The sequence below is a fragment of the Onychomys torridus genome, chromosome 4, assembly GCF_903995425.1.
Source record: "Onychomys torridus chromosome 4, mOncTor1.1, whole genome shotgun sequence".
Taxonomy (NCBI): Eukaryota; Metazoa; Chordata; class Mammalia; order Rodentia; family Cricetidae; genus Onychomys; species Onychomys torridus.
This window is the reverse complement of record NC_050446.1, coordinates 68,962,134-69,030,683: the sequence shown is the minus strand read 5'-3', so window position 1 is coordinate 69,030,683 and position 68,550 is coordinate 68,962,134. Positions and strand designations below refer to the sequence as shown.

The 68,550-nt window shown below is 46.6% G+C and overlaps 6 protein-coding genes and 1 pseudogene across 9 annotated transcripts in view; 4 read left to right on the top strand and 3 right to left on the bottom strand.

Moving 5' to 3' along the window:
* The window catches only part of Mtch2 (mitochondrial carrier 2), a 22,821-nt gene extending 11,170 nt beyond the window's left edge, over nucleotides 1-11,651 (top strand). Inside the window, exons 8-13 of the mRNA XM_036184539.1 lie at nucleotides 359-418; nucleotides 3,548-3,641; nucleotides 4,742-4,789; nucleotides 5,663-5,730; nucleotides 8,251-8,326; nucleotides 10,198-11,651. Coding sequence (XP_036040432.1) covers nucleotides 359-418; nucleotides 3,548-3,641; nucleotides 4,742-4,789; nucleotides 5,663-5,730; nucleotides 8,251-8,326; nucleotides 10,198-10,284 — 433 coding nt within the window. The 3' untranslated portion in view covers nucleotides 10,285-11,651. The remainder of the gene's footprint in view (nucleotides 1-358; nucleotides 419-3,547; nucleotides 3,642-4,741; nucleotides 4,790-5,662; nucleotides 5,731-8,250; nucleotides 8,327-10,197) is intronic.
* Nucleotides 11,652-30,464: 18,813 nt separating this feature from the next.
* Nucleotides 30,465-30,699, top strand: LOC118582273 (annotated as a pseudogene).
* Nucleotides 30,700-33,211: 2,512 nt separating this feature from the next.
* C1qtnf4 (C1q and TNF related 4) lies at nucleotides 33,212-38,495 on the top strand. 3 transcript variants are annotated; one of them, XM_036185002.1, is made up of 3 exons: nucleotides 33,212-33,256; nucleotides 33,742-34,229; nucleotides 37,348-38,298. In XM_036185002.1, exons 1-3 carry the CDS (start codon nucleotides 33,227-33,229, stop codon nucleotides 38,225-38,227), a joined length of 1,398 nt encoding a protein of 465 aa, XP_036040895.1. In that variant the 5' UTR covers nucleotides 33,212-33,226; the 3' UTR covers nucleotides 38,228-38,298. The 3 variants fall into 3 exon arrangements, with proteins under 3 accessions (XP_036040895.1, XP_036040894.1, XP_036040896.1); XM_036185001.1 differs by having other exon boundaries at nucleotides 33,673-34,229; XM_036185003.1 differs by lacking the exon at nucleotides 33,212-33,256 and having other exon boundaries at nucleotides 34,017-34,229; nucleotides 37,348-38,495.
* Nucleotides 38,496-39,479: 984 nt separating this feature from the next.
* Nucleotides 39,480-40,829, bottom strand: Fam180b (family with sequence similarity 180 member B). Its single transcript, XM_036184262.1, is given in 6 exon segments — nucleotides 39,480-39,631; nucleotides 39,633-39,780; nucleotides 39,948-39,952; nucleotides 40,001-40,112; nucleotides 40,115-40,170; nucleotides 40,714-40,829. Coding segments are annotated over 6 exon segments (474 nt in total). The 3' UTR covers nucleotides 39,480-39,594.
* Nucleotides 40,830-41,965: 1,136 nt separating this feature from the next.
* Nucleotides 41,966-50,204, bottom strand: Ndufs3 (NADH:ubiquinone oxidoreductase core subunit S3). Its single transcript, XM_036186623.1, has 7 exons — nucleotides 50,055-50,204; nucleotides 49,891-49,956; nucleotides 48,470-48,567; nucleotides 47,910-48,059; nucleotides 44,832-44,957; nucleotides 44,573-44,692; nucleotides 41,966-42,217 (listed from the first exon to the last, which is right to left on the bottom strand). The coding sequence occupies exons 1-7, from the start codon at nucleotides 50,116-50,118 to the stop codon at nucleotides 42,050-42,052; spliced, it is 792 nt and encodes a 263-aa protein (XP_036042516.1). The 5' UTR covers nucleotides 50,119-50,204; the 3' UTR covers nucleotides 41,966-42,049.
* Kbtbd4 (kelch repeat and BTB domain containing 4) lies at nucleotides 48,793-57,074 on the top strand. Of its 2 annotated transcripts, none has more exons than XM_036186603.1 (4): nucleotides 48,793-50,283; nucleotides 51,165-51,782; nucleotides 53,976-54,082; nucleotides 55,502-57,074. In XM_036186603.1, exons 1-4 carry the CDS (start codon nucleotides 50,265-50,267, stop codon nucleotides 56,360-56,362), a joined length of 1,605 nt encoding a protein of 534 aa, XP_036042496.1. In that variant the 5' UTR covers nucleotides 48,793-50,264; the 3' UTR covers nucleotides 56,363-57,074. The 2 variants fall into 2 exon arrangements, with proteins under 2 accessions (XP_036042496.1, XP_036042497.1); XM_036186604.1 differs by having other exon boundaries at nucleotides 48,794-50,383.
* A 139-nt stretch (nucleotides 57,075-57,213) lies between these two features.
* Ptpmt1 (protein tyrosine phosphatase mitochondrial 1) lies at nucleotides 57,214-65,616 on the bottom strand. Its single transcript, XM_036186624.1, has 4 exons — nucleotides 65,115-65,616; nucleotides 64,935-65,015; nucleotides 61,062-61,253; nucleotides 57,214-57,809 (listed from the first exon to the last, which is right to left on the bottom strand). The coding sequence occupies exons 1-4, from the start codon at nucleotides 65,460-65,462 to the stop codon at nucleotides 57,681-57,683; spliced, it is 750 nt and encodes a 249-aa protein (XP_036042517.1). The 5' UTR covers nucleotides 65,463-65,616; the 3' UTR covers nucleotides 57,214-57,680.
* Between the last annotated feature and the right edge of the window lie 2,934 nt (nucleotides 65,617-68,550).

Below are 68,550 nucleotides of genomic sequence, written 5' to 3'. Positions count from 1 at the left end.
GCCATGTGGGTGCTGGGAATTGAACCCAGGTCCTCTGGAAGAGCAGCCAATGCTCTTAACAACTGAGCCATCTCTGCAGCCAATAGCTTCATTTTCTAATGGAATTTAACTACTTTACAAGAGTGAACAAGTGCTAGAAAATTGTGAGGAAAGGGAGTGATAAAGTTGACTTTGGCAGCGTGATTATTAGGCAGGTGTTATGGGTCACTTTGGGAGGTGCAGGCAGGAGTCCACAACATAATGATATTTATACCACCTTGGGCTAAATGAAACCCTCGTGTGGGGGGGTGGGGGTGACATAATTCCCTTCTCAAAGCTCAAGTGATCTCTCTGTCCTTTACCTTTTATCATTGCTTAGCGGGCTGTGTGACTCCATATTAACCATCTACCGGGAAGAAGGCGTCGTAGGATTTTTTGCGTGAGTAAATGTTAGGTTTTCCTGTAAGTGATTTTTGTGTTAGTAGAAAAGCTTCCTTGAAAATAAGGGTAATGAGTCTTTAATTTTGAGAAAAAAATGTTCTCTCAGGGTTTACTTTATGTTAAGCTGTGTGCAGACTTCTACTCAGTTTAATTTCTCTTTGTAAAGATCCCACACCTTTGCTTTTTTTTTTTTTTTTCTAGATATTTTATGTGCTTGAAATAAGGACTTGTTTTTTTGTTTTTGTTTTTGTTTTTTTTAAAGCAAGGTCTCTTATAGCCCAGACTGACTTCAGACTGCATGAGGATGACTTTGAACTCTTGATCTTCCTGCACCTCTACCTCTGAGTGCATGTGTGGAAGTCAGGGGAGAACTTGAGAGAATCAGTTTTCTCTTTCCATGCCTGGATTCCAGGAATGACTTGGGCTGTCCGGCTCTGTGACAAGAGCCCTTGCTTGCAGAGCTGTTGGACCAGGCCTTGCTTTTTTTGTTTGCTTTGTTTTGTTTTTGAGATAGTGTCTCAAGCTCACAGAGATCTACCTGCCTCTGCCTCCCATGTGCTGGGATTAAAGGTATTTAACACCATGTCTTATTTGTTTGCTTTTTTAAATAAATAATTTGAGGTTCAAACCTTTATAATAAGTTCCTTTACAATACAGTTAGTAAAGTAAGAATACTGATTTTTAAAAAACAGAAAAATCAGGTTGGGGATTTAGCTCAGTGGTAGGAGCGCTCGCCTAGCAAGCACAAGACCCTGGGTTCGATCCTCAGCTCAAAAAAAAAAAAAAAAATCATAACATGTATTTTTCTTACTCTAGAATAAGCATTTGCAAGGCTTTACTTTGAAAGAGTTTAAGCTACTGTACTTAACTAACAGAAATTTACTGTGGGCAGTGAAATGGTCATTTCAGTGTCTCCGTGATTGATTGATGCTAGAAATCAATACAAGTCTTTTGCACATGCTCTATACCACTTAGCTATACTAGTAACCCCATATTCCTTTTTCTTTGCTTTTCTTTTTTTTTTAAATTGTTATTTTATATGGATGGATGTTTTGGTTGCATGTTTGTGCTGAGGCCACCATGTGTGGAAGCCAGAACATGGTGTCAGAGCCCCTAGAACTGGAATCAGACATGGATGTGGCCACCATGGAGCTGCTAGGAATAGAACCTGGGTCCTCTGGATGAGCCAGCTCTCCAGCCCCTAAATTTATTTATTTATTTAGTATCATAAATATTCTAACAAATACAAGGGACGGTTTATCATTAGTCTCATTATAAAAATTTATTTGCCAGGTAGTGGTGGCGCAAGCCTATAATCCCAGCACTCGGGAGGCAGAGGCAGGTGGATCTCTGTGAGTTTGAGGCTAGCCTGGTCTACAGAGCTAGTCTAAGACAGGCTCCAAAGCTACAGAGAAACCTTGTCTCGGGGTGGGGGAGTGGGGGGGGATTATTTGTTTGTATGTGCACAGATATGCACGCATAAGCACCAGTGTGTATGTGCACCATGTGCATGCAGTGCCAGCAGAAGTCAGAAGAGAAAATCAGGGGCTGGAGAGATGGCTCAGAGTTAAGAGCACTGTTTGCTCTTCTAAAGGTCCCGAGTTCAATTCCCAGCAACCACGTGGTAGCTCACAACCATCTGTAATGAAATCTGGTGCCCACTTCTGGCCTGCTGAGATATGTTCAGACAGAACACTGTATACATAATAAATAAATAAATCTTTAAAAAAAAAAGAAGAGAAAATCAGACCCCATGTAGGGGCTGGGAGCTAAACTAGGGTCTTAGGCAAATGTAGGTGAACTTTTCTTTTTCGTATGCCAGTTCCTAGATACCCAACACGGAGACTTAATATTCATTATTAATGCTCAGCCAATAGCATAGTCATAGTTCAGGCTTATTACTAGCTAGCTCTTATAACTTAAATTAACTCATTTCTATCAGTCTACATTCTGCCACATGATATTACCTCTCTTTCATCTTGCACCTCCTGTTTCCTCCCTCTCTCTCCATGGTGACTCCTCTGACCCTGCCCTCTTCTTCCCAGCATTCTCTCTGCTTCTAAAATCCTGCCTAGCCAATCAGCCTTTTATTAACAGTGAGAGCAACACACTTCAAAAGTGTACAGAAGGATTATTCCACAGCAGTAAGTGCTCTGAACCACTGAGCCATCTCTCTAGCCTCAGTCTCATTTTTAAAAAGCATTAATGAGCCTACAGGAGAAACTTGTGTTTCCTGGGTTTGAGTGACCTGGTTTGAATAACACTGGGAATATTCACTTGCAGACGGAAGAGCAGAGTTTAAATGCCAGTTCTGTCACTTTTTTTTAAAAGACATGGTTTCATATGCTCCAGTCTGGCCTGGAACTCTGTGTAGAGCAAGGAGTACCTTGAACTCCTGCACCTCCTGCCTCTGTCTACTGATTGCTGGAGTTACAGGCGCGGACCACTACACCCAGTCTGTATAGTACCGGGGAATCAAACTTAGGGTCTCACGCTTCAAGCACTCTTATCAACTGAGCTATAGCCTTGGCCTCTGGAAACATGCTTTTGATATCTCTCTGTCTGTGTTTGGATCATTTTCACTATGTTTTGTTGTTTGTTGTTGTTTTTGTCGTCCCCCCCCCCCAATCTTTTGCCCTGCCAAATTTGAGTATCAAATAGTTTAGTAAAACCGTGTTAAGTCTCCTCTCCAAGCACCTCGTAGATCTTTGGCCGTCCCTGTTATGGTGACTAATAATAAAGTGAGCCGTTGGCTGTAGTTCACAGAGGGTTACAGTGACTGTATTCTAAAAGTGGGAACAAAAGTCATCACAGGTTGGCATCAGTACAGTTGTTGACCAGACTGAACTTGGAATGAGGGCTACATTCTGGGGTTTGATGCCCGTTCAGTCCCCTAGAATGTTTTTTGTTTTTGTTTTGTTTTGTTTTTTTGGAGCTAAGGACTGAACCCAGGGCCTTGTGCTTGCTAGGCAAAGCACTCTACCACTGAGCTAAATCCCCAACTCCCCCCCCCCCCGCCCCAGAATGTTTTTAAAGCTCTTAACTCTTGAGAAGTTTTTGTATTGTACTGAGTAGACCATCTGTTTACTGATCATAGTTTCTTGCTGCTTACTATGTCTTCATATAGGGGTCTAATTCCTCGCCTCCTAGGTGACATCATTTCCTTGTGGCTCTGTAACTCACTGGCTTATCTCATCAATACCTATGCACTGGACAGTGGGGTAGGTTATGACCTTGGTAAGATATGCTGGTGAGGGCTTTCTTTGTATTTACCTAGCCACCATTTTAACTATAAGATGGCAGTTGCTTATATGCCAGACAGAACATTATACAGTAAAAATTATCATTTGAGTTTTTAAAGGCTGGTGGTATGATCATGCTATTTCCTATAGAGGATCACCTAGAAATTCCTTCGGGTCTGATTGAGTGTGCCCATGGACACAGGGCTTTGAGGTTTTGGTTTGGTTTGGTTTTGATACCTAATTTTAAAGCACACAGTACAAAGAGAATAGTCATTTGGTATGTTTGAGGGTTTTCCACATCTCCTGGGGTATGAAGGGGCTCCTAGAAATCTTAGCCTCAAAGGTTTTGAAGGTGTGAGTTCTTTTGTGTATAGTGTAAACAAGACTTCCCACATTACCCATCACATTTTCTTTTGTTTTTCAAATATTGAGGCTAGTACATTTCTTCCTACATCATCCTAGGGTGGTAGGAATTTGTCAGTAGTGATTGATTGAGGACAATCAATTTGGAAATCTTTTTTTTTTTTTTAAATTTTTTAAGATTTACTTATTTTATGTATATGAGTGCTCTATCTGCATATACACCTACATGCCAGAAGAGAGCATCAGATCCCATTATAGATGGCTGTGAACCACCATGTGGTTACTGGGAATTGAACTCAGAACCTCTGGAAGAGTTGCCAGTGCTCTTAACTGCTTAGCCATCTCTCCAGCCTCTGGAAATCTTTTGAAAGGATCTCACCATGTCAGTCATTTTGACTGCCAGGTTTTGGTTTTTTTTTTTTGTTAAGATGGAGTCCAACTACACAGCCCTGGTTTGCCTGAATTCATATAGACGAGGCTGGCCTTGAGATCCACTTGTATCTGTCTTTCAAGGGCTAGGTATAAGGCATGGACCACCAGCCTTGACTGCCACTTTTTTATATTCATTGTAGATGTTTGTTTTTATTCTTAAACTTCATTTTCATGCTACCAGGCTGATAATTTAGAAACAGAGTTTACTGGTATGCTTGTGAGTTTAAACTTAATATCTGCTTTGTGTATGATTCATTCTGATAGAGGCTCTTTTCCTATTTTAGGTCTCTACCATGAATGAAATGAAAAGTTATTCCCAAGCTGTCACAGGAGTGAGTTTCTTAATCCTCTTAATCTTCTAGGAATAGTTGGTTGTGTTTTGTTTTTTGTTTTTTTCTTTTAAATCTGGCCTGTTTGATAACTGTTTTAAAGCTGCTAGATGTCTCCCTGGAAATGTCCATCAAATCATTATTCTTTGTCAGAGGTAATAATATAGTTGCTACTCAAAGCAACATTTACCCCATGTGGTTTTTTGTGTTACTCAGCTTTCCCAGGGTAGTGGGGCAGCCGTACATTGTGTCCTTCACTTCCCACTTAGAGAATGGAACCCTTTGTACTTAAACATCTATTTTGGCGTACATGTGGAGGGAGGTAGGAAGACTTTTGGAAGTCGGTTCTCTCCTTCCCCTAGGTTGGTTCTGAGGCTTGAACTCAGGTCATCAGTGTTGGCAACTTTTGCTGTAAGGCTATCTCACCTGCCTTGGAAAACTGCTTCAGCTTCCCATGTAGTTGAGATGGCTAGCACTCATCATTACCCCAGCTGAAAATGGGGCTTCTGAAATAGTTGCCATTGTCTTTAAGAGGGTGCTCACATTCTCTTCAGGGGTACTTTGAAATGCTTTATTTGTATTAGTTTAAAACTTTTTCTCCTAAGTAAGTAGTCTACTTTTATTTGACTGAGACCTTAATCCTAAGATAAGAAAAATCTCCTGGCCTTTTGATAAATTTTGGATATAGAAGTATATTGTGGCAAAAGAGGAGCCTCTGGGCTCAAAACTCTGTAGAAGCATTCCAAGGTTGCTGAGAATGCAGGAGTGCTGTTGGAGTGTTTGAGCACTATAGCACTGTGCCTCTGGGGAGAGAGAAGGGGGTAAGGAAGATTGAGAATGGTTTGGTAACTCAGCTGTCTTCTTGCTGTTTTGCAGTTCTTTGCCAGCATGTTGACATATCCCTTTGTGCTTGTATCTAATCTTATGGCTGTCAACAACTGTGGGTAAGTACTTCTTGTTTTTTGGCTGGTGCATGTGCAAGCCAGAAGTCAATGTGCTTGGTGTTTTCCCCAATGGCTCTCTATTTTATTTACAAAAGTAGGGCGTCTCACTGAACCCAGAGCTCACCAATTCAGCTGGTCTAGTTAGACAACTTGCCATGGGGATCATCTGCCTCTGCCTACTAAGTGCAGATTATAGGGGTGTACACTATGCAGTCTGAATTGTTGAATGGGTGCAGGGTGTGCAAACCCTAATTCTAGGGTTTGCACAGCCAATGTTTCACCCGCTGAGCCTTCTCCCCAGCCTTGTATTTGTGTTTATTTTTGCAGTCATGGAGGACTGAAACCAAGGCGTCACATGTGCTAGGCATATAGACTCTACTAGCTAGTTGCAGCCCCAGTCCCCCTACTTGGCATTTTTTATCTTGGTCATCTGCCCCACCCCCATATGACTGGAGTTATAGATAGTTGTAAGCCACCATGTGGGGCCTGGGAATCAAAGCTGGGTCCTCTGCAAGAGCAGCAAGTGCTCTTAACTGATGAGCCATCTCTCCACCCCCTAAGATTTTATTACTAGTTATGTGTGTGCGCCTGTCTGCGTAGGGGTTTGTATAAATGAGTGCAAGTGCCCGAGGAGGCCAGGAGAGTGTCAGATCCCCTGGGGCTGGAGTTACAAGTGATTGTAAGCCATCTGAAATGGGTGCTTTGAACTGAACCCAGGTCCTCTGGAAGAGCAGTATGTACTCTTAACCACTGAACCATCTCTCTAGCCATCAGTTTCTATTTTTAAGCAGCTACCTCATATCTTTCTGGGGTATAGAAACTACATAAAATTTCTATAGTGTGTATGTGTATATAGAGATATACATTGATTGCATTGTGTGTTTGTGTGTGGGGTAAATGTGTGTACATGTGGAGGCCAGAGATCAACCTCAAATGTTATTATTCCTCAGGTGCCATCTACCTTGTTTTTTAGATAAGTTCTCTCATTAGTTGGCTTAGATCTCTCAAATTCATCTAGATTAGCTGACCAGTGAGCCCCAGGGAGTTGCCTGTCTCCACCTGTCTAACACTGGGCTATTTTAGAGAACACCATTGATTTCCAATTTCCAGGTGTCAAGTGGCTCTACCACATTAGGCAAAAATTTTGCTTCTTGGATTAACTTAAAACTCTATTCCATGGATTCATCCATGGTAGTGTGTGCCTTAATTCTAATACTTAGGAGGTGGAGGCAGGAAGTCAGGTATTTGAAGCTAAGCTTAGATGCACAGAAAGTTTAAGGCCATGGGGGCTCCATGAGATCCTGTGTAACAGGCTGGAGAAATAGCTCAGCACACTGCTCTTCCAGAGGACTATGTCTGGTGTCTGTAACTCCAGCTCCAGGGGATCCAATGTCCCTATCCTGGTCTCTGTGGCACCCACACACAAATGTATATATATATCACCTATACATAATAAAACCTTACAAAAGAAAACCTCTAAAACATTTCTAACTTAATAACTGATTTAATATGTCATTTAGACATGTTACTGTTTTCAAACAAAAATTGAAATAGCTATATGGAATTTTTAGCTAAAAGTTTGACTATCATATTTGTTTTCTGATTTTTAGAACAGTCTCCATGTTTTAACCTAGCACATACTTTAAAATGAGTTAAATAGCTTGTCCTAGTGATGAGCATCTTTAACACTAACACTCAGGAGGCAAAACTAGTAGATTTCTGAGTTTGAGGCTAGCTAAGGTCAGCTAGCCGCTGTAACTCCAGATCTGTGAGCTCTGGGATCCTCTTCTGGCCTCCTCAAACACCTGGCAAGCACATGGTGCACAGTCATTCACATAGGCCAAACAAGCTTTTTTTTTTTTTTTTTTTTTTTTTTTAAGGGTTAGTTAAAGAGGAAGTAATTATGGATTATATTCAGATAGGAAAGTGTGGTCAGCAGTGTGGTCATATCTGTTATCATAGCTAGATTCTTTATGAGGAGAGTTCATTTAAAAATCCCTTTTTACTGATGGTTAGTCATATAGTTGTTCATTTATTCACTAATAGAAAATCTAAAAGTATCACAAAATAAAACCAAGCCATGATTCTGGGAAAGAGTTCACTAGGGATGAGGGGGGTTGATAGAGATGGAAGGGAAATAAGAGGTGTGTGGGAGCCGGGCAGTGGTGGCTCACGCCTTTAATCCCAGCACTTGGGAAGCAGAGACAGGCGTATCTCTGTGAGTTCAAGGCCAGCCTAGTCTGCAGAGCTAGTTCCAGGACAGCCAGGGCAACACAGAGAAACCTTGTCTTGAAAAAAAATTTTTTTAAAGGTCTGAGGAAGAGGATATACATGTATGAAATTGTCAGATAACAAAATCAGGTTTCTGTTTGTCTGTTGATTTGAAACCTAACTATAGGATAGTTGGTCTTCATCAGGTGTAATTTGTCTCATAAAAACTATCTCAGGAACCTATGCTGAAAATTTTTGCCAAAAAGTCTCTTGAAAATGTTTGTAAGTAACCAATCTTTTCAATTTCAGGCTTGCTGGTGGATCTCCTCCTTACTCCCCAATATATACTTCTTGGATAGATTGCTGGTGCATGCTACAAAAAGCGGTATTTTTATCTCTCATTTTGTTTTTGTTCTCTTAAATAATATGTCTTGAATACTGATACTAACTCATTCTTTAACTACTAATCAGTATAACCTTTACAGTGTTATGTATGTCCCTCGGGCATAACAGCACAACATGCTACTTAGAAATCACCAACTGGAGTAAAGAAGGACAAATCCCTGCATGTTAACCAAGACATTTGAGTGATTGAATGAAGATACAAATGAGGTTCTCCTGGTTATTGAAGTAATAGCCTGATTGCAAACTTGCCTTTATTTGGGTGCAGGGGATTGAACCTAGGACTTCACACAGACTAACCACATGCTCTTTGCACTGAACTCAGCCCAGCATACTTGCCTTTCTGTAACTCCTCAGAACCTCTTACACACTGCTTTTCGCACAGTTAGAAGTGAAGACTGAAAATAAGACATCACTTACTTTATTGGACAAAACGCTGTCAACATGATACTAACAGGACTAGTGGCTTGCTTTCTGTTTGTTAGTAGATGACTTTGTCAGGGTTGTATCATTGACCGAACACTTTTGATCCATCTAGACGAAGTTGTATGAGGAACTGAGATAATGGGCTGCCCACTGACTTTAGCGAGGGATCACTTAAAACGGCCATCAGTTTACAGATGGTTTTGAGTGGCAAGCCCTTTTTAAAGGATTTCAGAGAAGGGCCATAAAGAAGCTCTTTGTTGCGTTACTTCACAGAGCCCTGGATACAGATGAGAAAAGCTTTGTTCACAGAACTGGGGCTCCCCCAGACTGGACTCTGGATGAAAAGGTCCAGTTGTTGCTATGGTTACTTTTGCTCACTTTCATGCCAGCTGAATCCAAGCTAGAATCTTTGAATGAGTTTAATATAAACTTACCGCGAATGTTATGATTTCCTTCTGAGTTTTATACCCCTTTCTTGTCTTAATTTGTTGATTATTATTATTTTTGTCTTGTTTTTGCTTTCTGGTATGCTGAAACCCACACCAGAAAGCAAAAACAAGACAAAATAATAATAGTCAAACCCAGAGCTTTTTAAATAATAGGCAAGAGCTCTGATACTGCTACATTCCAGTAACTGTTTTCAGTTTCTTTTTGTGGTGTTGCACATGTGTGGGAAACACTTCACCTTTGAGCTACATCCCCAGCTCTTCTCCAGCCCAGATTTTACTGGGTTTGGATTTTTTGTTTGTTTGTTTGTTTGAGCTGAGGATCGAACCCAGGGCCTTGTGCTTGCTAGGCGAGCGCTCTACCCCTGAGCTAAATCCCCAGCCTGATTTTACTGTTTTTATAGGACAGTCTACTAGTGTAGTCCCATTTCTAACTAATGCCCTGTTCCAGAAGGGAAGAATGTAGAAAATGGATTAATTTGCCAGACAAACTTTAGCTGGGAAACCATTGATCCTGTATGTGCTTAGGAAAACGGCAAAAACTGTATTAGTCATCTGCAGTGTTATCAGATAGCATGCAAAGTTTGCCATGACATTCTCAAAATAGCCCTGTGAAGATGGGTGCTATTTTCTACACTGCCTTTTCACATATGAAGAAGTAGGTGCTAAGAAGAGCTTAATATGCAAGGCAGTGGTGGCACACGCCTTTAATCCCAGGACTTGGGAGGCTGAGGCAGGCAGATCTCTGAGTTTGAGGACAGCCAGGACTACACAGTGAAACCCTGTCTCAAAAAAAAAAAAAGGAGCTTAATGAAAGTTCTATAACCCAGAGTCACTCATCCTACTGATGGGTCCTGTCCTAGGCATTTCAGCCACATCTAGAAATGTGTCCCTTTTGAGTACTAATTTGGATTGGCCACTTTCATCTTCATGCTAGACTTTATTTCTGTTTTGTTTTTTTGTTTTTGTTTTTCTTTTCCAGGGAAATATGAGCCGAGGAAACAGCTTGTTTTTCCGGAAGGTTCCCTTTGGGAAGACATACTGTTGTGACCTGAGGATGTTAATTTGAAGATGTGGGGCTGGGACAGTGACATTTCTATAGTCCCATTGCACAGAATTATGGGAGAGAATGTTGATTTCTATACAGTGTGGCGCGCTTTTTTAATAATCATTTAATCTTGGGAAAATGGAGGTGATTGGTGTCTGCCTTTTTTGTTCTTTTTCCTAGTACAACATCATTTACCACTGGTATTCCCTGTTAGTTATTTGAAATGGGACATTTTTTCTCCAAATTCTTGTTTTAAACATAAAATAGAAGTATTTTCCTAAAGGAACAAGTAGGTTGTAATATAGATTTGAGTCTCATGTTAGGGCTTTGTCAAATGAAAAATAGAATCCCAATAAGAAGGAAATCATTCCATAAAAGCTGAGAAATAAAGAAGGCATACCATGTGGGAGTTTATGAATTACCTTGAGTAGATATATGCTAGAGTCAGCAGCAACCACCAGTCTACCTCCCACCGTGCTTCCAAGCAGTTGACCTCTCACCTCTCAGTGCTGTTGAGTTACTGTAGAAGATACCTGCAGAGGTCTCCATGCCTTCTGTTACTCTAGAAGAGAACACGGTCAACACTGACAAAGAAAAAGGACAGTTACAGAGGCTTAAGCAAGATTTGGAAAGGAAATAGATGGCCTTTCACTCCAAAGAAGCTCTTGATTTCCTGTCACACAAGAAGCAGATACTGCAGCACAGTACCCTAAGTGCTTAGTACCCACCAGCCCCTAAGGTCTTGTCTTCACTGTGGTCCGTTGCATATAAGCTTCTGCTCCTAAGTTTGTTTCCCTTTTGTTACTGCAGAAGGTGAGTCGTTTGGTTTTCATTTCTGATGACACCGTTGGAAAGTGTATTTATAACTCCTTATCTGGTAATGTGGACCAAAGTCCACGTGGTTCCTAGGATATTGCCCAGCTCGCATGTCATACCCTCAGTTAGGCATGTTAAAAACACTCACTGGAGGAAAGTTCTCAACTCAAGCATAAAGCTCCTATTTACTCAGGCCTTTTAACATCAGCTTAAATGCTCCTAAGATGGGAAAGCCTCAACTGTCGCTTGTTTAAGTAATTCACTGGTACTTTGCCAAATGAGTGAGCACTAATTGCTGCTTTTAGACTTCTATCAATGTGGCAGAGTCCATGATGATAGGTAATGTGAGCATGCAGGGTCTTCTCCCGCTCAGGGTTTAGGGATACAACCTGAAGCTCATGAGTAGCTTAGCTTGAAATGTCTTTGTCAAAAGTACTTTGTCTCAAAAGTAATGTAAATTTTATATTCTATTCAATATTACCTGCATCTGTTTTAATATAAAAAGTGTTTTTGCATTACCTACTCTTTTCTCCCCAAAAACCCGTCAAGTAAAGATGATCTAGGAAAATGCACCATGTTTCTCTCCTGTGACTTCTATGCACATCCACACCTAGCCCTTCTGAGACTTTGGCTGGCTGATGAGAAACAGTCTACCACCAGAGGGCAGCAGGACTTTGGTCTTGCCTTTCTCAGTGAACATGGAAGTCTCCTATATAGGGCTGAGGAGTAACTGTGTGGTGAGCAATTACCTAACGGGAACAAGTGCCTGGATCTTTCTATATCCACGATCATAAAAATGGAGGCAGTGATACAAACCTGTAGTCCCAACACCTGGGCAATACAGTCAGGAAGGTCAGGAGTTCACAGATCACCCTGTCTTGGCAAGTATAAGGCTAACCTAAACTACATATAAAATGCTATCTCATTGGGCAGTGGTGGCTCATGCCTGTAATCCCAGCACTTGGGAGGCAGAGCCAGGTGGATCTCTGTGAGTTTGAGGCCAGCCTGGGCTACCAAGTGAGTTCCAGGACAGGCACAAAGCTACACAGAGAAACCCTGTCTCGGGGGAAAAAAAAAAAAAAAAACAAATACTAGCCGGGCGGTGGTGGCACGCACCTTTATCCCAGCACTTGGGAGGCAGAGGCAGGTGGATCTACATAGTGAGCTGAAAGCCAACCAAGATTCCATAGTGAGACCATATCAAAAAACAGAAGAACTAGTTCAGCCATTTCAGTCCTGATTAATTCATCTGTGGGTTCAGTTGGGAGTCCTATAACCCCTTTGGTCTGTCATAAAATGTATGGTTAGCAGGGTATGGTTGCTTACACCTATAACCCTGACAGTTTGGGAGATTGAAGCAGAGCAGATCAAAACTTTGAGGGTAGCCTGGGTTATATAGACCCTACCTAAAATAAACAGTAATGATGCCTCGTGCCTGAAAGGCCAACACTCAAAAGGCTGAGGCAGGAGAATTGCAGTGAGTTCTGGACCCTAACACTATCTCCAAAAACAAAAGCATTTCAGTAGCCTGAAGTCCTTTGTTGTGAGACAAGCTCTACAGCTTCTTAGATTGTCTTTGACTCTGTGATCTTTCCGTCTCGGCCTCCCAGGTGTGAGATCACAAGCATGAGCCAGAGCTGGCTCCAAATGACCTGGTTTAGTGTAGCTGAGACAGGGTTTTGCTATGTAGCCCAGGCTGTCCTTAGCCTCCCATTTGCTGGTATTCAAAGTATGGAACACCGTGCTCAGCTCCTCATTGGGCTTTCTAGAAAAACTAGCTGGAATAGGCTGAAGAGACCTCAGCAGTTAAGACTCACTATTGCAGGGGACCTGAATTCACTTAGCAGCACTCCAACTGGGCAACTCACGACTATCTGTAACTCTAGTGCCAGAGGGCCCAACACTTTTCTTCTGGCCTCTGTGAATGCCTGCACTCATGTACACCTACACATAATTTAAAATACATCTTTTAAAAAGGAAATAGGCCATATGTGGTGGTGTACACTTTTAATCCCAGCACTCTGGAAGCAGAGGCAGGTGGATCTCTTGGTTTGAGGCCTGCCTGGTCTACATAGTTCCAGGACAGCAAGAGCAATGAGTGATAACCTATCTCAAAACCAAAAGACAATGGGATGGGGGCGCTTATATTTGTCAATAAACCTCCTCAGCTGAGTTTGATCCTGGAGACTAACGTGACAGGAGAGGGGACTGCAAGCTGTCTGCCAACTCCCACACATCATGGCATCCACATGGACATACACAAAAATAGTTGACTAAAAAACAAACAAACAAAAAGCATACAAAAATAATTTTAGGCTGGGCGGTGGTGGCGCATGCCTGTAATCCCAGCACTCGGGAGGCAGAGGCAGGCGGATCTCTGTGAGTTCGAGGCCAGCCTGGTCTACAGAGCTAGTCTAGGACAGGCTCCAAAGCTACAGAGAAACCCTGTCTTGAAAAACCAAAAAGAAAGAAAGAAAGAGAGAGAGAGAGAGAGAGAAAGGAAAAGAAAGAAAAAAAGAAAGAAAGCAGCTGGCTGAGTAGCAGTTAGCAATAAATGGCGGGTTTAAAGGGACTGAAGCAGGGGACTGGCAGGAAGAGAGCAGCACTGCAGTTACAGCTGCCACACTTGCCCTGTCAGTATCTGCACTTCAGGTGAGCCCAGCCTGGAGTTTCAGAGCTGGAGTCAGCCGTGCTCGACCTCCAAGGCGTCCAACCCCCTGAGACAAAACCTGCATTTCCAGTCACGAGCCAGAGCCTGTTAGCAGAGTGGGAGCATTTTAGAGATCTTGCTTCCACAGAATAACTGGCAGTAGGCATTGGGCGCTGTGGTGGATTGTCACAGTGGCTGGTGTAGGTGAGACAATGACTCACACAGCAGTTAGAGGCGTGCACGTGCCTCATCTACACCGTAGCTCGAGACAAGGTCCCACTATGTGCCTTTGCTGGCCTGAAACCCACTGCATGGATGAGACTGGCCTTGAACCTGCGGAGATCCACTTGCCTCTGCTTCCTGAATACTAGGATTAAAGGCATGCAGCACTGTGCCTGGATCTTTAAAAAAAAACAAACTTTAGTTTGGAGCTGGGTGGATGGCTCAGCCAGTAAGAACACTTGCTGCACTGAAGAGGTTCATAACTAACTAGTTCCAGGGGACCTGACACCCTCTTCTGGGTGTCCGGTACACATGCTCTTACATGTGCCTCATACACATTTTTTAAAAAAGGGATGGAGCAATGGCGCAGTGGTTAAAAGTAATGGGTTCTCTTCTGGATGGCCTGGTTGGATTCCCAGCACCCACATGACAGTTCACAATCATCTATAACTCTGGTCCCATGGGAACTGGCACCCTTCTCTGGCTTCTTGAGGGCACTGCATTCATATGGTGTACAGACATATACAAGCAAAACATACACAAAATTTTTAAATTAAAAAATAATTTGAGGCCGGGTGGTGGCGGTGTACGCCTTTAATCCCAGCACTCGGGAGCCAGAGCCAGGCAGATGGATCTCTGTAAGTTCGAGGCCAGCCTGGGCTACCAAGTGAGTTCCAGAAAAGGTGCAAAGCTACACAGAGAAACCCTGTCTTGGAAAAAAATAAAAATAAATAATAATAATAATTTGAGACAGAGCCTCATGTAGCTTGCACTGGCCTTGAATTCCATGTAGCAGAGAGTGACCTTGAACTGTGATCCTCCTACCTCTACCCAGACTATAGGTGTTTGGCTATGCCCACTGGATAGTAGCATTTCTTTATGTTTGTTGTTTTAAGATCTCTCTCCTCTCTCCCTCCTCCCCCCTCCTCTCTCCCTCCTCTCTCCTCTCTCCTTCCTCCCCACTCCTCTCTCCCTCCTCTCTCTCTCTGGTGGTGGCACACATTTTTAATCTCAGCTCTTGGGAGGCAGAGCCAGGCTGATCTCTGTGAGTTCAAGGCCAGCCTGGTCTACAGAGTGAGATCTAGATCAGCCAGGGTTACACAGAGAAACCCTGTCTCAAAAAAAAAAAAAAAAAAAAAAAAAAAAAAAATTTCTCTCTCCCCCCCCCCATGTAGGTGCACGTGTATACACATGAGCTCATGCCAGTGTGTGTGTGTGTGTGTGTGTGTGTGTGTATACACATGAGCTCATCCCAGCACGTGCAAATGGAGGTTGTGGGACAACGTGCAGTTGGTTCTTTTCTTCTACCACGTGGGTCCCAGGGATACAGTGACAGCAAGAGTCCTTGCTTACTGACCCATCTCATTGGCCCTGGAGACAAATGCTTTTCTAAAGGATATGAGAGCATTAACTTCCACCAGCAGTGCCCATGTGACAGTTTTCCTCATCCACTTGTTGGCAGGAGAGAAATCTTAAGGGCCCCGTAGTGCATGTTAAGTCTTCACACACCAATCTAGACTGCCACTGTCTCACAGCCATGTCTCATAAGTGACAGGGCCCCAAATCACTTGTCCACAAAAAATTAAGTACATTTTGTACTGGAACCAAACTTGCCACAACCCCGAAGAACATCCTCAAATAGATTCTGATAGTTACCCCAAAACAGGGGCAGAGAACAGACTTAGAGGGCAGCAAAAGAGGGCAAAGAGCAGTTGTGTGTGAGCAAGGTTATGAGGGTGCAAACCGTGACACTAGACCTTCTCCAAGTCCCTGAGACAACCAGTGGACGAAACTGTGCCATCAGCCTCTGCCTCAGAAAGGCAGCCCGAAGAATGGAGTACTCCCTAGAAACGCCATGTTCCCATGGAAAAGTGTCCAGTACTATTTCCAGAGCATCCGCAGAAGTCAAAAGTCAGGTAAGGACAAGACCCGGAATTGCGATTCTGTCTTTATTCCAGGCCCTTCCCTCCTGGCAGAAGAACTGGTGAGAATGTCTGAAAACACAGGAGAGGAGAATGGAAACAGAACCACGCCTTGTTCCAGCCTGCTCACTTCCTCCTGGAATTCAGTATCAGCAGCTCCCTCCCCCGGGAAAGTGACAGAGTTCAGAAGTACTCCTGCTCCCTGGTCACTGGCTAGTTAGGAGAGTCCAGGGCTTGGGGCCACAGAGGACATGAGACCTGTGATAATTAGTCTTGTCTTCTATGGTGTTTGCTGCCCAATGAGAGAGATAAAAAATGATAAGATCATAAAAATCTAGGGGACATTGAGACGGCACGTTCTGTAAAGACATCCGCCACCAAGAGCAAATGGATGCCTCAATCTTTGGAACCACATGTATGCCATGGCATGCGCATGCCCACTCCAAAAAAGTGTTGGCTGATTAACTGCAAATATCGGGAAAGCAGCAAGGCTTGGTGCACCATGAAGGGTGCTCACGAGGCCCTGAAACACTGCTTATCACTGGCAGAGTGGTATAAGCGCTGTGAGGTCACTAAAGGGACAGTTCTCTTCCGGCTGGGCACTTCAGGAAGATGTGGCATTGAATTGTTTTTCAATTTTTAAAGTGTGTGTGTGTGTGTGTGTGTGTCTGGAGGTAGGGAGGTCTACCGAGGCCATGGATATACAGAGGACAACCTGTAGGAGTCGGTTCTCTCCTATTAGTAGATGCCAGAGATCAAACTCCAGTCTCCAGGCTTGGCAGCAAGTGTCTGTACTCACTGAGCCATCTCACCAACCCTGAGGTTTTGTTTGTTTTCAAGGATGGGTGAGGGCACTGGGAAGCAGGATAAGGAAATGGGAGCAGTTTCCAGCTCTGTTACCAACTATGGGATTTGGAATAAGTTAGTTGTGTTTCTTGTTGTTTGGTTGGTTTTGTGGGGATGTTCATTAAATTTGGGGCTTGTGCATACCAGGCGAACACTCTACCACTGAACTATAAGTCAAAGCCTTAATCCACTTGAATTCAGGCCTCTCATCTCTAAAATGAGAAATGACGTATATTGGAATATTAAATTTAGTATATCGGCACAGTGAGTAATGTGGTGTGGCAGCTCTTACTGCTAGAAGGTGAAGGGATATTCACAGATATAATAGGGCAAAGTCAGAATTCATAAAGGAATCGGAGACCAGTGGGACTGCTTCTCTGGCTGTCCTAGCCTTTCTCCAAGGCCACTGGACGAACAAGGGAAACAGAGTCCAGCACATCGGAATACTCAGCAGACACTTGGATGAATGTCCAGCTGTCTCCGACCCGTATTACAGGGCCCCTATATTGAGTTCCATAGCAGCCTCCATTCCCAAGTCCGTGGCATCTCTTCTACTCTCAGACGTGGTTGAACATGCTGTTAACGCCCTATTTCCTAAGGCAGAAACCCTGGAGTCCTCTCTACCCTGTCCCTGCTTCAGAAAAGTCACTCTAGATTCTCGGGAGTGCTGTCTTGTTGTGGGCATCAGCTCTGCCACCTGTCACAGCAGCCTTCTATCTTTCCCTGCCAAAGGAGTGCAGGAGGAGGAAGATAAACCTCAGGAGTCTCTGGCGACTGTACCTACCCTGACTAATGGCAAAGGGCAGTATCTTTTTCTGACCCAGCGCTCTCAAGACTTCTCCCTAACCCGTATCCCCAGACCCTGAGCTGAAGCCCTGCAGGCCAGTCCGGCAGCCTTTGGTTATCTTCCATTGGCCCCTTAGCAGCCACTGCTTCATTGGTTATCTTCCCTTACAGCCTTTGCTCAGGAGGAGGCAGGCTGAGAGGCAGGGCTATTTATAAATGGAAAGTGGGTGGAGAGTTCTGCAGTCACAAATGGTTTAAACAGCCTAGTTCCACCTCGCCTCCACTTTGAAATTCCTGTCCACCCCCTCATCTCCCATCTTCCCCCAAATCATGTAAGTTCCTGTCCTACCCTGGGTCAGAGCCACAAAGGAAAAAAAAAAATCTAAATTCAACATCTACAGGCAACTACAGAATAAAACTATTGAAGGGCTTGGGACTATGGGTTGTGTGAAGAGGACTTAATTAGGATGTGCAAAACCCAGGGTCAATCCTGGGCCCCGAGTTTGGTCCTCAGCTCCGGAAGGAAAAAAAAAACAAAAAAACAAAAAAAAAAAAAAAAACCCACTAGAGACTGCAAACAGTGGTTAACAGTGTGTACTGCTCGCACGTGGATAAGCGAGTGTATAGGCTCACAACTACCTATAACTCAAGCTCTAGGAGATCTGATACCCTCCTCTGGTCTCCACAGACACTGGCACTCACATGCACATACCACATACAAATACACATGCATACATAATTTAAAATATTTTTTTAATTATTGAGATACCTAGTAATAAGTACTTGTTGGGATGGGCATGGTGGTGTATGCCTTTAATCCTAGCACTCAGGAGGCAGAAGCAAGTGGATCTTTGTGAGTTTGGGTTCAGCCTACTCTATACAGCTAGTTCCAAATCAGCCAAAGATACATAGTGAGGCCCTGTCTCAGGATAAACAAAATAATACTATACATTGGGTATAGCCCTGGGGTGGAGCATTTGTCTAGAATGTGTAATGCCCTGGGTTCAAAATCTCTTACTACAAAACTAGCACAATACGTATTGATAACCCACAGTATGACCTACTATACATCCATTAGCTCCAGTCCTCGTAACAGCCATTTAAGCAGAACAATAGTTACCGAGAATTGATGTCAGAAGGCTTACCTGATTTGCCCAAGACTAGTAACTGGCAAGAGCAGAATTCACTCCTAGGTTTTCCAGTCTGTGGGATGTCTGATGACATGGCATGCATGTGCCTGAATCCCAGTATTCTTTACAAGGAGAGGCTAGCTTTAGTGCAAAATGGCAAGAGGAACTCACAATTTCATTGTAACAGTGAATGGTTAACGTTGTGTTGGCACAGTTGCATGCCTGAAGGGTCAGCACAAGCTGGTATGCTAACATAGGAAACATTAGCTTAAATAACAGAAATGGCCAGAGCTTCAAACAAGGAACTAAGGTCTTACACTCTTCATTCCTTGCAGCCGCTGGCCTCTGCCAGGTTCCTTCTGAGACAGGGTCTCTCCATTGTACAAGATGTCTGTTGGCAACCCCACCTGTGGCTTCTTAGAGCTTGTAACTCTGGTGAAAGCAAGCACATACCACTTCAGACAGCTCTTAGAGACTCTGCTTTGGATCCATACCCATCTGTAAACCATTTGATGTGTCTTGGAGAGGAACCACTCTACCACCCTACCGTCCAGACCTGAGCTGTAGGTCTGTTCTAAAGGGGTCAAGGCCTGGGGCAGCCCTACAAGACACCATCCACATGTATCTAGATCTTTAGCTAACATGCAGGCTATGGCTCATCCAAGGAAGCTTTGCTGGGTAAAGAGCCAGTACACCCATCCAGAAGAAACAGTGTGATTGAAAGAGAAGGAAAACCATGTTTACCAAAAACGTGGGACAAATGAGATCCATGAGCTAAGCAGAGCATAGGTACACATAAATATTAGTAGTGGCCCCACGAGCCAGATAATATCCCATTCCAAATGGGAGAAAAATGAAATGCAAAGACTTAAACAATTTGCTAGTGAGTACCAGACAAAAGTAGAATTCGCATGTGAGTGTAACACAGCGAACAACCTGATGATAGAGTGGGAAGAACCAGGCACGCAATGAGACATGGAAGCCATGTCTTCATGGGAGGCTGGTTTGGACTGCTCAGCCACACTCCAAGGACCATATGGTAGTGGACTGTGACACTGCCACTGCCATGGCCACTACAATCTCATCTGGCTACCAGCTGAGCTACTGGTTCTCAACCTTCCTAACGCTGCAACCCTTTACTACAGTTCCTCATGTTGTCCTAACGCTGCAACCCTTTACTACAGTTCCTCATGTTGTGGTGACTCCTCCCGTCATAAAATTATTTTCATTGCTACTTCATAAGTGTATTTTTGCTACTGTTACAAATTGTAAATAGCTACGTTTTCCAACGGTCTTATTCGACCCAACGGTCGTTCAATCCCAGGACAGGTTGAGAATCACAGAGCTAAGTAGTTGATACACTTCATGAGAAACAATGTCAGTCTCCCCAATCCCTCTCTGGCTCCCGGAAGCTTCTTTCCTAAACTTCCTTCTGATGACCAAAAGAGACACCTGGAACTGTCAGTGAGACGAGAAGCACAGACAGGCTTGGCACCTGGCATCTGGGCGCTTGGCAGGCACAGGCGGAAGCGCTGCCACAGGAATGAGGCCAGCCTGGGCTGTGATGCGAAACCTTGTCTCAAAAACCAGAAGGGGAGGGGGGAAGGGGGGCGGGGAGGGAGCATATGCTAAACTAAGGAAGTGCATGTTGGGTAGGGACTGAATCAATGCTTAGGTGATGAAATGAGTTGAAGTCCGCGAGAAGTCATCTCGAATTCAGACACTAGATGGCAGGTGTGGTACAAGAGGTACAGGAAGGTCTGAAGAAGAAATGAGAACCAGCCCCGTCTGTAGAAGGTCCTTGTGTGGGAGAAAGCCGAACACCAAAGAAGCCAGCACCGTCCCACAGATGGGCCAACAAACAACATTTAAAAGGTGTACAGGATGGGAGGAAAGGTGAGTCTCAGAAATCAAGGCTTGGAAAAGACACAAACACGTACTGACTCGTGCTCCGTGTCAGAGCGATGAGGCGAGGACAGGGCTCCTCTTGGGAATCAGTTGGCAGCTTTCAGGGAAGGCAGGAAACTCAGCCACTGTCCTCATTGTCCCTGGGGGAAGCTTTGCCAGGCTGGCTTACAGACACTGAAACCCCGCACAGGAAGAATTAACAAGACAAAGCCAAGGTACCTAGCCACTCAAGACCAGCTAGGGTGCCAAGGAACCCTTGAGATGAAGTCCAGGGCCACAGTGGAGTAGAGAAATAGGAAAAGCTGATTCTGGAAACACTGGATGGGTGTGTCTTTAATGGATTCCCCAACCTGTAGCAGAATTGTTAGAAGGTCTTATTAATAAAAAACAAATCCAGGCCAGTTATTGGGGTGAATGCTGGAAGATCAGAGAAACAGAACAAGCCACAGCTACCTCACTCACCAGTTGGTTCCTCAGCTGATCCTGTTTCCTCAGACTGGAAGCCTCTGAGTCCTCATCCAAATGGATCTCAGCTGAACTACTGCTCAAAAGCCTAAAAGCTTAACCAGCCAAATGCTTCTAGTTTCTGGTCTTCACGCCTTCTATATCTTTCTACTTTCTGCAGTCACTTCCTGGGATTAAAGGCATGAGTCACCATGCCTGGCTGTTTCCAATGTGGCCTTGAACTCACAGAGATCCAGAGGGACTTCTGTCTCTGGAATGCTAGGATTAAAGGCGTGAGTGCCACCATTTTCTAGCCTCTGTATCTAGTGGTTATCTGTTCTCTGACCCCAGATAAATTTATTAGGGTGCACAATATTTTGGGAAATACAATACCACCACATCCAAATTTATTCTAGAATACAACATTAAGTTCTGCGTTCGAGAAAACCTAAAAAATGGTTTGGTTTCTTCACAAAGAATATGTATGATGCACTCGGGAGGCAGAGGCAGGTGGATCTCTGTGAGTTCAAGGCCAGCCTAGTCTCAAAAGCAAGTTCCAGGAAAGGCACAAAGCTACACAGAGAAACTGTCTCGAAAAAAACCTAAATAACTAACTAAATAAATAAATAAATAAATAAATAATAAATAAATAAATAAAATGGTTTTAGAGATCGCTCCTCCCCACTTTAAATTTCCAAGATGCCACTAAGCAGTTCCTCCGAGAACCATTTGTATGCCTGTACCACCCAGAAGAGGACACCAGATCTTGTTATAGATGGTTGTGAGCCACTATGTGGTTGCTGGGAATTGAACTCAGGACCTCTGAAAGAGCAGCCATTGCTCCTAACCTCTGAGCCATCTTTCCAGCCCCTCATTTTGTTTTTTATGTGTTTGTTTGTTCTGAGACAGGGTTTCATTATGCAGCCCATGCTGGCCTTGAACTCATGATCCTTCTGTCTGGGCCTCTTAAATGCTGGAATTACAAGTACAAGCCATCACACCCAGCTCTTATTATTATTTTTTCCCCTGAGTCAGTGTATCTCTGTGTAGCCCTGGCTGTCCTGGAACTCTGCAGACCAGGCTCCTATTCTTTTATTTACTTTCATTTCCTGTGTCTGAGTGTTTTGCCCATGCAAACAGTGTGTTTGAAGTGCCTACAGAAGTCAGAGGAGGGTATCAGTGGATCCCCTGGAACTGAAGTCACAGACAGCTGTTAGCTGCTGTGTGGGTGCTGGGAACTGAAATTAGGTCCTCTGCAAGAGCAGTAAGTACTCTTAATCAATGAGCTACCTCTCCAGCACACACACACCCTCTTCATTTTGACATGAAAGCAATAACTACACATCCACTGTAGAGAATTGGAAATATAAAAACTTAGAGAAAATAGTTTGTTGGAAGAGATTCTAAAGTGTTGAGAGAAGACATGGTTATGTGAGCTTGATTCTGGAATTGCTTTGCGGGCCTCCTTTCTGTGGCAGGATCTCTTGCCTCCCACACACGCTGAATCATCCAGATATCATCCAGCACACAATCTTCACAAAGGCTAACTGGTGTTGGCATCATGCCCTTGGATCTTCAGGACTGAGCCAAATGTCCTTCCTTTATACTCCTTATTACATTTATGTATTATTTCTTTATTTATTTATTGTGAGGGGGCCATGGTATACATGTGGAGGTCAAAGATCACTTTGTGGAATCTGTTGTCTCCTTCCACTGTGGACCTTGGGGGTTAAACTGAGCCAGCAAGTGTTTACCATGGCGCCATCTTATCAGTCCCATGGTGTCAGTGGATTCTGTTCTCTATTGATTTCACTTCTGTACTGGAAACAAGGCATCCCAGAATATTTGTCATGAAGGAAGTTATTCCATTAGGACTAAAAGCTACTGATCCCAGAATAAAGTTTAGCTGTTCAGGGGTTTTTGTTTGTTTGGTTGGTTGGTTGTTTTTGTTTTGTTTTGTTTTGTTTTTCAATACAGGGTTTCTCTGTGTAGTTTTGGTGCCAGTCCTGGATCTCACTCTATAGACCAGGCTGGCCTCAAACTCACAGCGATCCCCCTGGCTCTTGCTATAAAGTTCTTTTAGAGCTTTATTGAGAGAGAGAGAGGGAGAAAGGGAGAGAGAGAGGGAGAGGGAGAGGGAGAGAGAGAGAGAGAGAGAGAGAGAGAGAGAGAGAGAGAGAGAGAGAGAGAGAGAGAGAGAGACCACACGGAGGGAAGAGAGTGGAAAGAGAAAAAGGCATAAAGTTCTTTTTTTAAAAGGATTTATTTAGTTATTATGTATACAGTGTCTGCCTGCATGTGTGCTTGCAGGCCAGAAGAGGGCGCCAGATCTCATTACAGGTGGTTGTGAGCCACCATGTGGTTGCTGGGAATTGAACTCAGGACCTTAGGAAGAGCAGCCAGTGCTCTTAACCTCTGAGCCATCTCTCCAGCCCAGGCATAAAGTTCTTTATGGTCAGATTTTACCTCATTTTTCCAGACCTTTTGTCAACATCACTGAAATTTCTGTGTTCCTTGTTTGTAGCATGAATCTTAAAAGGTCTCACCAATTCCTTGGCTGATTCTGTTTCTTCAGACTGGAAGCCTCTGAGTCCTCATCCAGAACGAATCTCAGCTGAACTGCTGCTCAAAAGCCTAAAAGCTTAACGAGCTCTAGTTCCTGGTCCTCACACCTTATATACCTTTCTGCCATCACTTCCTGGGACTAAAGGCGTGAGTCACCATGCCTGGCTGTTTCCAGTGTGGCTTTGAACTCAGATATCCTATGGATCTCTGCCTCCAGAAGGCTAGGATTAAAGGTGTGTGTACCACCATTTTCTGGCCTCTATGTCTGTCTAGCGGCTGTTCTGTTCTCTGATCCTAGATAAGTTTATTGGGTTACACAATATATCAACCACACTTGTTTGCTTTTGGAGCTCAAGGATAGGACTGAGGAGGTGTTTTAACTGGTAAGAGCATTTAACTTCAAGCTTAGGACAATACTATAGAGTTTGGGAGAAAAACAACAGGGTAGGCAAGTCATAAACATCAGACCTGCGGGCAGGAAGGAGATGGTGGAGAGGAAGAGAGAAACCCATGTCTTTTTGAGTTAAGGTCTGCCAAGACGGACAGGTTCAGCAATGCAGGTGGGCAGGCAGCCAGCGGCAGAGGGCTTTGGAACCCGTGAGAAAGCCCAGAGTGTGGGAAAAGCATGCAGAGGCCATCATCTAAACGAGAAGAGGGGAAGTTAAGGCTTAGAGATTCAGGCAGACTTAGCAGAGGGAAGTACTGTGAATTACTGCAGAGCTCATGAATGTCACACTACACACACACACACACACACACACACACACACACAAGACACACACACAGAAACACACACACACTCACACTATGGGATGATCCTTATGTACACTGTGTAAATTATGCTCTGACTAGCTTAATAAAAAGCTGACTGACCAATAACCAGGCAAAATAAGGTTAGGCAGAAGAACCAAACTAAGGAGGGGAAGAAAAAGGACAGAATCGAGGGAGACTTAAGCCAGCCACCCAAGAAGCAAGATGCCAGAGGACCAGTAAAGCCATAGACCATGTGGCAATACATAGATTAATAGAAATGGGTTAATTTAAATGTAAGTGCTAGTTAATAATAAACCTGAGCTAATGGCCGAGCATTTTATAATTAATATAAGCCTCTGTGTGGTAATTTGGGAAGTAGCTGCCAGACATTTGGGAACAAGTGGGTGGGAAAGGACCCTCTATTTACACACACACTGCACACACCCATGCATGTACACACACATAGACACACAGACATCTGTGCATGCGCGCACACAGACCCCTGTGGGCACAAACACACAAACATATACACATACCACCCATACATGCACATACACACATACACATAGACACCTGTTCACACACAGAGATACATAAGAGAACGCACACATACATGCACTCACATGCACACATGAACAGACACACATACACACATTAGCACACACACACAGAGACAGGGTACCTAGAAAACCTTGAACCCTGGTCCTCTTCTGTGACAGGATTAAGTGTAGCATGCCTGGCCTAAGAAGTGCTGGAGAACACCCCAGAGCTTTGTGTTGGCTGGAGAAGCTTTCTACCAACTGAGCTGCATCCCCAGCCTGACACACCAATACTGTTACTCATTTTTTTTTCTTTTTCTACATAGTAGAGATCAAATCCACAGCCTCACACATATGAAGCATGTACTCTTTCCTTGGGCTACATCCCCAGCCCTATTCATTTTCAAACTCACCATGCAGTACTGACAGCCAGCACCCATTAAGAACATCTAACATGCTGGGCTCTGGGCCAAGTACTTTAGAACCAAGTATACCTGTGAAGGCTTGTCACACGTCAGTGAGGCATGTGTGTATTTCAGAGTGAGTGGAGTTTAAGACAGAGTTCATGTAGCCCATGCTGGCTTCAAACTCACTATGGACCAAAGGCTGGCCTTCAACGTCTGATGCTCCTGCTTCTACTGCCCAAGCACTGAAGTTACAGGCTTAAGCCACTGCGCCCAGTTCCATTTAGAGGTGGGGAAACAGTACACAATTGGCAGTGGAGCTGGTTCCAGAGAGCCTTTGGATGCCAGCTCAGCTCTCCATCATCTTTCTTTTTTCAGCTGAGGCTGCAGGTGGTGCTCTATTTTCTGCCCAGCCTGCTGTCCTCTATAGCTGTGAACACTCTAACCACTGAGCCATCTTTCCAGCCCCCTCCTCCATGATTCCTTAGGGTTTCTCTGAGAGAGCTCCCCCAACCCCATCCCTGGTCCTTCTGTTGTTCGGTGACCAAGTCCAGCACAGTCTTTACAGCTGTATTTGCATGTCACCTCTTTCCTTAAGGTTCCTCCGGTCCCTCCGCTTAGGGAATTCCTTTGCCTACTATTCACATTGCACTTTCTCGGTGGGTTTTATTTGTGGCTGCTCTTTGAGAAGTGGAGGGAGTGGGGTGTGATGGCACACACCTATAATGTCAGCACTCAAGAAGCTGAGGAAGGGGTATTGCTGGCCAGGGTGAGTTCAAGGCCAGCTTGGAGAACCCAGCCTCCCCAGTTACATGCTGTTTGTGACTCTCTTTGCCCCCTCCTCCTCATTCAGAGGTTATTAGGCTGGGTTGAGGACTGCATTTACATCTCAAGCTTTACCCCCAACCCCTTATGACTCCTCTGACACAGCCCCTGGCGGGCACTCCCCTCAGTGAACATAGAAAAAGCAGGTCCCCCCTCCACTGGCCCTTCCCCAGAATCAGAATGCAATACCCCTGTCAGCAAAGGGTGTGCCAGCCTGGGCCTGGGGTCATCCTGAGGGCTTCTTCCCCCATACGAGGGCCAGGCCAGTCTGAATGGGCAAACTATTCAAACCATGTACAAGGTACCACATTTAAAAGAAATCCATAGGGGTTGAGGGTGTAGCTCAAAGGAAAAGAACTTTGCCCAGCATGCATGAGACCATGCATTTTATCTCAAGTAAAAATAAATAAATACATAAAAGCCTTAAATTTGGAAGTGAAACTCAAGGGTTTGCACATATTAGCAAGTACTTATTAGATCCTCAGCCTCTCTGATTGCTTTTTAAAATACATTTTATCTATCTATCATCTATCTGTCTATCTATCATCTATCTATCTATCTATCTATCTATCTATATATCTATCTATCTGTCTATCTATCTATCTGATGTGTGTGTGTGTGTGTGTGTGTGAAGGTCAGAGGACAACTTTCAGTGTTAATTCCCTTCTTCTACCACGTGCATCTTTGGGATCAAACTAAAGTCCTCAAGCTTGGTGGCAAAGCTACTTTCCCTGCGGAGCCATCTTGCTGGCCCTCCATGCTTACCGGATGAAAGCCAGAGTTTCACAGTCATGCTGATACAAAACCGTACCTTACCCCTGGATCGTGGGGCCCAGTAAAGAAACAGAAATAGCCCCTCTCTGGGTGAAAGGGAAAAGTGTACTCCAAAAGGCCAAGGCTGTCTTTTGGGAAAGCAGAGAGAAGTGGGGGGGGGGGGGCATATCTTCAGGGTTATAGGGGAATGGGTACCTGGGAGAAAGGGAGCCTGTGAGCTGGGTTGGGGGAGGGCCTGGGAGTGAATAAGGAGTCCATGTGAGTAGGGACTGAGGCCTGGAAGCCAGCATGGACCACAGGCACATTTATGGAAGCACCACAAGTCCCTTCTGCTAGAGACAAGAAGAACGACCCTTTTGGAGAGTGGGAACTAGCTTTCCAGGTCCCCGAGGGAATGCTGACTTTTGTCTAACCATCCCAATTTGGGAATGGGAGTTTCTTTGGACCTGACAATCCCCTCTTTAACTGGGTTCCTGCTGTACTGCTTCCATCTAAACTTAATTTCTAAACAGCAATGCCATATTTTCATTTTGCATTGGACCCTGTAAATTTATTTATTTGTTTGTTTGTTTGTTTGTTTGTTTGTTTTTGAGCTGAGGACCGAACCCAGGGCCTTGCGCTTGCTAGGCGAGCGCTCTACCACTGAACTAAATCCCCAACCCTGGACCCTGTAAATTATCTAGCTGATCCTAACTAGAGCTGAAGGCCACAACATCTACACAGGGCCCTTTCATGGAGCCTTGGCTTTCTTAGGACAGGGTGGTTGGGCTCCAATAGGCCAGTTTCAAGAGAGCTTCAGGCAGAAGCAGTCCTTCATTTTATGACCTAATATGGTGATCTACTGTGTACCCTAATAAAATTTGCCACTAGATTAAACATAGAGGCCCGGTAGTAGTGGGACACATCTTTAATCCCAGCGCTTGGGAATCACATGTCTTTCATCCCAGAAAGAAAGGTATATAAGGCATGAGGAGACAGGAACTAAAAGCTTTTCTGGCTGCAGCCTTTCAGGTGAGGACTCAGAGGATTTCAGTTGGAGGATTCATGGAGCTGGTGAGGTGAGACGTGACAGTGGCCTCTTCCTTTATCTCTCTGATCTTTCAGCAATTACCCCAATATCTGGCTCCAGGGTTTTTATTAAAAGACCATTTTAGAATTTGTGTTACAGCCTGATATAACTCCTTTTTATTGGGCACGGCAACATCACTATAGGAACAAGGCTGTTCCGGGAGACACTGTTTGAAAATGAAGTTTGCCACATCCAGTTAAGGGGAGATCATCTCCCACCCACCTGAAGTTGGGGCCCAGGGGTTCAGTTCTGTGATCTAGCAGCTGGTTGAGCCTTGGAGCCCTTCTGGGAAGGGGCCAAGGCAGAGGGCCTTTGACCTTCATAGCTACTCCCCGGTCTTCCTGCTTCAGGTCACTGACCAGGTACCCAGAGGATGGTCACCTGACCTGGGCCAGAGGACAGGAGCCTGACTGAGGAGCCCTACCTGTTCGCTCCCCTGGAGGTCTCGCTCTGCTAGGGAGACAGAGACTCCTGACATCTGTTCCTCCTGCCGGCATCTCTGCTTGACTGACACTTCCTCCTCTTTCATTTTTCTCTGGGGCATGTTGTCATCTTTCTCATTAACTTCCCCTCAGCTCCCAGCAAGGTCCCTAGACTCCTGAGCTTTGCTAATTCTCCTGTAATCCTTTGGCAAGCCAAGAAGCTAATTAAATTGGGAGCTTGTGTGCTCTTGTTCTCTGGCAACCATGGAGTCTCTCTTCTAATCTCTCCTGTTGCTTCCCTCTCTTCTTGCACAGTCCAGATTCATCTAGACACATCCACCATTTTCTCCTTGATAGGTTTTCCTCTCTCCTCTGTCTCCTGTCTCTTTTTCCCTTTTGTCTCTTTTCAATTGGTCTGTGCAGCTCCTTCCTGAGCTGCTGTCTGGGCCTCCTCCACACCCTGGCTCATATCACAGTGTGGTTGATATACTGTGCACCCCAATAAACTTACTGGGGGGGGGCAGAGAACAGACTAGCCACCATATTAAACACAGAGGTTAGGCAGTGGTAGCACACGCCTTTAATCCTAGCATTCCAGAGGCAGAGATCCATTTGGATCTCTGAGTTCAAAGCCACACTGGAAACAGCCAGGCATGGTGACACACACTTTTAATCCCAGGAAGTGATGGCAGGAAGCAGAAAGGTATATAAGGCGTGAGGACCAGGAACTAGAAGCTTTTCAAGCTTTTAGCTTTTAACAGCAGTTCAGCCAAGATCCATTCGGATGAGGACTCAGAGGCTTCCAGTCTGAGGAAACAGGATCACCTGAGAAGTTGGCTGTGGCTTGTTCTGTTTCTCTGATCTTTCAGTGTTCACCCCAATAACTGGCTCCGAGTTTGTTTTTATTAATAAGACCTTTTAAGATTCGATCCTCAGCTCAAAAAAAAAAAAAAAAAAAAAGATTCATGTTACATCACAGTCTTACCTTTAATTGGGTCTTGCCCCCTGCCTCCCCCTTCTCCACCTCCACTCACCAAATCAGAACTTGTCATTTTGTAGAAATAGCTTTCTCCATGACACCTTCCCAGATGCCCCACCACAGCTGGAAATACTTTGTGCCTCTCTCCTGGCACTGAGTTCTTCTTGTTCACACCCTACAGTCCCACTAAAGCAGCAGGTCTCGACCCCTTTGGGGACTGAATGACCCTTTCATGGGGGTCGCCTAAGACTGTTGGAAAACACAGATATCCACATTATCATTCAAAACAGTAGCAAGATTGCAGTTATGAAGTAGCAATGAAAATAATGTTATGGCTGGGGGTCACCACAACAGAAGGAACTGTATTAAAGGGTCACAGCATGAGGAAGCTTGAGAACCACTGTCCTACAGTGTTGTTTCCTTGAGGTAAAGTCTAGGGCTTGTTCACCTCAGCTTCTTCCTGGGTGGTCATCTAGCACTATGTTTAGAACACTTCACTGGGTTGGGGATTTAGCTCAGTGGTAGAGCGCTTGCCTAGCAAGCGCAAGGCCCTGGGTTCGATCCTCAGTGTGTGTGTGTGTGTGGGGGGGACACTTCACTGTTAAAGTGACCACTGTCCTTCATGTCCACATTCCAGGAAGGAAAGGAAAGGAATGGGCCTGCCAGCTGTCCCTCTAAAGTCAGTCCCTTTAAGAGCACTGTCTGGGAGCCAGGGCAATGGCTCAATAGGTGAGTGCTCTTGCCACCAGGCTTGATGACAACCTGAGTTCTGAACCAAGAATCCACAAAGTGGAAGGAGAGAACCAACTCCTTCAAGTTGTACTCTGACCTCCACATTTGCATCCTGGCACTTGTACACACACACACACACACACACACACACACACACACACCAAATGTAAAAATAAAATAAATAGATAAAAGCACCTTCTGAGTGCTGGGCATAGATTCACATGCCTGTAACCCCAGCACTTGGGGAGTGAAGGCAGGGCAATCAGGAGTTCAAGGTTATCCTCAACTACGAGGAGAGTTTGAGGCTAATCCAGGCTACACAAGATTTTATATCAAAAAGGTAAATGAGGGGCACCCTGCCTGCTGCACGTGCATTTGTGAGGCTGCCCGCTCTTGTCCATCGTATGGAGCCCACTGAAAAGTCGCCATGAGCAAGGCCTACCCTCCCGAACTGAAGAAATTTATGGACAAGAAGTTATCATTGAAGTTAAATGGTGGCCGACATGTACAAGGAATACTATGGTCCCTTTATAAATCTTGTGATTGATGAGTGTGTGGAAATGGCAACTGGTGGGCAGCAGAATAACATCGGCACGGTGGTCACACGAGGGAACAGCATCATCGTGTTAGAAGCCTTGGAAAGGGTCTAAACAATGGCTGGTCAGCAGAGGAGTCCACGTCCTTCTCCTCAGGACTGTTTGATTGGGGTGTAGCATTGGGTCATGTACATTTTCATATGAAACTTTTTGCTAAATAATCTCTTGTGATACTCAGTGGGGGGAAGAAAGGTAAATGAGAAAGTAAGCAAGTGTCTTAGTTAGGGTTACTATTGCTGTGATGAGACACCATGACCCAAAGCAAATTGGGGAAGAAAGGGTTTATTTTGCTTACAATTCCACATCACTACTTATCTATCACTGAAGGAAGTCAGAGCAGGAACTCAAACAGGGCAGGAACCTACAGGTAGGAGCTGGCGCACAGGCCAAGAAGGGGTGAGGCTTACATGGTCTCCATGGCTCAGCCTGCTTTCTTATAGAACTCAGGACCACCAGCCCAGAGGTGTCCTCACCCAAAATGGGCTGTTTTTCCCCACATCAGTCACTAATTAAGAAAGTGCCCTAGAGGCTTGCCTGCAGCCAGATCTTGTGTGGACATTTTCTCAGCTGAGGTTCCCTCCTTTCCAATGACGCTAGCTTTTGTCAAGTTGACATAAAACTAGCCAGGACACAAAGAAAGAGAGTTACTTTCTTTCTCCCACAATGAAATCTGCTTACATTTGTCTGACTTTGTTTAGCTGCAAGAGAGCCTGGGTTCCCCCAAGCAGGACAGTATTCCCCTGACCCCAGGTGAAAGTAAAGCCCAAGAAAGACCAGAGTAAGGGAGAATGCAGCCCTATGGATTCTGGAGCCAGACCATGCATTAAATTCTCTGTCCCTCATTTGTAAGATTAGAGCTATCTACTTTTAAGGGTAATAAGACAAATAAATGGCACAGTCATTGTGAAAGCACTTAACTAATCCCAGGCACACATTTACCACCCAGTGTCTCAGTCTGATTCTCCTGAAAGCAGACACTGAGATAAGAAATTGGGTTTGAGCTAGGTGGTAGTGGTGTATGCCTTTAATCCCAGCACTTGGGAGGCAGACGCAGGTGAATGTCTGTGAGTTCAAGGCCTACCTGGTCTACAGAGTTGAGTTCCAGGACAGTTAGGATTACACAGAGAAACTCTGTCTCAAAAGAGAGAGAGAAGAAAGAAAGAAAAAGAGAGACACAGAGAGAGAGAGAGAAAGAAGAGAAAGAAAGAAAGAAAGAAAGAAAGAAAGAAAGAAAGAAAGAAAGAAAAGAGAAAAAGAAAAGGAAAGGAAAGAATTTGGGTTTGAAGGCTGGAAAGGTGGCCCAGAGGTTAAAAGCATTTGCAGCGTTCAGTTCCCAGCATCCACGCTAAGCAGGTAACAACTGCCTGTAATTTCAGCTCCAGAGAATCCAGTGCCCTCTTCTGGCCTCTGTGGGTACCTGCATGCATCTACACACACACACACACACACACACACACACACACACACACACACACACACACAGAGAGAGAGAGAGAGAGAGAGAGAGAGAGAGAGAGAGGGAGAGAGAAATAGAGAATTTGGGTTTGAATAGTTATTTTGGAGGTAATCTCAGGAAATAGGGCTGGCCTAGAAAGCGAAGAAGGAAAACAAAGCAAGCCGACGTTACTGAGCTGTCACTAAAGGAGTTATTTAATTCTGCTGGAACATGTCTTGGAACTGGGTATAGGAAGGCCCCCACTGAGGAACCAGGAAGCTGCACTATTCACTCCCAGCCCCTGCCTCTAATCAGTTGAGGGTTGCTTGAGGATCCTAACTCTCCAATGCTTCTGGCCTTTCTCCAGTGCACAGCCAAGAATGCTTCAGGAGAGAGATGCAAATGGGAGTTAGGGTCAAAACTGTCTGCAGGTAATATCCTGGCTGGAGGAGGCGTTATGGAGTGGGGACAGAGCACAGCCAGCACTTGCTGAGGAATAAGCAGGGACTGCAAACTATCCTGAGCTCTCTTCTCTGAGCCCTAACTTCCTATCTGGTATCTACAGTCCTCCAATCCTGACTGCCCCACACCCAGCATCTCCTGGCATTATCCCTCCCCCTCATCCTTTCCTGCCTCCCCCTTCCCAAGACCCCAAAGCAACCCCTATTGCTATGCTGCTCCCCCATCTCCAACCCCATCCGGACTTCTCTGGTGAGAGTTCTGCTTCAGCGTTAAATTTCTCCCAGCCCCAGGCAGCCCCAGCTGTCCAGCCTTCTCCCCTCCCCCACCTTCCACAGCTGGAATCCCACTCAGAAGGGCTACCTCACTCGCCTGATTGAGCAGGTCCATGTCAAGGGCCACAGTTGTCACAGCTTGGCTCCTGGCCTGGCCCAACTCTCCTGTGCATGTCCGTGTGTGGCTCACTACACCTCTAGGCTGTCAAACTTTGCCCTCCCCTGTTCAAGGAGAAGGGCACAGCTGTGGTCTGGCAAGGCCTGGGCTTTTCATGTCACCTTGTCCCCATGCCGCTGCCCAGAATGCTTCCAGCCTTTCCTTCTGATTCAGGGATCTAACCTCTCATCCCTCTCTTCGCTCACCCAACAACAGCCTGGCCGAACTTGAAGCCTTCCGACGCCTTCATGGGCAATGGCCTATACTCCAATAACTGGGGGTCAGGTAAGTTTGGGGAGTTCCAGAAAGCTCCTGGGGGCAAGGTGCTATACAGAGGGCCTGTGAGTGTGAGGGGGCAGATGCTGATCCCAGCCCTGAGGCCTTGCTGGACTCCCTGCTACCTAGGCACCGCTCCACGGGATGTCCATGTCCCATACAGAACATCTATCGCCCTTCTCGACCCTTTTCAGAAAAGAAAAAAAAAAAAAAAAAAAAAAAATTCAGTCCACGGCAAGGACCCTGCTTCTTCTTTGTCCTTCCCAGAGGGACTCAAGCCGGTGTGCTGATGTCTGCAGCTTTGTCCTCCCTCCAGCCTTGCTAGCGCGGGAGCATTTTCAGACTTAGAAGTGAGGAAGGAAAAGTGGGGCACTGCCATCTCTCTCTTTTAAGGACATTGACCCATTACCCTTCTCTTCCCTTAGACTTTCCCCAAGGCCACTCAGCCTGGACATCTGTCTCACACAGAACCTCATCTCCTACTGTCCTTGCAGCCCGTGTCTTGTCCGAGTCCTCTCTCCCCACACAAGGGGCAAAGCTGGTCTGTAGGATGCCCTGAGCCACCCCTAGTGTGGCCTCTGCAGCGGCCTCGGTTTCCCCGTCTGCTAACTTGGATCGATGACGCCTGCTCTCTGCGCCCTGAAGATAAAGCTCTGGGTCGGCGAGTGAGGAAGGGTCCCCTGCTCGGCGCAGGCTCGGTGCGGTGCCCCAGGCCCCGCTGCTCGGCGCCCCTCCCTCGTCCTCCGCTCTCCCCTCCGCCTCCCCTGCTCCCCGCCCCTGCGCTTCTCTGCTTCGGCTTCTCCTGTCCTTCCCACTCGCTCACGCCTCCCTGTGCCGGGGTCCCCACGCGCCGCCGCCCGAGCCCCCCGCCACCCCCGCAGGCCGGGCCAAGCCGCAGCGCGGGCGACCGGTGCGCAGCCCCGCGTCCTCGCGGCGCCGGATCGCCGGCTCCACCGAAGCCGACCCGCCCGCCGCCAGCCAGGTGAGGGCAGCCCGGAGGAGGCGGGGGCGCAGGCTTCTCTTCTGTGCGAGCGGGGGCGGCGGGAGGCGCGAGGGACCCGGTCCCTTTTCCTGGAAAGGAGGACCTGGGCGCTTTTTCATGAAAGAGGCTCAAGGGCTTTTACTCCGAAGGGAGGAGTGGGAGGGCAGGTCTCACGGAAAAGGGCTTGTGGGGGGGACCCCTTTTTGAGTCTTTTTTTTCCCACCACGAGAAAGGATTAATTGGCTACTTCTGTAAAAGTGGGGCTCGCCTTCTTGAAAGGATGCAGGACTTTCAAGGAAGCTAGAAGGGGGTTTCTGGCGGGGCTTGAGAGCGGGGTTAAATGGGGTACCGGGAGCAAGGCGCTGGGGGCTTGAAGATGCCCTCAGCCTGACATCGCTGCACCTTTTACATTGGTTCCGGGGCTCTGGGTCTACCCCGCTCTCTGTCCCAGTTTTTCTCTTTGAAGATGACTATTTTGAGCTTTACCTGGACAGAGCTTTGTGCAGCCATCTCCTTCCCTGGAGCTCTGACACCCACCTGACACCTTCCCATCCCCCTCTGACCTGCTGGGGAATGGGGGTGTCAAAGGAAGGGATCCAGGGTTCAGGGACACGTGCAGTAAAGTATGAATGGGGGAAGGGCATAGGACACCCAAGAAGACCCTTTGGCACGGATGGGTGTACCAGACTTGGCAGGGAGGTGGCAAGGGATAGGGTGGGCAGGCGCTTCTAGAGCAGACCCGCTAGGAAAGCTGCAGGGCTCGGGAAGTGCTCCCACCTCCCAGGAGACAAAATGACAGAGGGTTTGGCTTGCCTTTGTTTGCCTGCCTGCCGGCCGGCTTGCTGTCTTGCTTGCTTGCTTGCTGGCTTGCTGGCTGGCTTGCTGGCTTGCTTGCTTGCTTGCTGGCTGGCTGGCTTGCTGGCTGGCTGGCTTAGCTTCCTCCTCCACTCTAGATTCCAGCACTCTTTCCTTATCTCATCTGTTTTTGCAAAAGGGGTCAGAAGCGGGAAACGCATCGGCTGGAGAGATGCCTTTGTGTAAGAGGGAAAGCTAGCAGACAAGAACACTGAATGTGAAATTTAAAAACCCTCTCTTTAAGGCTTACTTTAGCGTTCCGCGGATGACCTTGAGCCAAACGTGGACCCCTTATTTCAGCGCCAGCTTTCTCATCCATAAAATGGGAGAGGGTTTCTCCATATGTCTAATGTAGCTTTGTAAAAAAGAATAGACTGGACACTTGGCAGGTGCAGTTTTCACCACAAGGACACAAGGGCCCCTTCCCTCCTCCCTACTATCACCAAGTAACCCCTAGGACATCTCTGTGAATCAGAAAAGCACCCTCTGGAAGGAGGCAGCCTTCAGCTGGGCCTGAGGTCTTTATCGTGAGAACGGAAGGGCAGTGCATTTACCCCAGCAGCTAGGCAAGCGGAATGCTGGCTAGATTCCGATCCTCAGGTGAACATCCTGGAGTGCACCTGGCAGCTCTTCCCAGCAGGCCCCTGGCATCTGTAAGAGACACACAGCTACACACACTCCCAGGGTACTTCTCAGAGAAGCTCATGTTCCAAGCTCTCTCTAGTCTCTTTCCTGATGGCCTCCACTTGGGAGCCTTTGGGTGTCCAAGCTTCAAAGCCTCTGCCCTACTTCAGAGCATGATGGACCCCCGCCATCAGCAGCCTCCAGAATTGAATAATGCTGTCACCAAGCTTTGACTGAGGTTCTAACCCCTTATGTCAAGAACTTGATCACTTTTCCCAGGGGTAAGAACAGAAGCGTCTGACACCTGGGTGGGTCTGTCCCTATACAGACCTTGTTCACAATTGCTGTCTGGTTATGTTACCACAAGCTTGTGTGAGGCCCTCCATCATGCCACTTACATGGATGAAGCCTTCCTTACTCAGAGAGTTAAAAAAGCAATTGCCTAAGGTGACTGGGGTGTGACTCAGTGTCAGAGTGCTTGTGGTTCATTCCCCAAGACTGGTATCCCAATCTAAGTGTCTGTCCGCTCCATTCACTACCATCACCAAATGAAGCCGATGACTTCACCATCCTGACAGAATTTTAGTTTGTTCCCCATATCCTCAGCAGCTGTGGCTCTCTCCTGCCCACGGGAACCAGCCTCCAAACACAAAGGCACAAAGGGGGTTATCATAGGCCTTAAAAATTAAAACAAAATTATGTATATGTGTGTATTGTTTGCATGTATGTTTATGTGCCACATGTGTGTGCCTGCTGCCAACAGGGGCCAGAGGAAGGCATCAGATCTAGTTATAGTTTTGAGTTACCATGTGGTGCTGGGAAATTAAATATGGGTCTTCTGGAGTGGCAGCTAACACTCTTAGCTGCTGAGCCACCTCTCCAGTCCCTGGTTACCTCATTCTGTTTTCACATGGAAGACACTAACTCAAAGCCTGGCCAGACCTCCTCAGTGCAGGAAGGACCCCAGGGGAGTCTGGAGACCTTGTGGGACTCTTGAGTAGGTCAGAGGCCAGGAAAGGGGTCAGAGAGGGGCTCTCTCCACTCATTCCCAGATACGACTTAAAACGTTGTTACAGTGGATACAAAGAGCCAATGTTTATTGTGAAGGGCAGGACAAGGACCAGAGAAAAACCACAGGAAAATGTGGTGGGACGGAAGTGCTGGCTGTTAGCAATTTAGACCTCCTTAACACCCAGAGAAGGAGGAGGGGGTGAGGAGAGAGGACAGGGCTGTAGGGCTCAGAAAGTAGAGCATTTCAACATGCTTTTCGGCATGTGCACCAGGTCTTATCTGCAAAAGGATTCTCATGCTTTAAAAAAGTTTGGAGAAGTACTGGCCTAATCCAATGGTTCTGAAAATGTGAACTCTAGATCAGACTACTGAGGATACTATTAAACATGCAAACTCTCAGGCCCCATTCCAGACTTCTGGAATAAATTCGAGGCGGGGACAAGTATGGGTGCTGTAATAAAGCACTCCAGATGACACTGAAGCACCCTAGGTGAGAAGCCCTGGCCTAGTGAAGGAAAACCGAGAGAGCAAGTCATGGGTCAAGAGCAAGGCTAGGCAGAAAAATTACAGGTGGAGGCAGCCGCTGTCCAACCCTCCTCCCCTGCCCGGGTCTTCTCTCCCTTCCCAGGTGCCATGCTGCTGCTCCTGCTGGGCTTGCTGAGCCCGGCAGCCTGCTGGGCACTGGGCCCGGCTGGCCCTGGCTCTTCAGAGCTGCGGTCAGCCTTCTCGGCGGCTCGCACCACCCCGCTGGAGGGCACGTCGGAGATGGCGGTGACCTTCGACAAGGTGTACGTGAACATCGGGGGCGACTTCGACGCGGCCAGCGGGCGGTTCCGCTGCCGCGTGCCCGGCGCCTACTTCTTCTCCTTCACGGCCGGCAAGGCTCCGCACAAGAGCCTGTCGGTGATGCTGGTGCGCAACCGCGACGAGGTGCAGGCGCTGGCCTTCGACGAGCAGCGGCGGCCCGGCGCGCGGCGCGCGGCCAGCCAGAGCGCCATGCTGCAGCTCGACTACGGCGACACGGTGTGGCTGCGGCTGCACGGCGCTCCGCAGTACGCGCTGGGCGCACCCGGCGCCACCTTCAGCGGCTACCTGGTGTACGCCGACGCCGACGCCGACGCCGACGCGCCTGCGCGCGGGGCCGCGCCTCCGGAGCCGCGCTCGGCCTTCTCGGCGGCGCGCACGCGCAGCCTGGTGGGCTCGGACGCTGGCCCCGGGCCGCGCCACCGGCCGCTGGCCTTCGACACCGAGCTGGTCAACATCGGTGGCGACTTCGACGCGGCGGCCGGCGTGTTCCGCTGCCGCCTGCCCGGCGCCTACTTCTTCTCCTTCACGCTGGGCAAGCTGCCGCGCAAGACGCTGTCGGTGAAGCTGATGAAGAACCGCGACGAGGTGCAGGCCATGATCTACGACGACGGCGCCTCGAGGCGCCGCGAGATGCAGAGCCAGAGCGTGATGCTGGCGCTGCGGCGCGGCGACGCCGTCTGGCTGCTCAGCCACGACCATGATGGCTACGGCGCCTACAGCAACCACGGCAAGTACATCACCTTCTCAGGCTTCCTGGTGTACCCCGACCGCGCCGCCGCCGCCGCCGCCGCCGGCCCGCCGGCCCTCAAGCCCCCCGAGCTCTAAGCCCCTGCTTGGAGGAACCCGGGAAGGCCGTGGGGGTGTGCATGCCGAGCCGGGACCGCGGCCCGAACGCCCCACCGCCCCGAGCCTATATCAGCCTGCTCGACGCGCCCGGACTGTGCCAATAAAGTGGGCCTGCCTCTGTCAGCCTTAGGGTCCTGCCCTGTGTCTTGACTGTGATGCCTTTGCCTCCCCCTCAGCCCCGGGGCGGGACAGGACTATCCTGACTAGTACGAACCATAGGGCCTAGATGGGGTGGGGTGAGGGGTCGAGCCTGGTAAGAGTGAGAAGAATTTGAAGCATATTGTCCTAAATTCAAGTAGGCCTCACCTTCATGTCTGTGTCCAGTGCATCCCTCCCTCTGACTTCTCACTGACCAATGACGTTCTTCTTCGGGCCCAAATGATGCCTCTCTGTGACAGGGAATATCATCCTATTGTTCTAACCCACTAGGAACACAGGATCCAAGGAAACGGCATGCCCCTTCTTTCAGTAGGGCATGGGCTGAGATGGGGGCTGGACCTCGTTGCCCTGCCCCCTGCCCTCCCAGAATGGGCTGAGTGATTTGCTCAGAACACGTGTTAGCATAAGTTGTCTTAGGCACAAAAGTGGGACGAGCCCTGGGAGGCCAGAACAGAGCTACACAGAGCCAGGGCAACACGACCCCTACACTGCCTGAGTATGTGTAGTCTCTCTGCCAGGGTCTTCGCCCAGCTTTATTCCTTGCTCTGAGATGTTCCATGTGAGGCTTAAGATGAAACAAAAGACCTTTTTCTTTCCTCTCCACAAAGAGGTGTAATGTTCCTCCCCTTTCCCCTCCACGGCTCTTGTAAATAGAGCCACTGAAGTCCAACCTATGCTCCTAGTCTGCAGTTTCAGAGACCATAGAGTCTTGGTTAGCTTTGAAATGAATCTCTTAAGACTGGGTAACAAGCATACAGGGTTTCCATATTTCACAGGACTGCCAGGATAGGAGTTAGAGGAGCTGACGTGAATTACCTTAGGGCTGCTTTTCTTTCAGCATGTATTAAATTGAACACGCTTTTCAACCCTGACCTCTGGACATACCTGCATGTAACCACTGGCTGCCAGTCTTGCCCTTAGCACTGTGCTTATTGCCGAAACCCAGGCCTTAGCTGGTCTAAGGAATGAGACAAAGAGACTAGGAATAAACATGAGTAGTCAGGAGCCAGATGGAGGCCTGTCCAGGGTGATGAGTAGGGGGATGTCAAGTGAAAGGGAAGGGTCAGGGACTAGGGTCAAGGATGGAGGCCCAGGATCCACCCCCGGGGACAGAAACCCTTGCACAGGTCCCAGAGTGTGTCCTATGCCAGAAGGGTAAAGACCTGGGCCCAACAACACCTCTCCTCAGCCTCACTGGTCTCATGGAGTCAATAGACACACACCAGGCCCATAAGAAGCAGATGCTGGGCTGGAGAGATGTCTCAGAGGTTGAGAGCACCGACTGCTCTTCCAGAGGTCCTAGGTTCAATTCCCAGCAACCACATGGTGGCTCACAACCATCTGTAATGAGATCTGGTGCCCTCTTCTGTATACATAATAAATAAATAAATCTTTAAAAAAAAAAAAAAAAGCAGCAGATGCTGAACATCCCAAGGGCTAAGAGTCCATCTCTGAAGACCTAGAATTGCTGTAGCCATTGCTTGGCACCCTCCAAATTACTGGGCAGGTGCTGCTGGAGCATGAGTCCACAGCCTGGATATGTGGATCCTGGTTTCTCATCCTGGACACACAGCTGTCCATGATGTCCACTTCCACCCTGGCCCAGAGCAGCTGCAAGAGGAGCTATTTTAGGGGTGGGCTGTCCTTAGGGGTCAGGCATTAGGGAGGCCATAAACTGGTGGTAGGGGCTCATGTTGGCTGCTCCCTACCACAGGTAGGTCTACCCTTAGCTCGCTTCCAAACCCATGGTCCAGGCTAGGAAAATTGGCTTAAGCATCACTTCCAGGGCCCCCCAGCTCTTGGAGGCCCCCTCCCACAACAGAGCTGTCCATGGCTGGCCTGAGGCTGTAGAGAGGAATCAGCCCCCTGCTGATCCTTCCCTCTGAACACCCAGCCTCCCAGAAAACTTCACTGTTGTCCACAAGGCATCTTTATCAGAAAATTTCGTGGATACCATCTCATGTCCCCTCCCCTATTCCAAATGCATATACATGCATGCTGATAGTCACCCTCCCAGGCATGGATCTTACCCCAGTGCATGCCAAGTCTGACTCCCATCTTGGTGGAAACCTAACATGGCTCCTGTAACTTGCACAATGCCCTGGTAGAGTTCCAGAACAACAGTAAGCATGGAAACTCATCTCCATAGGCTTTCCACGCCATCACCCACTATAGCACTCACCAAGCCCACAGATCCTCCTCTGCCATGTGAGGCTCAAAGAGCCAACTGTACCTGGCGTTGGCCAACAGCCTGTTCTTGGCTCCTGGCCACCCACCCTGAAGCCCTTGTACCTGCATGATTCTGAACTAAAGCCACCGAGGGAGGAGACCAGTGGCTACCACTAGACAGAGCAGGAACTGGAGTGTCCATGTCCTCGGACTCTTTCTCCAGGAGCGCTCTGCTCTTCATCTGCCCACCACAGTGCCAACTTTCCCTTTGTGTCAGTCTTCAGTGCTGAGTAGGGCAGGGCTGGCTATGGCCTCATCACCTTCTGGGGGCTATTTTCACCCCTCAGAGATGGGGACTCTTCAGTTTTGCCAGAAGCATGTTTGTTCTTGCTCAGATGGATGGGCTCTTACACTTGGCTCAGAGAACCCTGAGGATGTTTGGGTGGGAACACAGTAGATTGGGGTTTTCCTGGCCCCACCCAGGCCCCTGGATCTATCAGCTGCTTCCAATACATCTGCTGAGATAAGGGCTTTCTTCAGCAGTTTCCAGGCCCTTCAGTTGTCACTAAAAAACATGCCACACCTATTCTTTAGAATAGGTTTACCCCAAGGACTGTGAAGACCGAATTACAGCTCCAGAACCCCCTAGAAACATGGAGCCGGTGGTGGTGGTGGTGGTGGTGGCGGTGGCAGCGGCAGTGCACGCCTTTAACCCTAGTACTCGGGAGGCAGAGCCAGGCGGATCTCTGAGTTCGAGGCCAGCCTGGTCTACAAAGCGAGTTCCAGGGAAGGCACAAAGCTACAGAGAAACCCTGTTTCGAAAAGAAACACATGGAGGCCTACAGAGCACAATGTCTACAACTGTAGCATACAGTTAAACGACAGATGGCAGGCAACACCTCTACCCGCCTCTCCTGAGTCAGTGCCATTTCCACCCAATATAGCACACAAGAAGGGACTGGGGAAGGAGCCCCTCAGCAGAAAGAGCACGTACTGCCAAGCTGATGACCCAAGTCCAATTCCTAGAACTCACAAGGTGGGAGATCCCTCCTGCAGATCATCCCCTGACCTCTGTATGTGCTGCCACCCCACTAAACAAGTAAACGTTTGAAAAACACACACAGGCAGCCAGGTGGTGGTGCACACCTTTAATCCTAGCACTCAGGAGGCAGAGGCAGGCAGATCTGAGTTCCAGAACAGCCAGGGCTACACAGAGAAACCCTGCTCAAAAAAGCAGCCAACTAAATAAACAAAAAACACAGAGGAAGGGGTGAACGTCCCCAGGAGTTTATTTACATAGATGGCTATAGGTAAGTCAATCTTCCTCTAGGATCCACATGCTTTTGAAGCTACTTGGCTTCAGGCTTCTTGTCTCCAGCTTCAAGCTTCAGACTCTCAGGAGGCTGACGATAGGCAGGGAAAGCCTCCCAGGGACTGTTGAGGTCAAACTTGCGGAATTCTTGTGCAAACTCCACTGGTTCAGCTACTACCCGCTTCACCTCATCGTCATAGCGTAGCTGCAGGAGCCAAAGTTAGAACTAATAACTGAGGAGCCCATTCACATGACCATGGGTGACTCCTCCAGTCCCCTTCCTCTCCCCTTGACTTCTGTTCAGTACTCGTATTTACAGGCTCTGTCACATCCATGCCTACTACCCATGTGGTCACACATTGAAATAAACTAATGTGTGGGATTTCAAAATGGCCTTTCCTTTTTACCTGCTGCCAGCATTGTTGATTCCCTGGCCATGTTACACCTTGAGCTCTGAACTATCTAGCTGTTAGCAGACTTAATACTCACCCAACCCCACACCTTAAAAGGTAATACCAAGTACTGACCTCAGATTAGGAATAGTCAGTGGTTGAAAAAGTACATTTAGGCTGGGTGTGGTGGTGCTCCCCTTTAGTCTCAGCGCTCAGGAGGTAAGGCAGAAGAACGTCTGTTGAGTTCGAGGCCAGCCTGGTCTACAAAGCTCCAGGACAGGCAGGGCTACACAGAGACCCTGCCTCAACAACAACAACAAAAACTGAGGCTGGGTGGTAGTGATAAAAGCCTTTAAACCCAGCATGTGGGAGGCAGAAGCAGACAGATCTCTGTGAGTCTGTCTACAGAGTGAGTTCTAGGCTAGCCAGGACTACACAGTTGAGAGAACCTGTCCAAAAACATTAAAAAGAAAAAAAAAAGAAAGAAAAGAAAAAGCAGGGCTAGAATGTCATGCATCTTAGCATTTCTAAGTTACCTCACTACAAATTCATGTGTGTGCTAATAAACAACTTGCCAGGCCACTAAACTTACGACCCCTCCTCAGTGGCCATCTATTCTTTTTGTGTGTGCACAATGTATATACACATTCATGTGAGCATGTGCATATATGGAGATCAGAGGTCAGCATCAAGTATCTTCCTTGGTCATTTTCCACGTTATTTATTTAATGTGTATGATTCATGTTTATATAGTGTGTGTGTGTGTGTGTGTGTGTGTGTGTGTGTGTGTGCGCGCGTGTGTGCACTATATAAGTGCTGTTGTTTACTGCTATGTGCAGGCTGGCCAGCCCATGAACTTCCTGGGATTCTCCTGTCTCCACTGCCCATCTTGCTGCAGGAGCACAGGGATTACATACGTGAGTTACTATTTACCACTTTACCTGGGTTCTGGGGATCAAAACTCAGGTCTTCTCAGTGCATGACTAACTGAGCCATCTCCTTGGCCCTTCCCTTATTTTTAAGAAGGGGCCTCCCACTAAGCTTAGAGCTCACTGACTAGACTAGGCTGGCTGACTAATAAGCTCCAGGGAACTCCTTGGTTACACATACACCTAGCTTTTTCTGTTGTTGTTGTTTATGGTTTGGGGGGTTGGGGTTTCTCTGTGTAGCCCTGGCTGTCCTGGAAGTCCTGGAACTCACTCTGTAGATGATGCTGGTCTTCATCTCAGGGTCTGCTTGCTTCTACCTCTGAGTGCTGGGATTAAAGGCTCCTCTGGAACTGAAGAGATGGCCTAGAACTCATAGATCTGCCTGCCTCTGCCTGCCAAGTGCTGAGATTAAAGGTGTGTGCCAACACCACCCAGCATAAGAATAAAAATCTTAAAAAATAAAATACAAGGGGCTGGAGAGATGGCTCAGTGGTTAAGAGCACTGGCTGTTCTTCCAGAGGTCCTGAGTTCAATTCCCAGCAACCACATGGTGGTTCACAACCATCTGTAATGAGATCTGGTGCCCTCTTCTGGCCTGCAGGCATATATACAGACAGAACACTGTATGCATAATAAGTAAATAAAAAATCTTAAAAAATTAAAATAGAAAAATAAAATACAAGCCAGGCATTAATGGTGTAAATCTTTAAGCCCAGTGCTGTGAGTTTGAGGCCAGCCTGCTCTCCAGAACAGCCAGGGTGGTTACACAGAAAAACCCTGTCTCAAAAAGTGCCTTCCGGGCTAGAGGGATGGCTCAGAGGTTAAGAGCACTGGCTGTTCTTCCAGAGGTCCTGAGTTCAATTCCCAGCACCTATATGGTGGCTCACAACCATCTGTAATGAGAGCTGATGCCTTCTTCTGGCCTGTAGACATATATGCAGACAGATCACTGTATATATAATGAATAAATAAATCTTTAAAAACAAAAAAACAAAAGAAGGGCCTCCCAAAAGAAATCATTACAATAATTGCTAGCTTTAACTAATAACATACAAAATATCAAGCTTTATACAGATGAGAAAGCTATCTCATGGCCAAATCAAATAACCTGCCCCACATCATAAACTACAACTGGGCCTGCAGCACAGGCTCTTAAACCACCAGAATCTACAGACCCTACTCCCCTCATGCTTATGATCTCAGGCTCCATGACTGCTACCCCAGGGTTAAGGTTTCTACCTCAACATAGCCAGAGAGGGGAAAGTCTTTCCGGAAAGGGTGTCCCTCGAAGCCATAGTCTGTCAGGATCCTTCTTAGATCAGGGTGGTTAACAAAGAAAACTCCGAACATGTCCCAGACCTGGAAAAGAACCGCTCTCAGGCACCCTGTCCATCGGGTCAACAGCAAATGAGCGGCACTGCACCCCCATAGTCACAAACAGTGCTGTTCTCCGGCCCAGAGCGGGGCCCAGAGCGGCCCACTATATCCAGCAACTCACCTCCCTCTCATACCAGTTGGCCGCCTGGTGCACAGAGACTATGGACTCAATGGGTGTCAGCTCATCTGTATAGGTCTTCACACGGATCCGAGAGTTGAAGCGCAGAGACAGCAGGTTGTAGACAATCTAAGGAGAGAAGAAACTGGAGGAACAAGGCATCTACAGGATGAGGTCTAAATGAGAATATCAGTTTTGGGTTTTTTTGTTGTTCAAAACAGGGTTTCTCTGTGTAGCCCTGGCTGTACTGGAACTCACTCTATAAACCAGCCTTTCCTCGAACTCCACCTGCCTCTGCTTCCCAGTGCTGGGATTAAAGTCATATGTCATCATTGAGAGAACATCAGTTATTAAGGATACAGTGAGTCATGATTCCACTCATGATCCTGTATTCTCTCCAACTAATTCCACCCGTGACCCTGTATTCTCTACAACTAATTCCACCCGTGATCCTGTAGTCTACAACTAATTCCACCCGTGATCCTGTAGTCTACAACTAATTCCACCCATGATCCTGTAGTCTCTACAACTAATTCCACCCGTGATCCTGTAGTCTCTACAACTAATTCCACCCGTGATCCTGTAGTCTACAACTAATTCCACCTGTGATCCTGTAGTCTCTACAACTAATTCCACCCGTGATCCTGTAGTCTCTACAACTAATTCCACCCGTGATCCTGTAGTCTCTACAACTAATTCCACCCGTGATCCTGTAGTCTCTACAACTACTTACAAAGGCTTCAGCCACACCTGAGGCTCTGCTCAAGTTAGCTGCCCCATCACTGTCCACGTCATCCAGCTCTCCCTGCCCACCTGCCCTAATCCTCACTAGGTTGCTTTCTGCTCTTCTGTTCACCTGTTGAGTTCCAACACAATTAAGTACTTAAGTACTTAGAAGGCTGAAGCAGGACTGCTGAGGTCAAGGTCTACATGGCAAATTTCAAGCCAGTTTACATCCATAGGGCTACCCTACTAAGATGTAGCACAACTGTTCTCTATCTTCTAAAAAGCCTCCCAGACAGGGTACAGGCTACGTGTCCTTCTGAGTCGTGTGTGTGTGTGTGTGTGTGTGTGTGTGTGTGTGTGTGTGTACAGCTTCTGGAAATCAGTTTTCTTCTACTGGGGAATCTGGGGCTAGAAATAAAGTTGTCAGGCTTTCGAAGCAAGCACTGTTACCTACTGAGCCATCTTGCTTGCCCCAGCTTAACTTTTTGCCAAGAGTTATGATAGTATAACTTATTAGCTCTTCTATTTTACTATTTTTCATCTAAAATGCTTTAAGGTTTTAGCTTGTTTTGTTTTTTTGAGATAGGGTTACTATGTAACCTTGGCGTTCCTGGAACTTGCTCCACACACCAGGTTGGCCTTGAATTTAAAGATGTAAGCCACTACACCTGGTTTTAATGGGTATTTTATTTGGCTATTGTATCAGTGCTCATGTTTTAAACAAAATTTCTGTCAAATGATTTTTAAAATAAAGCTTATTTATTACCTTAAAAATAGACTATAATTTATAATTCACTTGGGGCTTTCTATCTATATATCAAATGTTTTAAGCTGGGCAGTGGTGGTGCACGCCTTTAATCCCAGCACTTGGGAGGCAGAGCCAGGAGGCTGTCTGTGAGTTCAAGGCCAGCCTGAACTACAGAGTGAGATCCAGGACAGGCACCAAAGCTACACAGAGAAACCCTGTCTCAAAAAGCCAAGAGAAAGTTTTATGTGACAGTCTCAAAGTGTTCATGTTGACTGCAGATGTTTTAATTTCCTTTGTCCTTGTTTGCTTAGTTGCTGCTGCTGCTGTTGCTTGTTTTTCATGATCAAGGTTAGTTTTGTGCACTGTGTGTGCAGCACCTGCAGAGGTCAGAATGGGGCGTCAGGTGCCCTAGAGTTGGAGTTGCAGGTGGCTGTGAGCTACTAGGTGGGTGCTCAGAACCAAACCTTGGTCCTCTTTTCATGGTCAAGGTTAAATACTCTAATATATAATGTCTTTTTTTTTTTTTGTTTTTGTTGGTGATGGGACTTAACCCAAGACTTCGTGCATGTTAGGCTTGTGCTCTACCACTGAGCAATACTGCCAGCTCCCCAAACTTATTTTCAATTGCTTTTAACAGTTCCTTCCTGGGTTCTTTGCTTTGAGGAATTATAACTGCAATGATATAAGCATTCTAAAGTCACCAAGATAAATTATCCTATTTTAATATTATATGATCTTTTAATCTTACTAGTTAACCAAAAAGTCCAAGCCAGCCACAAAAGATCCTCCTGAACCATGTAACACTAAATCCCCAACTGTGGATATAGCTCAGTAGTAGTGTACTTGACTAGCAAGTGTAAGGCCCAAGGTTCAATGCCCAGTGTACACACACACACACAGACACACACAGACACATAAATAACGTGCGTGTGTATAACATGTGTATATAACTTTATATGTATTATTTATATGTGTATTTTTTTAAGACAGAATCTGGCTGTCCAGAAATTTGTTATGTACACCAGGCTGACTTCAAACTCACAGGGATCTGCCTGTCTCTACCTCCCAAATGCTGGGTGAATGGGCTATCACACAGTAGAAAATTTTTTTAAAAGTCAAGCAGAGTAAAGCATAGTGACTATTTAGTAAGGTGATATATGAAGATCATCTAAGCTTTGAAAAGTTCCAGACCAACATAATGAGACCCTGTCTCAAAACAACAGAAAAAAAAGAAAAAGACAAGAAGGACGCCAACAAAAATTCTGCAATGTTCTGTGTGACCCAGATTGAAGCTGAAACTAAGGAGGCTCTGGTTTCCGTAGTTGTCACTTAGGAAATCATCTGTGTCTTTCTTCCCTTTAGTTCCCAAACCTCTCTCTCTTTTAGTTAGCATCTTACCTTATCTTACCCTAGTTTTCCTTGAACTCCATATGCAGCTGTAGATGACCTTGAACTTGTGATTCCCCCTGCCCTCACTCCCCAAGCACTAGGAGTAGAGGTCTACCAATACACCTAGTTTTAGGCAGTGCTGGGCCATGATGCATGCTTCCCAAGTATCCTACCAAGGGAGCAATGAATCCGGGCCCCAAATCTCACATATAACTGACCTCAAAGCGGTTCTGCCGAGTTGGGACATCTACTGCTGTCATGTCAGCCAAGGATTTGAATTGTGCATTGGTGTGGTCCCTGAGAAAAGTCAGTGTTGGGATGACTCCATCAGGATGGATACAGATTTCTAACTCATTGAAGCAGGTCACCTGCAGACACAGAAAGGTGGTGTGGAGAGAAGAAATAGCGACTGAGGAAGGAGCTGACTTCAGCAGGAGTCACTTTGTTCCAAGGCAATGGTTTTCAACCTTTTGCTTCTGTTTGTTGAGACATGGTTTTGTTGTATAGCCTTGGCTGTCCTGGAAGGTTTTCAACCTTAATGCTATGAACCTTTAATACAGCTCCTAATGTTGTGGTGACCCCCAACTATAAAATTATTTTCAATACTACTTCATCACTGTAATATTTGCTGTTAGGAATCACAATGTAAGTATTTGTGTTCTGAGAGTCTTGGGCAGACTCCTGGGGTCATGACCTACAGGTTGAGAACCACTGGTTTAGGTGACGAAATAAATGAGGTAATGATTCTTGACCCAGACCCAAGGACAATGAGTATTACCTGAACTTGTTGGACATACTTGGGTAGGATTTCAGCCACATACTCTCCAAATGCTGAGAGCTGCTTGTGGGCCACATCATTCCGCGGTCTAACAGTGGCTGGAGAGAAGAAAGTATAAAGGGAAAAGGTAGCAACCAGTCCTGCCTCAAGTCTCTTAGGCTTAAAAAAAGATTATCTCTCAGTAGGACTGCCTGAAGACCCTTTTTTTAAAATTTAAAGTATTTACTCTTATTTTGGTGTTTTGCTTGCATATATGTCTAAGCACATATGAATGCCTGGTGCTCACAGAGGACAGAAGAATGCCAGGTCCCCTGAGACTGGAGTTATAAATGGTTATGAACTGATATGTGGGTGCTGGTAACTGAATCTGGCTCCTCTGGATGAACAGCTGGTGCCCTTAAATACTGAGCCACCTCTCCATGCCCTCCCTGAAGAATCTTAAAGGCACAGGTGCAAAGTACCTTCCAGGAATTAAGAAGTGATCAAAACTTAGGGAGACACTACTTCTCTTTCACAGTACACAGAGACTCTTGTTACTGTAGTTGGGGCCTTGGCTTCCTTTCTACACTATTCCACAGCTGTTCTGCATATTTCTTGTACTCATGACAAAAAGCAACAGCGTCACCCCTTCCATCAGACTCAGAGCTCTTTAAGAATGGGAACCAGTCTTCCCTTTCTCTTTCTCTCCTTGACACTTGCTTATACCAAGTTCTTAAAGAATTTCAGGGCTGAAGAGCCCTGAAAAATTATCTCATTGCCCACACTCTACTCCCAGTTCCTTTGTGTATCTATAAGAAAATTGATGTCCAGAAATGGAAGAAAGCCAGGCTTTTAGTTTCCCAGCATGATTCTGTTGACTGAACATAAAATCACATGATCACCAAATTACTTGAGCACCCAGACATCACAGGCAAAGAATTAATGATTAAGTATTTTCCGAAGACCTGTTCGGACCGACAACGTTCACTAGATCTGTGACTGAAAATTTTAACTATCTATAGTACGGACAGTAAAATATTATGCATCTCATTAGGCTGTTATGAAGTCCAAAGGAAATGATTCACTATAAGGCTTAATGCCTTAATTTGCCTATTAAGTACTAGATTGATGTGACCTACTATTATTTCTGGACTTCGGGTCTCAAAGGTTTTGTTACTTGCCCTCAAAGAGCTGACAATTTAATCGGAGGATAAAATAATCATGAAAACGGGCAAAGGGCGGTCAAGATCAGAAGGGAACAAATATCTAGGGCACAGGAAGTACTCGATTCTAACAGCAAGATGGAGTCCATAGCAATCTCCAAGGACAAGCAGAGATTTGCCAGGAGGGAAGGGTATTCCAGGGCAAGGACAAACATCTGACAGAACAATGAAAAACCCCTGCTAACGCTGGGGAGAAGAGCGCTGTCCGCACATACTCACGGCGCGTGTCAGCCGCCGCGCTTTCCCTCCTCACCCGCTGCAACAGCACTGAGGGTCGCTCAGTCCCTGCACAGAGAGGAAAAGGCACAAAGGCGCAGGTGAGACCCGAGAGGTCTCCGTGTTGGGCGCGCCTCTGCCCGTGGTCTCGTCTGTCCCTTGCTCACCCCTGGCTACAGAAGCTGCCCCTACGAGCCCACGCCACCAGACCCTGGCTGCGGCAGCCGTCATGTTCCTAGGATGCCGACCAAACAGCCGAAGGACAACACACAGGCCGCGGAGCCCCAAGGGCACGGACCGGAAGTGGAAGTGTGCAATGAATCTTCTTCCGGGCAGACGCGGGGCGGGAAGCAGAGGTTCCGGATCTGGGCACTGGCATGAAAGGAGGTAACGCAGGTAAGAAAGGCCCTCAGGTGGGGAAACCGTGAGGTGTACGTAGCCCTTGCTCGGTATAGCGGAGGCCGAAGAGGAGAAGAAGAAGCAAAGAATCGGACAGGTGAGAGAAAGGGAAAGGGTGGGCGTTCTGGGTTCTAAGTTCCACACCGCTCCCCTGCTCCCGAGCTAAGCTTTTGATGAGGGTGGGGGAGACGACGGACGGTTTCCTTGGAGACCGTTTCCTAGGCGACTCTAGGTGGCGCGGTCCGATTGCACAGGGTTATGGACTTCCTTGTGCCCCCGGCCGACGGCTGGGCTCTCTCCAGCTTCTTTAGGAACTCATTGGGGCCAGTGGGTAAGTAGGGAAGAGCCGCTCGGAAAAGAGTAAAGATGGATGTAATGGATGTCCGGGCCCAGGCCTCATATAGAAGGGTCTGCACTCTATGTCCGGGCAAGGAGAGAATCTAACACAATAACTGGACGTCTTGCTTTATTTACTTCCTTCTTTTTTTTTTTGGCTTAATTATGCTTCCCCTGAGTCTCACTAGTTACATATCCAAATTATGTGGTTAATAAAGCTTCTAAGATCATAGACTTCCTCTTTCTTTCCAGCTGGCCTAAGTCCTAAGTCTTTTGTTACTCAACATCAGGAATATCTGATTTTCCCTCAAGGAAAAACAGTAGAGATAGAACTTTAATTGATTTCACGGGAGCAAAGACCTCACTGCAGAAAAACTCTGGGTGAAGGAATGTCATGGGCCATGCCGGCAGTGCCAGGAATAAGGCCAGTCCAGACCCACTTCGCTCCTGTTTCCCCCTTCTCCTTATCTTGAGTTGGACAGTTGGATTCATGGACAATGTCTGTGAATTACTCAAATACTTAGGGTGGTATTGCTTTGCAGATAGCTGGCAGAGAGAGAAGTTGGCTACCATGGAGTCACCAGAGGAGCCTGGAGCATCCATGGATGAAAACTACTTTGTGAACTATACTTTCAAAGACCGGTCTCACTCAGGCCGAGTGGCTCAGGGCATTATGAAACTGTGTTTAGAGGAGGAGCTCTTTGCTGATGTCACCATTTCAGTGGAAGGCCGAGAGTTTCAGCTCCACCGGCTGGTCCTGTCAGCTCAGAGCTGCTTCTTCCGATCCATGTTCACTTCTAACCTCAAAGAGGCTCACAACCGGGTGATTGTGCTGCAGGATGTCAGTGAGTCTGTTTTCCAGCTCCTGGTTGATTATATATACCATGGGACTGTGAAACTTCGAGCTGATGAGCTGCAGGAAATTTACGAGGTGTCAGACATGTATCAGCTGACATCTCTCTTTGAGGAATGTTCTCGGTTTTTGGCACGCACAGTACAAGTGGGAAACTGCCTTCAGGTGATGTGGCTTGCAGACAGGCACAGTGATCCTGAGCTCTACACTGCTGCCAAGCACTGTGCCAAGACCCACCTAGCCCAGCTGCAGAGCACAGAGGAGTTTCTCCACTTGCCCCACCATCTCCTCACTGATATCATCTCAGGTAAGTTCATGGAGGGGCTTATACCCAACTGATCAAGAATGATTTTCAGTGGATAGTCTAGTTCAGGAGAACTCTCAAGTTTATGTACCTAACTGTTGTTAGTTTACATTATCATTTCTGGTGGAGATTTAGATTGAGAGTTAGTAAGCTTCTGTCAGACAGAGGGCCTTACAGCAGTAGCTAGAGAGTAAAAAGATATCACTTTCCCACAAAAGGAAGTGAGAAGTGCCTGATGTTTTCATCTGCCCTGTACCACAAAGGCCTATAGGACTATTTACTAAAACAAATTGATACGAGATGATGAATCAAGCTATGTAAAATGGGAATCATTTGGGTACTAACTTTAGGTAACAATTCTTCCCCTGCAAGTGAGGTGGAACTATATTCTAGACGAACACTCTATAGCCTGGTAGGTGACTTCTGTGGCATATGAGAGCATATTATGCCATCAACTTTTCTTTTAAAAAGCAAGGCAGGCAGGCTGTGTGGCCTGGACAGGTGTCTCCATGATGGGTAAGGTGACCTGCTGACGTCCCATGCAACCTAAGTCAGAAGCTCATTTTTTAAGTGAAGGGGGGAAGGAGGCTGTAGGGTCCTGGCTCCCGTTTTGGTTAACTGTTGCATTGCTTGCTGACCTTGACCATGATATCCTCCCTATGCTAATTCCCTGCAAGATTCCACCCTCCTGAATGCTTAAGGGAAGCTCCTTGTCTGTGTATCCAGCATATTGGGCGTTGGGGATTTAGCTCAGTGGTAGAGCACTTGCCTAGCAAGCACAAGGCCCTGGGTTCAATCCTCAGCTCCAAAAAAAAAAAAAAACAAAAACAAAAAACAAAAAAACAGAAGCGAAGAGGGGGGTCAAGATCATGATGGGGAAATCCAGAGACAGCTGACTGGTGCTAGTTGGAGCTCACTGACTCTGGACTGACAGCCCGGGAACCTGCATGGGACTGAACTAGGCCCCGCTGAATGTTGGTGACAGTTGTGTGGCTTGATCTGTCTGTGGGGTCCCTGGCAGCAGGACCAGGATTATCCCAGGTGCATGAACTGGCTTTATGGAGCCTATTCCCTGTGGTGGGACACCTGCTCAGCTTTGATAAAATGGAGAGGGGCTAGGCTCTCCTTCAACTTGGTATGCCAGACTCTGTTAACTACCACTGGAGGCCTTACCCACTCTTAGGAGTGGATGGGGGTAGAGTGGGAAGGAGGTGAGGAGGTGGGAGAAGGGGAGGGAGGGGGAACTGGGGTTGGTATGTAAAATGAAAAAAAAATTTAATAAATAAATATATATTAAAAAGCAAGGCAGGGTTAGTGGTGTAACTCGGACATAGAGCACTTCCTTGGTGTACTTGAGATCCTAGCTTTGATGCCAGCACTGCAAAATGTTAGTGGTGGGGCAATTTCAAGGTAACTTCGCAGGTATGTAATTAGATACATGCATTAGCAAATCCATATGACGGTGGTCTAGTAAAGCGGCTTGTCTTTTTTTTTTTTTTTTTTGGAGACAGGGTCTCTTTACATAGCCATACCTGTCCTTTAACTGTACATGGAGACCAGGCTGGCCTTGAACTCACAGGGATCTGTCTGCATCTGCCTCCCAACTGCCAGGATCAAAGGCATTCAATACTACTCCTCCCAGCTGTGGTTCCTCTTGAGAGCCCATTAAGGTTGTCATTGATGAGGCTGGATAGATGGCTCAGCGGTTAAGAGCACTTGTTATTCTTACAGAGGACCATGGTTCAATTCCCAGAATCCACACGGTGCCTTACAACCATCAGTAACTCCAGTTCCTGGGTATCTGATGCCATCTTCTGGTGGTCATGGGCACCAGGCATGCATGTGGTACACAGACATGTGCAGGCAAAATATCCATACATGTAAAATATTTTTTAATATTTTTATTTTTGTTTTTTTTTTTGAGACCCTGTCTAGAAAAAACAAAACCAACAACAAGAAAACATGAGCTGGACAGATGGCTCAGTGGTTAATAGCACTGGCTGCTCTTCCAGAGGACCCAAGTTCAATTTCCAGCACCCACATGGCAGCTCACAACTGTCTCAAACTCCAGTTCCAGGGTTTCTGACACCCTCACATAGACATACATGCAGGCAAAACACCAATGCACATAAATTATAAAAACAACCAAACTCAGTGATATTGTCATTGACCATGCTTTTCCTTTGGCTCTCACAGATGGTGTTCCATGTTCTCAGAACCCAACAGAGGCAATAGAAGCCTGGATCAATTTTAATAAAGAAGAAAGAGAGACTTTTGCAGAGTCACTCAGGACTAGCTTGAAGGTGAGGCGCATTTCTTAGGGATTGGGGTGCCATAATCTCTGTGCACTCCAGCCCTTGGGGGCCTTTTATCTTTATCTTTCTTCCTTTTGGCAGGGAATGTGTGTCTCTTGGTATATGTGTGGGGGTCATGTGTCGAGGACAACATGCAGGGGTCAGTTCTCTCTGGCCAGTTCACTGTGTGGGCCATAAGGACCAAACTCGGGTGTTATGCTTATATAGCAAGTGCCCTTACCCACCCAAGCCATTTTCCAGATCTCAGACCTAGTCCCTTTTGATGGCTACGGATTAGTCACCAACTTGAAGTTAATAAGAACTGGGGAGTCACATGTGTCTCCTGACCCCAGAAGCCGTCAGTCTAAGAGCTTTGAGGATCATAGAGCTTTTGCTGGCTGTCTTCTCTAATTCTGTTGTTGTTTTGTTTTTCCAGACAGGGTTTCTCAGTGTTAACAGCCTTCTTGGTTCTGGTATTCGATTTGTAGACCAGACTGGCCACGAACGCAGAGACATCCTCCTGCCTCTGCCTCCCAAGTGCTGGGATTAAAGGCGTGCGCTGCCACCACCTGGCTTGATGTTATCTTCAGGAACTGTTTTCTTCACTGAGTTAACAGTTCTAGCTAGATGGATGGCTTAACACGTGGGAAGTGGACACGAAGGCAGGAGGATAAGCTTCAGCTTCATAGTTGGTTCAAGGCCAGCATAGCCTATATAGGACTGTCTCAGATCGGGGGGTGGGGTGGTACACACCTTTAATACAAGAACTTGGGAGGCAAAGGCAGGCAGACCTCTGAGTTCAAAACCAGCCTGGTCTACAGAGCTAGTTTTAAGACAGCCGAAGTTAAGCAAAGAAACCCTGTGTTGGAAAACAAAATCAAAAAACAAAATAAACAGCAACAACTAAAAAGCAGGGGATGCAGCCTGGTCTACAGAGCGAGATCCAGGACAGCCAAAGCTACACAGAGAAACCCTGTCTCAAAAAATCTCAAAAAATCTAAAAAGAGAAAAAAAAAAAAAAAAAGACAGGGGATGACCTGGGGTATAATTCAGTTTCTAGGATACTTGCCTTATATCATGTTTTTCCAACACTGAAAAATAAAAAAGCAGTAAGAGTAGATACATACCTGTGATTCCCCCTTGAAGACTGAACAGGAGAATCTACGTATGAATAGTTTGTGCTACATAGCAAGATCTTGTTTGAATAAATATGTAAATTAAATTGAATTGCAGGGATGACCAAAACAGATTCTCTGCCCCTGCATAAAGTGCCTAGAAGAAAATAATTAGAAAAAAGTCAGAGTGATTCCTACTAACTGGAGGGGAGGAGGTTGGAGCAAGATGTAAGTGTGAGGCCTGGACCATTAAGGATACCTGTCTTAGGAGTCTTCACATGAGCTGATACCAGAATTTCAATTTTGCCAACAGGAAATTGGGGAGAATGTGCACATTTACCTTATTGGGAAAGAGTCATCTCGCACCCACTCATTGGCTGTGTCTTTACACTGTGCAGAAGATGACTCCATCAGTGTAAGTGGCCAAAACAGCTTGTGCCACCAAATCACTGCAGCCTGCAAGCATGGTGGAGACTTGTATGTAGTGGGAGGGTCCATCCCACGGCGCATGTGGAAATGCAACAATGCCACTGTTGACTGGGAGTGGTGTGCTCCTTTGCCCCGGGACCGCCTCCAGCATACCCTGGTATCTGTGCCTGGGAAAGATGCCATCTATTCACTAGGTGGCAAGACACTGCAGGATACCCTTTCCAACGCAGTCATCTACTATCGGGTAGGTGATAATGTGTGGACAGAGACAACTCAGTTAGAGGTGGCTGTATCTGGGGCTGCTGGTGCCAACCTCAATGGAATCATCTACTTACTAGGGGGCGAGGAGAATGATCTAGACTTCTTTACCAAACCTTCCCGACTTATCCAGTGCTTTGACACAGAGACTGACAAGTGCCACGTGAAGCCCTATGTATTGCCCTTTGCAGGCCGCATGCATGCAGCTGTGCATAAAGATCTGGTGTTCATCGTGGCTGAGGGGGACTCACTGGTGTGCTATAATCCCCTTTTGGACAGTTTCACCCGGCTCTGTCTTCCTGAGGCCTGGAGCTCTGCCCCATCCCTCTGGAAGATTGCTAGCTGTAATGGAAGCATCTACGTCTTCAGGGATCGATATAAGAAGGGAGATGCCAACACCTATAAGCTTGACCCTGCTACTTCAGCTGTAACTGTCACAAGAGGCATTAAGGTGCTGCTTACCAATTTGCAATTTGTGTTGGCCTGAGAGACAGTGATGGGAGGAAGAGCTGAGTCCTTTGCCCTCCCCTTTTCTGTGCATCCCCAGTCAAATCTGAAATCCCCCAGTTCAGAGTAATGTGTTAGTCTGGGCATACATGAGGAAGGCAGCACCTTAACCCATCCCCAGGCTCGTGGGGTGCTCTGTTAGGGCTTTTCACACTACTGCTGCTCAGGTGGTTGCTGGAACTCTGCCCTTATCCCCTGTGACCCGGTGCCTCGCCTCAGGCTGCTTATAGCAGCCTCTTCTCAGCCCTAGGCACAGCCTCCCCTTACCAGATCAGTGTTAATAGAAACACCTTGGCTCCCATGCAGAAAGAAAGAGGCCCATCCTGTTTGTCTACAGCCAGCAACGGGGCTGGCTGTCACTTTCCACAAGAATTAAGTATTATTAAGAGTTTTCCTTCAGGATTTGGAGGGGACAGCAGACTAAGCTACAAATGTACTTCACCAGCAAGAATCAACACTAGAATTCAGGATGCTCCTTCTAATGTGTTCTTATCTATCTGTCAGGAAAAGAAACTTTGGTTGGATTTTTGGCTTATACAAACAGATAAGCCAGAAAAGTAGACATAATTATTTCTGATTAATAGCAGAAACTGTTTTCCAAACTCAAATATATACAATCTCTGGTCTTTTAAAAACTCTAAGCTAAATCAAGCATTAGGTACTGTTCGTACAAATAAAAGTTTTTGAAGCGATGTGTGTGTCTGTGTTGACTCCTGAACCAGTGACTTCTGAAGGGGAACTAATTACAGACTTAGACAATCCTGCCTGCACCCCATACATCCTTTGACATTCTGATCACTGCTTCAGAAGTGTGAGGGGAGTCCCACAGGGTCAGGGAAATTAGGATTATTTTTATTTTTATTTTTGGAAGTGCTAGCGACCAAACTTGGAGCCTTATACATGCTGTGCAAGCATTTTGTCAAGTTATACAATTGAAATTGGGATTCTGATAGTAACAAAGAACAGAGTTGAGTATTCTTTCCTTTTCTAGCATTAAACGTCTTTGTTATGGTGCCATTACACAAAATAACAGATACACAATAGATTTCTGTTAAAATTAATATTTCCTTGACCCTGTCGAAGAAAATAAGATTTAGCCAGACAATCTTGTTCACTGTAGCCATCCGGCAGTGTTATTTCAGAGAAGGCAGGCAAAGGAAGCACATTATCTATTATTAGCATATCTGGGGTGTTGTCCTGGCTTAAGCCCCTTTGCCCTTTAAACATTCACTTGGGTAGAGCCACGTTCTTTGTTGTCGACAGCCTTCATGTTCCTGGTGTGTCGGTGAGAGATGCCGTCAGTTTTTCTTGGCTGCCATCTCCTTGTGGAACTCTTGGAGAACTTGCAGCTGGTTAGGCCTGATGGAGATGTGTGAGCGGATTTTGGCGATGGCCTCTATAGCCTCCTCTGGGCTCCAGTTGTGCACCTGAAGAAGTACAAGGTGAGAAATGAGCCAGCAAGGACGGGGCAGGCACAACAGGGCCGCTGGCCCAGGAACGGGTGCTAAAGGACTCTCAGAATTAGTGTTTAAGAAAACCGGTTGAAGAGTTGGGGATTTAGCTCAGTGGTAGAGCTCTTGCCTAGCAAGCGCAAGACCCTGGGTTCGATCCTCAGCTCACTGGGTAAAGGTACTTGCTGCCAGGCCTGACAACCACAACCAGAGTTTGGTCCCAGGAATTCACATGCTGAAGTGAGAACTATCTCCAGCAAGTTGTCCTCTGACCTCCACATGCGTGCCATGGTTTAGGCATGCCCACACACAGTTGCACATGTAAAGTAAATAATATGTAGTAGAGGGCTCTGAGACGCATGCTCCAGCTAGGCTGAAAAGTGCAGGCCTATAAATAGCCCAGTTATTCAGGAGGACCACAACTTCAAAGCTTGTCTGCGTTACAGTGCTAAGCCATCCCAGGTGACTCAGTGAAACCATGTTCTAGTAAAAAGACTGGGGGCTGGAGAGATGGCTCAGAGGTTAAGAGCACTGACTGCTCTTCCAGAGGTCCTGAGTTCAATTCCCAGCAACCACATGGTGGCTCACAACCATCTGTAATGAGATCTGGTGCCCTCTTCTGGCCTGCAGTCATACATGCTGTATACATAATAAATAATTTTTTAAAAAAGGGGGCTAGGGATATAGCTCAATGATAGAGCATTTGGTTAACATGCTTAAATCACCTGGGTTCAATGCCCAGGACAAAAAAAAAAAAAAAAATGCTGGATGTGGTATGCGGGAGGATCACATGAGCACAGGAGCGCTAGAGTCGGAGACCAGCCAGAGCAACAGCAGCTGTCTTGTCAAAACAAAGACATGTTCCGTGAGAGCACTTTGAACTACTTCAGTCAGCCCTGTTCTTTCTTACTCTGGCAAATAGTGGGGAAAAAAGTAACTCATGAAGCTGAGGCCTCAGATTTCTTAGGTCTATTTTGCTCTTTTTGAGCTGGGATTTTAAAAATAAGAATTTCTAGAAGCAGGCTGGGAGTGTAGCACAGTGATGAAGTGCTTACCAGGCCTGAATGAAACACGATTCAAGCCCCAGGACCATATATATATATACACACTGGGGTGCCTGGGAGGGGAGGCAGGAAGATCAGAAGTTCAAGGACATCCTCACTGACTTTGAGGCCGGCCTACACTACATGAGACTCTGACACAAGACACACAAAAATTAATTTCTAAGCACATGGTAAATGTTTTTCTGAAATTCATCACCATAGCTAGAAAAATTAGTACGTTTTTAATTTAGAAGGGTTACCTTTGTGGTTTAAGGATGCATACTGATTTAGAACTCAACAGAATGAAAACAGTTCTAGCCTGCTGGGTCAGTTCTCATTTGGACCCAAATACCCTCCTGAAATTACTCCCAGCAGGTCCTTTTTTTCTTTATGGTCTTTTTGGAGACAGTCTCACACTCTACAGTTGACCTGGAACTCATGCTACACAGAGCAATGTAGCCTTAGACTTGCAGAGATCATTGCCTCCACTTACACAGTGCATAGCCACACCCAGCTTCCAGCAGAGTCTGTATAACAATGAAAGGTATAGTTCAGTCACAAATAGTCCACATTAACAGGGCTATGTTGACCACTGTATTTCCTTAAACTACCCACTTGACTGGAAGTACTATGTAAGAACCAGACTAAGCAAAAATGAGTCAATCTGGAAAGGGAAAGACTTTGGGGAATGTTAAAGGACTATAAAGCGTCTGCTTCTAAATTTTGTTTTGTTGTGGGGGAGAGAGGGTCAGAGCTCTCTTCTTTGTTATGGGAATGGAGCCTAAAGGACAGTAAATAAACCTGGGAAATAAACATTTACTTTAAAAAAAAAAAGGTTTATTTATTTACTATGTATACAGTGTTCTGCCTGCATACAAGGAAAGGGCACCAGATCTCATTATAGATGGTTGTGAGCCACCATGTGGTTGTGGGAACTGAACTCAGGATCTCTGGAAGAACAGCCAGTGTTCTTAACGTCTGAGCCATTTCTCCAGCCCATCTAAATATTTTTAAAGCATCGTGCTTGCCAGTCAATAATTCTTTTTTTTCTCCAGTATCAGGGAATAAAGTCAGGACCTCACACATGATGGGCAGGCACTCTACACTGAGCACTATCCCCAGTTGTGCACGCACTAAGTAAGTATTAAGCAACAAAAACTAATAATATTCAGAGCTTTACTATGAAATGCCTAGAGCTAGAAGTGATCATCACCACTAGCGTCTGTAACACTTACTGCTGGTTTGGGTCTTGAACTCACTATACAGCCCTGTAGCTGAGGATGTCATTCACCTTCATCCTTCCTGCCTCCATTTCTCAAGTGCTGGGATTACAGATGTGGGTCACCACACTCAGTATCAAACCCAGGGCCTCATGCACACTAGGCGAGCACTCTACCAATTGAGCTAGACCCTACCATGCCATTTAAAGCAAGTGTTTGAGCTAGCCCCCTACCATGCCATTTAAAGCAAGTGTTTGAGCTAGGCCCCCTACCATGCCATTTAAAGCAAGTGTTTGAGCTAGGCCCCCTACCATGCCATTTAAAGCAAGTGTTTGAGCTAGCCCCCTACCATGCCATTTAAAGCAAGTGTTTGAGCTAGCCCCCTACCATGCCATTTAAAGCAAGTGTTTGGAGCTAGCCCCCTACCATGCCATTTAAAGCAAGTGTTTGGCAAGTCTTTTAAAGCAAGTATGGTGGTGCATGCCTGTAATCCTGGCACTTAGGAGGCAGAAACAGGAGGATTGCTGTAAGCCTCATTTACACAGACACCAGTCCAGTCTCCATAGTGAATTCCCAGCCAGTCAGGGCTCATAACAAGACATTATCTCACACAATCTCAAACAAACAAAAAGTAAGTTTCTAGTCTTCTGCTGAGTTGAACACTCTTCAAAACTCTTTTTTTTTTTTTTTTTTTTTAAGGCCTGCTGTAGGCAAGCACTTTGACAAACCTTTAAGTTTCCTGTCACATTTAAGCTAAGAAAACAGTATCAGAAAGGAGAATCCATGTTGATCTATCCTGATTAGTAGGGGCTGGACTGTGCACAAGGCTTGGTGTTCCACATGATGCCACACTACCTTCTGTCAGCCTGGAAATGGATACTAGTTCTCTCCAGTGAGGCCTGGCAGTAAACCATGCTATTGGAAATCTCTAACAAGGAAGGCTGCTCCAGGGATAATTCTCCTACCTGAATCAGATATGCTGCCACCATGGTGGCACTTCTGGATCGTCCAGCCTTACAATGCACGTAGACACACTGGCCCAGTGACTGGTACTTGAGAGCAAACTGGACTCCTCTGTGGAGGTTGGCCAAGGTGGGGACCCCAGTCATGTCAACTGTGCTGAGCCGTAGCTGCTCAACTCCTGCTTTCTTCCATTCCTAGAACCAGGTCCACCAGCATAAAAAGGGAAATCAGACAAGTTTGAGGTGAATGGTTTGAAGAGGGGGTCCCCAAACAGCAAAACAACAGCAAGCAAGTTCCGGGGATTATTATAACGTGACTCTTTCCTAGACCAGAAGTGCCTTGGAAACAGCCAACTTTTGGCCGGCAGTAGTGGTGCACGCCTTTAATCTCAGCACTCAGGAGCAGAGGCAGGCAGATCTCTGAGTTTGAGCCCAGCCTGGTCTATAGAGTGAGTTCCAGGACAGAGAAACCCTGTCTTGAAAAGCAAACAAACAAAAAACCAAAACAGCTGACCTTCCATTAAGCAGACATGCCGCTATTGGAGTTATGTTCAAATATTCTCTAGATGCTTCAAACCTCTGCTACAAAATATTAGCTCCATAAAGTTCAGCTGTGGGTCTGGAAAGAAAGCTCAGTGACTAAGAGGACCCTGAGCCCAGTTTCCATCACCCACGCTGTGAGACTTACAGCCATCTGTAAGCACCTGCCCACACAGACATGTAATTAAAGAATCTTTAGTCAGGGGTAGTGGCAAACACTAGCTCCAGCACTTGGGAGGCAAACGTTCAAGGATATCTATGGATTTGAGCCTACAAAAAGAATTCTAAGTTCTAGAGCAGCCACAGCTACATAGTGAGACTCTGTCAAAACAAAACACACAAAACATCAGAACAACAAAAACACACTTAAAAAGTTCAGCTTCAGGGGTTGGGGATTTAGCTCAGTGGTAGAGCGCTTGCTAGGCTCTTGCCCTGGGTTTGGTCCTCAGCTCCAGAAGGGAAAAAAAGTTCAGCTTCAGAAGTTATGGGGCTGGGGATGTAGTTCCGTGGTGGAGTGCCTGGTAAATGAAGCCCTGAGGGACTTCCAGCACCACTTAATGTTACAAAGCTGTGTTTTTGCCTTATTTGGGGCCTATACTGTGATCCAGCTGTAGGCAAGGATACTGTAGTTTGCTGTAAGCACATAAATCTTTTTACCATTCTTGAGGGATACATAGTAAAAGAAATGGGGTTATTTGATACTTAAAACTACACAGGAGTGTGGGGCTCATGCCTAAAACCCCAACTCTAGGATGATGGGAGCAGGTCACTCTGTGAGTGGAGTTCAAGGCTATCTATCCTAAGCTACAGAATAAGACTCCCTTCACCCTATTAAAAAAAAAAAAAAACACACACCTACCTGCCTTTGTGTAATATTATTTAAGAAGTAACTAGAGAAATGAAATAAAGCCTTTGCCACATTAGACAACTGTATTTTTGCTTTAAGACTTCAAATACATTCTAGCTACTCTTACTAACTTTTGTTGGTGGTGGTTGGCTTTCCATTCTCACTATGGAGCCAAGGATGCCTATGAGCTGATGGTCCTGCCTCCGCTTCCCAAGTGCCAAAATTACAGGTGTGCATCTCCATGTCTAGCTCCTTGCTACTCTTAGCAAGTCCCTGCAACTTAATGAGCGCATGAAGGCCAGTTTAATCCACCAATCAAATTAACGAAACCTGAAGGCACATTTTTGCTTGTACAGCAATCGAACCAGAACCACTTTCAGAGTTGTTAAATACGCAGAGTCCTGAGTCAGACTATCTGGGGCTGGAGGTGAGAACTTGCTATATAGCAAGGCTGCCAGAGGATCCTTAAACACACTAAAATGCAACCATGCCTTGGAGATTTCTTACCTCTAGGCTAGTGGGCTGACAAGCTCCATCTTACAAATGGCAGTGCCTCACATACAGAGACCAGGCATTTTCCCTATAGCTTCCATCACCCCTGCATTTATACAACTGACTACATTAGTGAATACTAACTCTGATATAGCTAATGACCCCTTGAAACCTGGTGACAGTACTTGGGGAAATTCAAGGAACAGCGACACGCTCTTTTGTCCCGCCCCCCCCCCCCGCCCCTTTTTCTTTTCTCAGAAAGGGCCTCATATAGCCTAGGTTAGTCCCGAACTCATATGTGACCCAGGTGAACTTGAATCTCTGATCCTCCTGCTTCTGTCTCCGGTGCTGGGATTATGGGCTCTACACTACCACCACACCTGTTTTCTGTTCCGCACTGGGCTTCATATATACTAGGCAAGCATTTTATCAACTGAAATACATTCCCCAGTCTGTTCTGCAGTTTTTCAATGATAACTTATTGACATAATATATATATATATATATATATATATATATATATATATATATATATATATATATATAAAATAAGGAATATATATATATATATATATATAAATTAACATAGTATATATAATAAGACAGGGTTTCTCTGCATAGCCTTGGCTGTCCTGTAACTCACTCTGTAGGCCAGCCTGCCTTGAACTCAGGGCTCCACCTGCCTCTGCCCTCTAAGTGCTGGAATTAAAAGTGTGCCACTATGCCTGGTTTGGGAAGGAGTGTGCTTTTTTTTTTTTTTTCCAAATCTGTGCGATTTTGTGTTTAGCCATAGGCTCATGTAGCCCAGGCTGGCCTCAAGTTCCTGATCTTCCCACCTGCACAAACACAGTGCTGAGCCACATCCCCTCTTTTTTTTCCCCCCTATTTATTTATTTATGAGACTGGGATTCTCTGTGTAGCCCTGGATGCCCTGGAACAACTCGCTCCATAGACTAGGCTGGCCTCGAGCTCAGAGATCCACTTGCCTTTGCCTCCAGAGGGATTAAAAGCGTGCACTACCACCAACCCGCTAAGCCACACCCCATCTTCTTCTTCTTCTTCTTCTTTTTTTTTTTTTTTTTTGGAGACAGAGTTTCTGTGTGTAGCTTTGCGCCTTTCCTGGAACTCGCTTTGTAGACCAGGCTGGCCTTGAACTCACAGGGATCCGCCTGCCTCTGCCTCCCGAGTGCTGGGATTAAAGGCGTCAGCTACCACTGCCCGGCACACACCCCATCTTAAAGAGGTGTTTTTCTTAGAGTTGGCGTTCATCTCCAAAGCTAATACATTGCCTAATTCATACTTGGTGCTAAAGTCAGTGTTGAATGAGCATGAATGAAATCGGCAAGGCACATAAATCACAATTTTAATTACTGAGGTTAGTGACCAAAATCACAAACACAAGATGGGTTGTATTAGCACATGCCTGTAATCTCAGTACTTGGGAAATGGAGGCAGGATAATCAGATCAAGTTCATCATCGACTTAAGACCCTGTCTCAAAATGAACAACAAAAGAAAAGTAACATATAAGTGTACATAAAGAACTACATCCCTGGTCCCGACTTTGAAGGGCTTCCTTGTGCCCTATCTGGCGCAGAACTCCCTACATAGACCATCTTGGACTGGAACTTCCAACGATCCTCCTCTTGCCTATTCGAGCTGGAAGTCCAGGAGTGAGACACCCACACCGGGTTAGCTCGCTCGCTTTTTCAGACAGTGCCCAGGACACTTCTGAACTCCTGGGCTCAGAAGATCCTGCCTCAGCCACCTGAGTCGCCCGAGCTCCAGACTCGCACGACTTCGTTCTGGTGGATCAACTTCGGCTGCTTTCCGCCTGCAGCCATTTAACTCGCTGCGATTACTCTATGCTTGAGAAGGCAACAAGGTCTCTGGCGCTCTGGGAGACACCGTCACCCGCTGCGTCCCACCTCGCCCTAGCTTCCCCAGCTCTCACCAGCCCGAGAACCCGGCCAGGCTGGCGGCTCCCCCGCTCCTCACCTTCGCGTTGTTACACAGGAATCTAGTCTCGTACTCTTCGTTCATGGTGATCACCCCGCGCACGTTCTCGTCCAGTACCAGCTGCCGAAGCAAAGAGGGGGCTCAGCGAGGGCCGTGGGGCGCTCGCCGAGGCCCGGGGCCCGGGGCCCGCTCCCGGCCCGGCCCGGCGGCCTCTCTCACCCGGCGCGTCATGCTCCGCAGCGGCAGCGCGCCCAGCAGCACCGTGTGGTCGATGCGGTGGTACCAGTCGCGGTGTGCCGGGCCGCGCACCCTCCCGCGGAACACCGTGTACAGCAGCGTCGGGTAGAAGAGTACCCGGGCCAGGCCGGCCTCCAGCCACGCGGAAGCCGCCATCCCGCCCCACCCCACCAGGCGCAGCGGCGAGCCGCCCGCCCCCGGGCTCGCGGCCAGCCACCGCGAGAAGGACGCGGAGGACGAGAGCCGCGGGCTGCCCAGCTCCTCCCGACCCTCGGAGGCTGGCTCCCCGCGGTCCCCGCCGGGCCTTGGGGTTCCGGGGACAGACACCATGGCTCCCGAGGAGAGGCGCCGCGAGGGGGTGGGGTGGGGGACTGGAACGGCAACGAGAGAAGGTGAAACCGTGACCCCTGCCTAGGGAGGAGGGCCAACCCCTGACTTGGGGCGGGGGCCCGGGATCCGGGCGCACCCAGCACCGAGAGGAGGCTGGGCAGAGATGTTCCTCTAAACCCGGGGAAGCCCTGCAGGACCGGGCTCCGGGGTGAGCGGTGGTGGACAGGGAACCTGCCTGATGGATGATGGCCTACGGTCTAGCCTTTTCTTTTTTGAGATCATGTCACAAATGCCTTGTACTGGCTATGTAGACAAGGCTGGCCCAAAACACAACAAAAAAATACTCCTGCCTCTGCCTTCCCAGTGCTGGGATTAATTAATGGCACTGCCACCGCTCTCAGAATCTCCTTCTTAACATTAAGCCCCACACCGTACCTGACCAAACCAGAATATACATAGTGTGAAAAATATATATTAAATATTAAGAAAAATAATTTTTGCCAGGCGGTGGTGGCGCACACCTTTAATCCCAGCACTCGGGAGGCGGATCTCTGACATTAAAAACAACCTGGTCTACAGAGCAAGTTCCAGGACAGGCTCCAAAGGTACACAGGGAAACCCTGCCTTGGGGGGGGGGGGGGGACAGAAAAGGAAAAGAAAAGAAAAATAGTTTTCTTCATAGTACTGTTGTCTTTATTTAGTTTTTTGTATTCCATGTTTTTCACTAGAAGAAAAATATTAAAGCCTATCATAGTGGTGCACGCTTTTAAGCCCAGCACTTGGGAGGCAGAGAGACAGGTAGACGTCTCTGTGAGTTCAAGGTTGACTGGTCTACATAGTGAGTTCCAGAACAGCCAGAACTACATAGTGAATCCTTGTCTTGAAAAAAACACACAAAAAAAGAAAAAAATATTGTATGACTCTAATATAAGCTAGGCACACCTATGCCTGTAGTCCCAGATATTCAGGAAGCTGAGGCAAGAGACAACCAGCCTTGGGGCCAGAGAGATGGCTCAGTGGTTAAGAGCTGCTGCTGTTCCAGAGGATCTAGATTTGACTCCCAGCACCCATATGATGGTTCTCAACCATATCTAGTTCCAGTTCCAGGGACCCAAAGGCTCTCGTCTTGCCTCTGAGGGCACTAGGCTCATGAGTTACCCATACATATAAAATGAAAATATAAAATAAATAAATAAATACCACCAGTCTGGATGACATAGTGATACTTTATCCCTCAAAAAAATAATAGTCTCCTTTTAAAATTATTATTTTTTTTTATTTCATGTGCATTGGTGTTTTTGCCTTCAGGTGTGTCTGTGTGAGGACGTCAGAACTCCTGGAGCTGCAATTACAGACAGTGGCGAGCTGCCATGTACTGAGAATTGAACCCAGGTCCTCTGGAAGAGCCAGTGTTCTCAACCGCTGAGCCATCTCTCCAGCCCAAGAATATTCATTTTTTGGCTAAAAAAATGTGTGTGTTGTGGAATATTAGTTTAAGATGTGTTACAGGGCTGGAGAGATGGCCCAGAGCTTAAGAGCACCACTGCTCTTCCAGAGGTCCTGAGTTTAATTCCCAGCACCAACATGGTGGCTTACAGCCATCTGTAATGAGATCTGGCACCCTCTTCTGTATACATAATAAATACATTTTTTTAAAAAAAGATGTGTTACATTCATTTATGCTGTGGAATATTTGTTTAATGATGCAAAGATTGTTGCATTCTTTTAATTTTTAAAATAACTTATTTATTTGTATTTTATGTACATTGCTGTTTTGCCTGATATATGTCTGTGTGAGGGTGTTGGAAGCCCTGGAACAAGAATTTCAAGCAGTTATGAGCTCTCTTGTGGGTGTTGGGAATTGAACCCAGGTCCTCTGGAAGAGCAGCCAGTGCTCTCAACCGCTGAGCTTTCTCTCTAGTCCCATGTTGCATTCTTTTATGTTGCATTTGTTTAACTATGTGAAGCTGTGTTACTTTGCCTGTATAAAACACCTGATTGGTCTAATAAAAAGCTGAACAGCCAATAGCTAGGCAGGAGGAAGGATAGGCGGGGCTGGCAGGCAGTGAGAATGAATAGAAGAAATCTACACTAGGGATCAAGAGACAGGGTAGAGAAAAGAAGAGGAGGAGGAGAATGCCAGGGCCCAGCCACACAGCCAGCCACAGAGTAAGAAGTAAAGAAAGATATGTAATACAAAGAAAGGTAAAAATCCCAGAGGCAAAACATAGGAGAAGAAAAACGTGTTAATTTAAGAAAAGCTGGTTAGAAACAAGCCAAGCTAAGACCAGGCATTCATAAGTAAGAATAAGTCTTTGCTTATTTATTTGGGAGCTGGGTGTCAGGCCCCCAAAGAGCAAACAAACAAACAACTATGTGCGTGTGCTTGCGGGCATGGGCACACACATGAGTGTTTGCCTGCGTGTATGCCTGGGCATCACCTGGTTGCAATGCCCAAGGAGGCCGAAGAGGACACTGGAACCTATAGGACTGGTGTTACAGGCAATTGTTACCCTCTGTGTGAATGCTGGGAATTAACTAGGGCCCTGGAAGAGTGAGTAGCCAGTGCTCTTAACTGCTGAGCCATTTCTCCACATTTCCCTAGCCCCAAGAAGATAATTCTGTTTTTGTTTTGTTTTGTGACTTTTTTTTTTTCAAGACTGGGCTTCTTTGTGTAGCCTTGGGAGTCCTGAAACTACCTCTGTAGACCAGTCTGAACTCAAACGCACAGAGATCTGCCTGCCTCTGCCTCCTAAATGCTGGGATTAAAGGCGTGTGCCACCACTACCTCGTGAGCATTTTCATAATAAGCTGAAACATGGAATAAACTTAACAGTGAAACTCATATAGAAAATATCTAAAGTGTACAAATGACATTTTAGTGTTTGTATTTTGGGGGCAGGGGTTGACAGGGTCTCACTGTAACCCTGGTTTTCCTGGAACTCCCTGTGTAGACCAGGCTGGCCTCATACTCAGAGATCTACCTGCTTCTGCCTCCCCAGTGCTGTGACTAAAGGTGTGTGCCACCATGCCCAGCTGACAGCATATTATCCTTTTAAATTGTATTTGTTTATTTTATGCATATGGG

Excerpts from the sequence above, each read along its gene's own strand:
- C1qtnf4 (XM_036185001.1), top strand. The coding sequence starts at position 33,227 with ATGGCCTATACTCCAATAACTGGGGGTCAG. Across the intron at positions 33,257-33,672 it reads CTCCAATAACTGGGGGTCAG|ACTTTCCCCAAGGCCACTCA; the intron begins GTAAGTTTGGGG and ends CTCTTCCCTTAG. Across the intron at positions 34,230-37,347 it reads ACCCGCCCGCCGCCAGCCAG|GTGCCATGCTGCTGCTCCTG; the intron begins GTGAGGGCAGCC and ends CTCCCTTCCCAG.
- Ndufs3 (XM_036186623.1), bottom strand. The coding sequence starts at position 50,118 with ATGACGGCTGCCGCAGCCAGGGTCTGGTGGCGTGGGCTCGTAGGGGCA. Across the intron at positions 48,568-49,890 it reads CGCGGCGGCTGACACGCGCC|CCACTGTTAGACCGCGGAAT; the intron begins GTGAGTATGTGC and ends TCTTCTCTCCAG. Across the intron at positions 48,060-48,469 it reads AGTATGTCCAACAAGTTCAG|GTGACCTGCTTCAATGAGTT; the intron begins GTAATACTCATT and ends CTGTGTCTGCAG.
- Kbtbd4 (XM_036186603.1), top strand. Across the intron at positions 51,783-53,975 it reads CCTCACTGATATCATCTCAG|ATGGTGTTCCATGTTCTCAG; the intron begins GTAAGTTCATGG and ends TGGCTCTCACAG. Across the intron at positions 54,083-55,501 it reads CACTCAGGACTAGCTTGAAG|GAAATTGGGGAGAATGTGCA; the intron begins GTGAGGCGCATT and ends TTTTGCCAACAG.
- Ptpmt1 (XM_036186624.1), bottom strand. The coding sequence starts at position 65,462 with ATGGTGTCTGTCCCCGGAACCCCAAGGCCCGGCGGGGACCGCGGGGAG. Across the intron at positions 65,016-65,114 it reads TGCGGAGCATGACGCGCCGG|CTGGTACTGGACGAGAACGT; the intron begins GTGAGAGAGGCC and ends TTGCTTCGGCAG. Across the intron at positions 61,254-64,934 it reads TCCTGTGTAACAACGCGAAG|GAATGGAAGAAAGCAGGAGT; the intron begins GTGAGGAGCGGG and ends ACCTGGTTCTAG.